The sequence below is a fragment of the Phocoena sinus genome, chromosome 1 (assembly GCF_008692025.1).
Source record: "Phocoena sinus isolate mPhoSin1 chromosome 1, mPhoSin1.pri, whole genome shotgun sequence".
NCBI classification, from domain to species: domain Eukaryota; kingdom Metazoa; phylum Chordata; class Mammalia; order Artiodactyla; family Phocoenidae; genus Phocoena; species Phocoena sinus.
Window position 1 is genome coordinate 177,884,633 of NC_045763.1, and position 72,089 is coordinate 177,956,721.

Below are 72,089 nucleotides of genomic sequence, written 5' to 3' on the forward strand. Positions count from 1 at the left end.
AATTACAGATTTGGAAACAGTGTATTTACTGGCTTGTCCCCTTAATGAATCAAATACTTATTTTCATTTGTATAATTTTAGTGGTACTTCCAAGGAAATGTAGCTGACTATAAAAAGGGTACAAATCTAAATTTCAAGAATAGTAACTTTTGATGTATTTTAAATTCACAGTTATCTAATCTCAAATTTTAAATATACTGTACTATTTTTTTCATAAATTTTTTTTTGAGACTAGGTAAGGGGCTTTCTGCTGTTGGTTACTTGGCAACTATTTACTGTGCATGTAGCCTAGGTATAATTGTAATATCCCTCTGTGAAATTGGGATCGTGAAAGTACTTATTTGACCTGGGTTATTTTGAGGATTAGTAAAATAATTTATGTAAAGTGCGTCTGCAAACTATATTCGGTCCGGTATCAAGACTTCGGCCCTTACTGGCATTTGTGTTGCACTTTATACATTTATAAACTTGTTCATATATATTTTTGATCTTCTTCATAGCTTTATGAAGTGAACAAGATTGAATACACTTGTCCTAATCTGATAGATTAATCTTTTAGTTTCTTTATTTCTAGATGATACGAGTAATCTTATAAAAATAAATTCAATAAAACAAGACTAATAGAAACATTACATGATTTTCAAGGTTACAGAATTAGTGAGAAACCTAAGGCAAGGCCTCAGGTGCTTTGAGTTTCAGTCTAACTTTTGACTCCACCCCATGGATGAATCTTAATGGAGGTAACTGGGGTTTATGCTAAAACCATAAGAAAAGTTGTATAACTGTAATTGAATTTTTTTTTTTTTTTCTTTTTTTCGGTATGTGAGCCTCTCACTGTTGTGGCCTCTCCCGTTGCGGAGCACAGGCTCCGGACGTGCAGGCTCAGCGGCCATGGCTCACGGGCCCAGCCACTCCACGGAATGTGGGATCTTCCCGGACTGGGGCACGAACCCGTGACCCCTGCATCGGCAGGCGGACTCTCAACCACTGCGCCACCGGGGAAGCCCTGTAATTGAATTTTGATAAACATTTGTGACAAAAATTCTCATTTTCCTTCTTTGATCCCAATAAGTACTTGAAAAATACCTTTGTACCAAAGCTCCTTAATTAAGTATTAATGATTGTCTTTTAGGTGAAGGGGAAAAACCATAAAACTTTCCTGATTGGCTGTAAATTAGTCAAGATCATATTCCCAACTTACCTACAACATATTTTCCCTTGAAGTTGTTAATGTATTCACGTAAAGGAACTGAGTCAGTTCTTCTTAACGTGAACCATAATTTTTAGTGACAAACCATATCTTAGTATGTTTCCCGTGTCCTTAGAACATGACTTCATGGTACACAGGCAAGGATTTGGTGCTAATTTCCATATGAAACGACAAGATTAAAGTGAAGCCCATAAAACACAGATTCTTTTTAATCTCTTGTTTGCTTGCAGGGCAGAGGTTTACTTCCATTCTTTGCCAGTTCCTTCAATGTAACGTAGAAGTTCAGCAGATCACTAATTAGAAGAACACAATCAGTTAGTTAATTTGTGTTACCTGTTTTGTAGCTACTCTTCTCTACAGCAGATAGAGCACCTGAGACATATAAAATTGGAAATGGCAAAGATATGGACAAAACCGGTACCGTCCCAGTTAAAAATAAGCATCTCACTCTAGGCAGAAATGTCCTCAAATGTAAAGATGACTGGCACATGACAGAGGATTCATGAAAAGGTAGAATGTAAAGTGCTTTACAAGTGTCCTAAAGGGATTTCAAGAATTGCAAGTATAAATAAGCAAGATCTGTGGTGTACAGACGGAAAATACTTGCATTCAATTCCTTTTGGTCCATTTCAACCCATTCTGTGCCTAGTACTTTTTCTGCCCTTGGGCAAACCCAGTGCTTGTGTGTGTGCGTGGGATATGGGGTGTGGGGGAGGAGTTCAGTCACAGGTAATCAACCATTCTCTGATTACTTGTAGTTCTATAAAAATTTCCCAGTTTAGTAATTATCATATGTAGTCCAGTGTAAGGATAAACACCTTACTTCACTAAAGTTAAAGCTTCCTCCCTCTGTCGGCTGCTGCTTTAGGCTGGAAGACTGTAGTGGGAAAAGGCAACACAATACATTTCCTATCATGTTCCTATCAACGATTTCTACTGCTCTGTCCCAGGGCCTTAGGCTGCCCAAGTCCCCTCCAGGATCCCCAGTGAGGAGAGGCAAGGAATGGGCTCCTTGAACTTGAATTGATCTGTCATTGGTTGGTTTTCCCTGGCTCTGCCAAATATTGATTCATTTTCTTTTCCCTCCTCCCCTTACTTGGGGTAGGTTCCTTTATCTGCTCTCTTAAGATATGTCCCTCAGCCTTGGGCCATCTGGTAGGACTTCTCCAGCTATGGTCTTCTGAGGTGTGTTTTCCCCAGAAGCCAGACCTGTCGAGTATGATGTAAGGTAAGGCCAGATAAGCACGTCCTCTCTCTCTCTTTTTGACCCTCACTTTCTCGTGGCTTATACAAAAACATGCCTTTTTTTGCTCCTATAAATTCTGGAGGAATACAGACCTTCCTTTTTGTTACTCCGCTATGAGAGAAGCTGGCTTATGGCAATCATCTCTTTTGCAAAGTCTCTGTTATCCGGTGTTTCCTTTTTTTGATCTTGGCAGTATTGAGTAAATAGAAGAGAAATTCATTTTTCATGCATACGTTTGAAGGAACTAATGCTTTGTGTATTAGGAAAGACAATAGAAGTGCTTTCCAGTATGAAAGTTTTCATTATTAAATTTATCTGAAAAATGAAATGCTCCAGGAATGTTATGGTGCCCTTCACAATAATCCCTCACGTTACAGACCTTCAATTCCAGAGAGTAAAATGTGCTAACTGTCTTTCATGAGTGTTCCTAGTAGCACTGTCTGCATCATTCATGTCACTGCTCACAGGAGGAAAAGGTCATTCTGTCAGTGAGACCTGGTGCCTGTGTGCTCCAAATGTGAAGCGTGTTGTGCTTTAAGGCATGTCCACCAGCGTTGCAATTAAACTGAATTTGGGTAGATGAGATGGTGTGCAGGGTAGGAAAAGAATATTCAACAGATATCATTTAAGTAAACACTGAAAACTAGAGAGAATCACCCTCATATTTTGCCATCTGAAAATAATCTCGTAAGTAAAAGCACAGATTTGGAGAGTTCTTTGTTTTTGTGTTCAAATTCATAATAGGTTAATGGACTTTGACTTTTTCCCCCATGAAGTAGACAGTAAAGGGTCTGAAGGGTGATGTAGAGCATGACCAATAACAGGGCTATGACTACCTGGTAGGTCTGGGTTTAAATTCTGGCCCAGCCACTTGAAAACTAAGCAACATACTTAAGCTGTTTAAGCTTTATCTATCTTGTTTATAAGACTGGATTAATTTTCTGAGAACTTGATAATAATGGATCCAGAAAGGGAACAAAGGCAAACATGAATGATCTCAATCATAGACTTCAAGAAACTTGTACTTGACCTTATTGGAATTAGTTGTGTGATAATTCTATACAGAAGAAACATGTTGACTCAATTAGCTATCATTATCTTTTGATCATAAAAGTATTGAGTAGATTTTCTCCTTTAAACAAATTTTTTATAGGACATAACACATAGATGTGCTGTGATTACACTGAGAATACATGAATTCAGTTGTCCAGTTTATTTTAGATAACGTTTTACTTGAGGATTATTTGCCCAAAGGGTAAGATGCATGCAGTTGAAAGTTGAGAACGTTAATGATTTTCTGAAAATGTTTTTACACAATATAAATGGAATGATGCAGAGAATATCTGAGACATTCTATGATGGATTCAATTCTCCTCAGAATGACTCTTGTGTTGACAAATGAAATGAAGAGGCTAGATTATGGATGGGTTATTTAGAAAAGCACCACCACCTAATTGTTCAATGGGTGTAAATCTGTTAAAATTGATCAGAAATCTACTTTGAGTATGTGCAGCTTAGTGTACTTCAGTTATGCTTCCATAAAGTTAAGGAAAAAAATCACCACAAAGTGTGAGATAAAAAAGAGTGGGGACCATATGAAAAAAGGAAAAAGCTGTACTTCCTGCCACAGCCCAGGATAAGATATAACTGCGTCTCAGGTTGGAAGAGGAGAAGGAATTTGGAAAAGAGTTGTTGAAAAAGCAAGTAGGTTAACTGCTTCCTCTTCCTCTAATGATCTCTGGGGTGGGGCAGGGAAGAGAAACTAGGAAATAGAAACATGAAGTCATTTATGTTGGGGAGATTGAGGGAGTATAAAATCCTGGGATTTTGCTTCTTGGCTAGAGTTTGAAGACAGATGCCTTGTAGACATGTCCAGCAACCCTAACTCGAGGGAAAGAGTGAACAGGATGGAAGCATATGTCTCTAAGAAGCTTCCCTTGGGCCTGAGAGTGGTATGGATTAGACATGAATGTTTGTGTGCTCAGGCAGTGAGGACGAGGGCAGAAGCAAGCTAACGGGCAAATCAGATGGGTCCCATTTATGTGTAAGCAGAGCTAAACTGTCAAAGTGATTGTTATTTTGAGTGTCTATGAGAAGTCTGAAGATGTAACTGCAGAAATGATTGCCACCCATCAGAGCCAGCACAAGATACCAAAAGAATGGCTGATAACAACTCAAGTATTATCAGCTAGGGATGACAGTAGAAAACAACTACAGACCACATGAACCTCACTGTCATGCCCATGTCCATCATGCGTGGTGGTCGGTAAGCCTCACCTCTCAACTTTGAGAGGAAGGAAAAGAATGCTTAAATTGAGCCATGTTAAAATTTGGATTTTAAAAAATAATCCTAAATGGGCTCTTTATCAAAAACCAAACAAACAAACAGAAAACTCTTAAATTTTCTCTGCTGATCTGAATTCCATGTAAAGAAATGAAGGCAGAATCATTCCTGAATTCTGTGGACAATTTTAAGTGTGAAAAATTCACACCTACCACCAATATCTTGATCTCAGAAAGAATTGGAAAATAGAGAAAGAAAAAGCAAGCACACAAAAAAGCAAAACAAAATAAACAAGCAAGCAAAAAAAAAAAAAAAAACAACCCTATTGGTATAGGTACTAAAACAGTAATTTTGTTAGCTGCATCTGTATTAAGCTGTATATCTTAACACTGTAATGATTCATAGCAGTATTCTTGCTATGTTTATAGTTTTTGTTATGTAAAACTATATTTGAAACCAAAAATCTTATACCTTAATTTGCTTGTAATAAGGAAGTGAAATGAGAGAATAATGTATATTTCCTTTTTACAACAACCACTGATAATTAGGAAGGGAATGAGCAAATGTAGTGAAAAGATCTATTTGAGCAATAAATTATTCATATCTGACAATTCCATTGGAATTATGCTAAATAATTTGAAAGTAATATTTTGAAAATAAATCCTGTTTTGATTTTTACATTATATGTATATGTAAAGCTAGATAGACTCATATATATGACTGTAAGTATACATATATACGAAGATAAATTATTTTTTTAAAGTCCATGTTATGATACACTGCATTTAAGTTTTGCCTTAATAGGCTTGACTCAATGTTTACCAATATTCTTTTGAGGACTTTTTTTTATATCAATAAGATAAACATCTAATATATACACTAATATGATTAAATTCACATAACAGTCCTTTAAAAGGTCTATATGCGTGTTTGAATTCTTTGGTAATCTTATCTTAATCAAAGGTGAGAAACTAGGGACCTTCAGGATGGCAGAGGAGTAAGACGTGGAGATCACTTCCTCCCCACAAATACATCAAAAATACATCTACATGTAGAGCAACTCCTACAAAACACCTACTGAATGCTGGCAGAAGGCCTCAGACTTGCCGGTGGGATAGGGAGGGTTGGGGGGAGACGCAAGAGGGAGGAGATATGGGGATATATGTATACACATAGCTGATTCACTTTGTTATAAAGCAGAAACTAACACACCATTGTAAAGCAATTATACTCCAATAAAGATGTTAAAAAACATAATGTTGAGAAACTAGCTAATTTTTTTTCCTTTTCTGCTAAAATTTTCTTCACATGACTCTGGATTAGTTCCCTTAAGATTCACAGCTCCTATGTTTTGCAATCATTCAGTTCCTGAAGCTTGAAAACAGCTTAGTATTCTCTCAAATCATTGTCACCTGGGATCCAATCGTAATTTCTCAAATGTATCCATTAATGTGCAGTCTTCCTAATAGAAGTCCTTGGGAAATTCACACTCAAGTGTCTCCTTTTCTGTCTCTCTTAATATAAAAGTTTTCTCAAATTTTCCATTTAAATAGGCAAATAAAAGTCAAGATCTGTTGACATCCTGATGATGACTAAAAAAAAGATACATATATCCAAAATTCTTCTTTCCTGAGTCCTATGTATAGAAAATTATTGTAATCAGTATATTTTTCTATCTTTAGCAAGTTTAGTTACAAAATTTAAATTTGCAAAATTTAAATTTACAAAATTTAAGTAATCAAAATCTGTCCCTAAAGCACATGATCAATGTTAATGTTTTTTTTTTCCACCCTTAACATATTTTTCCTTCTTTCTGATGACTGAGAAGAGAATCTATATTGATTGTCATCCTCATTTTATTAACATTTTATTAACGTTTAAATTTTTCTCCCTGTGTTAATCTTTTACTCAGTGGTATCCAAATAGACTTTTCTCATAGCAGAAATGTATGTTCCTGTAGTTAAAAATATGACCGAATACATACGAACATTCATCAGAAGTGTTAAGACATACAGGCTGGAGAGCTGTTTGCTGTGAAGGGATTCTAAAGCGGATCAGAAAAGGCTTGATTCTGCATGAGTGCTGTCATTCTCTAATGTCCTGCTGGAGAAATCTTCCACTTCTGACTTCACTCTCCCTGTGTAGAACATTTAAGAACCTCTCTGCTTTCAGTGGGAGCACATCAAGGGCAGGGATGTTTTGTTAATTTTTGTGCTTGGCGCATCAGAGGTGTGCCATAAACGTTGAGTGATGACTCAGCAGACTTGAATACAGGGAAGCAGAGTCAGTACCGTAGGGTCAGGATCTAGGAGTGCTGTGATAGCTTGTTTACCCAGAGTGGAGAGAGATTTGGGTCCCTGAAGGCCAAGTACTTCACTATTTTGTTTGAGGTCAGCCCTGGTTTTTAGAAACGGACAGTAAAATTGGAGCATTGAATGAGGGTGTGTACTCGGCTAGACTGTTTATGTTCGGTATTTCATTTACAACCTATGACCTTATTAAGTAATAATGCCAATCCCGAATTTACAAATGAGAAAATGAAATTATGAGACTTGCACATAGTAGAGGTGGTGGAAGGGTCTTTCAGACTGTGTTCGTTCTTTTTTCATTATGGAGTATTTCCATTTGTGGCAGTTAACTCACTAAGTGACAAGATACCTCTCTATCTTTCCCTTGGGAAAGATCTTCAACGTCACTGATACCGATAATACAGTTATAATGCTGCTTACTGTTTAGAAATCGTTTTCATATATATTTAATATACCTTAAGCTATATAACAACTCAGTGAGGTTCACAAGAGGTGATTATTACCATTTTATATGTGCAGAAAATTAGATTGCAGAATATTAAGAGAGTTGACCAAGTTTATATGTTGAGAGTAAGTTACTAGACTCAAACTAATCATCTAGCTCTAAATCCAGTGTTCTTTCCATGGTAAGTTAATTATAGTTATTAAAAAGTAACTGTTAGTTGTAGGCTATCTATCTATTAATGAAGTGTTCTTATCCTGAAAATAGTCTCCTAGGGCAATCATATGCATGATTCCTCACTTTATCTTTGATCTCCTTCCCTACGTTTCCTTCTCCTGCCTCGGATATATTATCTAATGTGACTTAAAAGCTTGGCGAATATCCATTTACAGGAGGCAACTATTAGAATACTTACTGAATTACTACTTTTTTGCTTAAATGAAGATCTGTACTTTCTACAATCAAAGGTCATTCTGTGAGTCTAGTCAATTGCCACGGTTTACAGAAATGTAAATGCGCTACAGGACTTTTCAGACCTAAGCTAACTGACAGAAATGAGTGACCGTAATGCACTTAGGGAAAAATGATTAGAGATGACACAAAAACATAAGTAAGATTCCATTTGTTTGTAGTTGCTTCCCATACATAGAGCTGTTAACATGAAATGTATGGGTACAGAAATATATTACTTAAATAGAAAGGAAAAAAAGTGAAAAAAAATCAGAAAAGGTTAGAGGAAAACTATTCATTTATGTATATTTAATTGCGAGACTACTGTGTTCCAGGCTGTGGTGCTAGATAATTATTTAAGCTTTATGCTGTCTTTAAAATACAGATACTTTAATATTTTGCAAATAATGAAACAATCCCATTGACATTATATGACTTTCCCAAGGCCCCCTAGCTGGTGTCGGGACTGTTATCCAAACCTAGGGTTTCTGATTTGCAAGACTACTTTCATTTTGTTGCATGATATTTTATCTTATGATGGGGAGACCTAATAGGTTGATTGTTTTTTTTCTGTTATTCACCCATTAAGTTGGGACTGTTTGTGAATCTGTATATTTTCCTCTTTCACCCTCTTCTTGAATATAAGCTCTTATCTATTCTTTACCTCTTGTGTGAGAGTGAATATGCCAAGAAAGGAAAGGTTTACTTTCCTTTGTACTTTTTGCCGTGAACCTTCCTGTGACATTTCATAAGACTGCATTCTTATAAAACTAAGTTATACTGAATGAGGCAAACAAATTTATTTTGTGTCTTGCAGAAGAATATACAGTAAATACTGATGGAATTAATAAACCTGTCAACTGCATGCTGAGTAAATGTGCGAGATATTTGTGCCATTTTCTCTCTGAAAGTAGCATTTCTCATTGATTTATGGTTAAGTGTATCACTGATAAGAAATTGGCAAATAAAAACACCTGAGTTGACAATTAAAGGAAATATTCAAAGTGAAAATAAAGTCACTGAAGCTTCACAGTTACTGTAGTCATGGCTGGATATACTTAAAGTTGAGAATATGCCCACATTTTATTGTTGTAGCTGAGGTGATGCAGGGTACATGGTACTGACTGAACTCTGCACCAATGGAACGGAGGCTTTGGGGAGAAAGGCACATTTCACACCTGAGTGGCTTTTTGCAAATTGAAATTGGTGCTTCTTTCTGTCAAAGAATTCTAGTCCTGAAAGATTATCTTTGCCAAAAATATCCCCTAAATGATTGTATATCTTGATTTTGAGTTCAATTTCCTACAGAGATTTAAGGCTGCATTTGCATCAAGTTATTTATTTTCTTAATTTTATTCTTTTAACATTTAGAACAGTTCTGAAGCTAATATTACGGGTGATATGTGTGTGTGTGTATATTATATATATATATATATACACACACATACACATACATACATAGATACATACTGGTAATACATATACATAGATTCACATACATACACACTGGTAATCAGTAAGAGGAGGCCCTATTCTTGTAATTCTTTTTTTTTTTTAATAGCTCCTTTTTTTAACGAAAAACATTTATTTATTTATTTGGCTGTGCCGCATTCTAGTTGTGGCATGCGGGATCTTTAGTTGCAGCATGTGGGATCTAGTTCCCTGACCAGGGATCAAACCTGGCTCCCCTGTATTGGAAGCATGGAGTCTTAACCGCTGGACCACCAGGGACGTCCCTATTCTTGTAATTCTTAACTTGAAGCATTTATTTTGGTATTTCTGCTTCTATTCTTTAGGAAATATTTGTAACAAGCTCGTTGTACTTAATAGCATTTCACATAGCTAATCGCTAACATTACCATAGAAGCTAAAATTAAATTTGAAGCAATAAACAAATTGATCATTCTTACACAAGTATTTTTCATATGTTAAAAGTATCTTGTAAGTATTCGTAACTTGAAATCTAAGCAGTGTTTTCACTGAAAGAATGATAGGAGAACAATAAGAGTTTCTAGTTAAGGCCTGAAATCTAGTTTAAATAAAAATTAGAAAGAATTTTGGGCTCTGATCTTCATCTTCAAAATTATATTGGTGGCCAGAAGGCCATTTTCTTGGGATTTCTTTCTAGCAGTGGAAGGGGCAAGGGAAGAAAGAAACAATGAGAGAAAAACCTACATGTTAATTAATTAGTGAGACTCACTAGGCAAAATCATAGCGCTAAGCACTTCTTGATCTGGCTTTCATCCCAAATCTCTTTATGCAGTGATAGTACTGTGGCATGTGGAAACTGAATCTCAGACTATTTTGTGGCCCAAAATACCCTCCCTCTCACTATTTTTTTTATCCTTCCAAAGCTTTTAAACTTCAAATGCTTGAGCCCCACCCTCCAATGACCCCTCTTGCCCCTCTCAATCTCGAATCTCTGTTAAGGACCATCTCCATGTGTTGGCTCTTTTTCCCATTCCCTTATGATCATTGGAGGTGACTAGTCTAATAAAGATAATTACATGTTAAGGTATTGTTATATCAGATAACATATTTCCAATTTAATAGTAATTTTTAGTATGAAGTTCTTGCACCAATAAGCTGTTAGTGACAAATTCAGGCTGTAGATTTTCTCGTCTTTTCAAACATGCTGCAGGAAAATAAGGATTTCATATAGGTGGACTTGCATGTTAAAATTTTAACATATTAATAAACATATAAATAATAGCATATTATGGGGACAGATTTCAAAGTAAACAAAGTCATACTTTTGACAAACTTTCCCCTCCTTTTAGGTAACTGCTCCTGACCACACTCTATTTACATACTCAATCCTCTTCCATAGTCTACACACTCAGTACTGTTCCCTGATCAAACCCGGTTATTCTGGGCTGCCCCATGTAGACTTTCTTTTGCCCTTGGCCACCCTGCTTCCCTCAAGTTCATGGTCTGATTGCTGTCCAGCAGACAGAGCCTGTCATGAGGTCATCCAATCAAATCCACGCAGATCAAGGCAGGAGAGCAGGGCTGGGTGAGATTTAGTGACTGGTAAGAAATAGTTATCGTGGAAATGACAATTATGCCTGTGAGAGTGATAGTGAAGTTCAGGTAATTCAGTATCAGCTTGTTGATAGGCAAGAGGTACATAAACAGGGACCTTCATAGGAATAAAAAAGTATTTTCTGTACCATTTTAATATCCTATGATTACATCCTTTATAGCACTTGACTACACTTCAGTATAACTACTGGATGACTTGTCTCTTTCAAGAGGCAATGGTTTTCTTGAGTACATGGACTGTGCCTTTGGCTTTGTATTCCTACTGCGTATCGCATAATATTGTCAAGTAAATACATGCATTTTCAATGGTTACAGAGGAATTATTACTTTAAATAGCCTTCTCTGGTGGAAGAATCCTTTTATTCTGGACTCTTCAGGGCCAATCCCTTGGACCTCTACCTGGAGACTTGACTGATGTCAGTAAGTCTCAAATGTTCATGGTGTATATATCTTCAGTTATACTATGTGTGTGCTGAGGATGAGGGGGCCTGGGGGAAAGGGATCTCAATTCCTATTTTTAGATAAGTTCAAACCAGAAAAAGAAACTAGAAATTTGCCTAGAGCCTGTTTGCCCTCTTCTTCCTACAGTTTTAGGTAAAACCCTGTATTAAGTAATTTCCTGCTTAAAAATTGTTAAAATGTAGAACTGGAAGCCGGGGGAGTGATTGTGGTCTGCTGGAACTGAACCAGAGCAGAGATTATGACCTGCCAGAATGACCCCTCTGTTTTCCTACTTGTTCTCAATGATTCAGTTGCTCTCTGGGCATCTCCCTCACTTAGTCCCAGGTCACTCATGTCTTTTAAAGTAAACATTTTGTTAATTTGAATACATTCTTCTAAGTCTAAGAGCAAGAAAATTTCTTTTTTTATATATTTTTTTATTTCTAGCCCAAGCATAGTGCCTGAAATATATTCGTTCAGTGGCTGTAAGGAAATTGATGATTCGGATTATCTTTCTATGTAAAGTAACAACTGGCACTCTGGAATTAAGAACATGGTATTTCTTATACAACTTAAAAGAGTCACACTAAAAGATTTGAGTTCTGGAGAACTCTGGAGAGTTCTGGAAACTAGGGCCTGTTTTTTAAACTCTGGGGGTAATATAAAAGCTCTTGTGGAGTCAGTGTTTCTTATTTTACACTATGCAGTTTCATCAGTCCTCTACTTCTTTACCGATTTATAGGGAAAACCACATAATGATGGGCATGGTGGAGAAAAGGAGCCAAAAAATACTGATCAAAGCCACTTTTGAATATTCAAGAAATTGAGTGATGAGGATAATAGACAGGACATTAGTCTATTTAAATTCCTTAATAAAACTGGATTCTAATTTTTTTTAATTATAAAATTGGATTTTTTTGTCCGACTTACTTGAAATTAAAGACTTCACGCAAAGATTATAATTTAATGTGATTGAATGTTTTCTAACATGTCTCTCTGAGACTCAGTATTGAAGATATTTATATGTTATCTATATAACAACTGTGAGTAGAAACTAAATTCATAGCTAATATATTTGGTTAGTGACACACCTTCCTAACAATTTAAGATCTTGAGCACCTGAATTGTTCTCACATATATATGGGTATATTTTCCTGTACTTTTTACCTGGGAATTTAAGCAGACAAGACCTTTCATGGCCTCTGAAGACGTTATACTGTGTTTAATCGACGTGCAAAGTGCTATATTCATAGTCAGCTCTGCAGAGTAAAATGGAAGGGTAGTTTTGCCGAAAAATGGATAATGATTAAGGTTAAAGAAAATTTTAAATGAGCCTATATGTTTATTTTATTTTAGTATAGTTGATTTATAATGTGTTAATTTCCGGTGTACAGCAAAGGGATTTAGTTATACGTATAAATACATATTCTTTTTCATATTCTTTTCCATTATGATTTTTATAGGGTATTGAATATAGTTCCCTGTGCTATACAGTAGCACCTTGTTGTTTATCTATTTTATATATAATAGTTTGTATCTGCTAATCCCAAACTCCTGATTTATCCCTCCCCCCACCCCGACTTTCCCCTTTGGTTAAGTTTGTTTTCTATGTCTGTGAGTCTGTTTCTGTTTCATAAATACGTAAAATGAGACTTTAATTCTGGCTTTTTCAGAAAAGACAAAAGCTTCATACTTATGTGACAGGGAAAGATACAAAGGAAAACAATCTAGTCGAGAAAAAAGTTTGTCTCACTTTACAAATAACTGAGTATGAGATTTTTCCAGAAGATGTAAAAGATATTTTATCTAACTGCATTGGGTTTTAGAGCAAAGAATGAATTGAAAGGGAGAGTTTTATTCAACTTGCTACAACATGTTGGTACCCTGGGAGACTTTTCTATTTACAGGAGGATCCATTCAAATATATATATACGGAAAGCAAAAGAGGAAGCAGAGGCAACAAAAATTCATTTCTCATGAGTTTGGAATTCAGAAGGCTGCTCTTTTTTCTGTTCTATTCTTCCTGCCCCTCCCCTGCCCCATCCCTCCTCCTCTTTCAATTCTCTTTAACATTTATTCAGTTCATTCCATTCATTACAAATACTTTAGATTTGATAGCTTGCTAAAATCGTACTGACTACCTTACAAGAATATCCTTTTGTATCTTTGTAAAACTGGTAGTTCATTATGTCAACAAATTGTGTCTATCCCTATGGAAAAGTATTATCTATAGTAAGATCTCAGTGTGTAAGATAATTGGTAGGTTATTTTCTCTTTTACTCTTTTAGTTGCTCACTGGTGATCTTGCTCAAAACATTTTCCATTTAGTATCATAAACTTCCACTTTTAAAAAGCAGTGTTGGAAGAATTCTGGTGATTTGTACTTTTAAAAAAACTTTACTATCTTTTTAAACTGTCATGTAAAACATGAAATATTAATACCTTGTTTAATTAAATTTATTAAATCTCGAGATATTCCTAGTTATATTTGTATGCTACTCTATGGCACACAAACATAAATTGTCTCTGATTAAAATCGGTTCCTGTTAATACTGAAAATATGTCAGCCTGTGTGTTTGGTTTTTTTTTGTTTTTTTTTTTTTTTGCGGTACGCGGGCCTCTCACTGTTGTGGCCTCTCCCGCTGCGGAGCACAGGCTCCGGACGCGCAGGCTCAGCGGCCATGGCTCACGGGCCCAGCCGCTCCGTGGCATGTGGGATCTTCCCGGACCGGGGCACGAACCCGTGTCCCCTGCATCGGCAGGTGGACTCTCAACCACTGCGCCACCAGGGAAGCCCCCAGGTGTCTCATTTTTAATTCATGCTCTGTCAAAACATTATTCTTCCTGTGTGTACCTAAGCTATAGTTGGTCTTACGTATGTGGACATCATATGGCGTTGGCATCTCCTTTTGTTTCTCCTTTTATTTGAGGGTCAGAAATATTGAGTCTCTGGGTATTTTTAGCTTGACTGACAGGAAGCCTCTGTAAATTGATTAAATTATTAACTAGATGTGTCAAGTCATTATCTCTAATATGTGAAGACTGCAATAGCACTTAGACATGACTCAAATCTATTAAGTTTTCCGTATATTCCTTGAAGATTAAAAATATGTAATTTTTTATTTAGACTATCTTAATAGCATAAGAAGAATGATTTTTAAATCTTATTTGTTCATAAAGTCTCAAAAAAACCCTGAATTTATTTCCCACTAACAGTGTCTTTAAGAGATGATGATATCACATAAAACCTTCACTAAAAAGAATTGCACTTATCATTACAAAATCATGATAATAAGTTACAAGCATGGTAATAGAATTCTGTGCTTACCTATTTATTATGCCATTCCCTGATAATTTAACAAGAGCGTTTTGTAAATTCCAAGCTGTAATTTTGCAAAAATGTTTCTGTAACCTATGAACATACTATGTAAACAAATGAAAATATAGAAAATAGAATGTGTGGGCAGATGTCAGATTCTAGTCATATTTAGTGGTCTTGTATGTATTCATAAAGGCAAAAGGTGTTTTTATGACTAGTTCAGGTACTGTTTGGAAAACCTACCAGTGAATTATTCTTTATTTCTCAAGATTTCACATATAAGCTTTCAGCTTTGATCTGAGTGATGTTATTTTTAGAAAATTTGGTGATGCTGAAATCATACATATAAACTTCTAGATCATGCTTCTGAATAATTGGTTTCTCTAATCTGAGGGCCATTCAGAAGCACATTAATATTGTCATGTCACTAAGATGTGATGATGCATTTTCATGGTAGTTTCGCAAATGATGCCCAGATCGTTCAAAAAGTTAATGCCATCCAAACAGTAATTAATTATATCCAAAAGGTTGTGAAATATTTCACTTGATTATAAAGTACTTTTAAAAACATACTTACTTCTGGGAAACTATATGGAAACATATACTATTTATTTAAAAAACCTAAAATTGCATCCTGAATTGGCATCATGTTAAACAATTTTGAAGAAATCTGCAAATACTAGTATTGAATTTGTTATTGTTTCTGTGACTTTAATCTTCTCCAGAGACTTGTTGAAACTTTTAATGGATAACATAAGGATTCTTATATTTACACATGGTATTATATGACATAGGTCATATAGAAGGCTTGATTTACTCATATAAATTCTGGTTAGATTATGCTATTGTTTGGATATTTCAGAGAATTGAGAGTGAGGTTGATGGTACATTGCAAATTTTAATTTTTGAAATGTTTTATTATCTCATTTTAAAAAAACTGAATATAAGGGTTTATTCCACGACAGAAATTAAAGCTCTAAATGCAGAGTGAGAGAAGCATTTCGAAGACATTGCTGTAACTATGTTGGCCATTTTATCATGGAGCAATCTTTTATCACTGTGTCTTATTGAAATATCATACTCTTCATTAGATTAATTCTTTAGAGAAGAACAATACCAAAGCAAACAGACAAACAAACAAAATAATGTTCACTGGCTCACGACATAATACCCCGGCATGGGGGTGATAATGCGGGTAATTGATTAATCATATAGAACAAACGAATAAACAAATCCATTTGGAGAGGTGGTTATCTTTTAGGTCGATGAATTGGGGTAGAACTCTATTTGCGTTCTCAGGATCCTCATAAATGCTGAACTTCCCTGTTCCCCTCTTCCTCATCCTATTACATACCTAAAACCCATCCACATCTCTTACATGGTTCACTGATGTCTAAAAATTAATAACTAAATGCATATTTAGTTTCTTTGGGTAAAAGCTTGGTCTTTTCTTACTCAGTGGGTATTATTGGTAAATTTTCACATTTTCTCTATTAAGCTGTTTTACCTACACTTTCATGAGGCTATTAGGTTCTTATGAGATGATGTGATGCAGGAGGATTATTTCTGAGATAGGGACAAATGTTCCTGGAAATACCAGTGTGAAGGATTTGGGGTTAAGGAAGAAAGAAATGAAGAGGAAACGTTGTAGGTGACAAAGAAATGATTCACAAGTCTGCCTGGCGCTGTCTAGGGGTGGGGGAAGAATGTCTGAGGTTTTACTGTAGAGTAACTGAGAACATCCCACCTAATACATGTATTTCAAACAATATTTAGACTCCCATTGCTTAACAAAACAAGACTATGAGAACTATAAAAAATAGAGAAAATAAAAAAAATAAATGAAAAGGGGAACATGCAGGAAAATAAGCAAATTAAGTGGATTCTACTAAAAAAAATCTAATTAGCAAGGCTCATCAGCTTATTTATTGACCATCAGAGGAAGTTGTAAAAGCATATAAAAATAGAATTAAGGTGGAAAATGTCATCGTAATAAGAAGAAACCTTTTCCAGATAAGCAGTCAAGTATTTTATTCAGTCCTTTTTATTCCTTACAATACTGGTACTTTCAAAACTTCAGGAGCCAGTAAAAAAGGAAAGAATCAGTATAGCTAAGAACTTTTGACTCCTTGAGGCATTTTAAGAAAAACTTCTGACTCATTGATATATTCTAAAAAAATCTAAACTACAGCCTTGGCTTCTGTTTTTATAGTAACTTTTAATGAATTCATTCTAAATTCATAAGGATGCTGAGACCAAATTATATTTGCCGAAGAAAAATGCTAGCTAAATAATTCATTGCTATTCACCTATGCTTTCTCTTTCTCAACTCCTAAATCCTGTCTAACCTTTGAACATATTCTATCTGATTTCATTAACTTTCCTGTTATTTTTAGGTAGTACTGTGGTTGCTTCTGTGAGATAGTTCTTTGAGTGCAGGGAACATGTGTTCAAAGATTAATGTTCAGTGTCTAACTTAAAATTTATCTTATGTGATGAATTATTTCAGAATTAAGACAATTAAAAATAGCATATTAGGGGAGGAAAGCAAGACTAGTTGCATACAGAAATTTCTTTAAATTAGTATCTCTTGATCATTCAAATTGGTATAGGGACTTAAATGAAACCCACCAAACTGATGGACAGGTGAACAGACAGACACTGTGAACCCTCAGAGAAGCCAAGTATCCTTAAATGTGACAAGACCGGTTTCTTAGAATTCCTTAAACCTCTTTTGAGCCATTCAAGTCTAACATTTTTTTTTTAAGTGATTACTTGTTATATGCTCTTTGTTGTTAGGCTACTTAATTCAAAATGAAAACATGAGTGTATTTGTGAAATACAGTAATAATGCTACATCTCTGTTTTTTAGCTGTTATGCATATTTCTCTCTCAATTTTAATTCTAGATATGTTTACATTCTACCTGTTTTTTTTTAACATCTTTATTAGAGTATAATTGCTTTACAATGGTGTGTTAGTTTCTGCTTTATAACAGTGAATCAGCTATACCTATACATATGTTCCCATCTCTCTTCCCTCTTGCGTCTCCCTCCCTCCCACCCTCCCTATCCCACCCCTCTAGATGGTCACAAAGCACCGAGCTGATCTCCATGTGCTATGTGGCTGCTTCCCACTAGCTATCTATTTTAAGCTTGGTAGTGTATATATGTCCATGCCACTCTCTCACTTTGTCACAGCTTACCCTTCCCCCTCCCCACATCCTCAAGTCCATTGTCTAGTAGGTCTGTGTCTTTATTCCCATCTTACCCCTAGGTTCTTCATGACCTTTTTTTCCCTTAGATTTCATATATATGTGTTAGCATATGTTATTTTTTTTTCTCTTTCTGACCTACTTCACTCTGTATGACAGACTCTAGGTCCATCCACCTCACTACAAATAACTCAATTTTGTTTCTTTCTATGGTTGAGTAATATTCCATTGTATATATGTGCCACATCTTCTTTATCCATTCATCTGTTGATGGACACTTAGGTTGCTTCCATGTCCTGGCTATGGTAAATAGAGCTGCAATGAACATTTTGGTACATGACTCTTTTTGAATTATGGTTTTCTCAGGGTATATGCCCAGTAGTGGGATTGCTGGGTCATATGATAATTTTATCTGTAGTTTTTTGAGGAACCTCCATACTGTGCTCCATAGTGACTGTATCAATTTACATTCCCACCAACAGTGCAAGAGGGTTCCCTTTTCTCCACACCCTCTCCAGCATTTATTGTTTGTAGATTTTGTGATGATGGCCATTCTGACCGGTGTGAGGTGATACCTCATTCTAGTTTTGATTTGCATTTCTCTAATAATTAGCACTGTTGAGCATCTTTTCATGTGACTCTTGGCCATCTGTATGTCTTCGTTGCTGAAATGTCTATTTAGGTCTTCAGATCATTGTTTGATTGGGTTGTTTGTTTTTTTGATATTGAGCTGCATGAGATGTTTGTATATTTTGGAGATTAATCCTTTGTCTGTTGCTTCATTTGCAAATATTTTCTTTCATTCTGTGGGTTGTCTTTTTGTCTTGTTTATGGTTTCCTTTGCTGTGCAAAAGCTTTTAAGTTTCATTAGGTCCCATTCGCTTATTTTTGTTTTTATTTTCACTACTCTAGGAGGTGGGTCATAAAATATCTTGCTGAGGTTTATGTCAAAGAGTGTTTTTCCTATGCTTTTTTTTTTTTTTGCGGTACGCGGGCCTCTCGCTGTTGTGGCCCCTCCCGTTGCGGAGCACAGGCTCCAGACGCGCAGGCTCAGCGGCCATGGCTCACGGGCCCAGACGCTCCGCGGCATGTGGGATCTTCCCAGACCGGGGAACGAACCCGTGTCCCCTGCATCGGCAGGCGGACTCTCAACCACTGCGCCACCAGGGAAGCCCTTTCCTATGCTTTTGTCTAAGAGTTTTACACTGTCTGATCTTACATTTAGGTCTTTAATTCCTTTTGAGTTTATTTTTGTGTATGGTGTTAGGTAGTATTCTAATTTCATTCAACATATAGTTGTCCAGTTTTCCCTGTCCAGTTTTCCCAGCACCATTTATTGAAGAGGCTGTCTTGTCTCCATTTTATATCTTGCCTCCTTTGTCATAGATTAAGTGACCATAGGTGCGTGGATTTATCTCTGGGCTTTCTATCCTGTACCATTGATCTATATTTCTGTTTTTGTGCCAGTACCATATTTTCTTGATTACTGTAGCTTTGTAGTATAGTCTGAAGTTGGGGAGCCTGATTCCTCCAGCAGTGTTTTTCTTTCTCAAGATTGCTTTGGCTATTCGGGTTCTTTTGTGTTTCCATACAAATTGTATAATTTTTTGTTCTAATTCTATGAAAAATTATATTGGTAATTTGATAGGGATTGCATTGAACCTGTAGATTGCTTTGGGTAATATTCTCAATGGTGGAAAGCTGAAAGCATTTCCTCTAAGATCAGGAATAAAAGAAGCGTGTCTACTTTCACCACTATTATTCAACACAGTATTGGAAGTCCTAGCCATGGCTGTCAGAGAAGAAAAAGAAATAAGAGGAGTACAAATTGGAAAACAGGAAGTAAAACTGTCATTGTTTGCAGATGACATGATACTATACATAGAGAATCCTAAAGATGCCACCAGAAAACTACTAGAAGAAATCAATGAATTTGGTAAGGTTTCAGGATACAAAATTAATGCACAGAAATCTCTTGCTTTCCTCTACACTAACAACAAAAGGTCAGAAAGAGAAATTAAGCAAACAGTTCCATTTACCATTGCAGCGAAAAGAATAAAATACTTAGGAATAAACCCACCTAAGCTGGCAAAAGGCCACTACTCAGAAAATTATAAAACACTGATGAAAGAAATCAAAGATGACACAGACAGATGGAGAGAAATACCATGCTCCCGGATTGGAAGAATCAATATTGTGAAAATGACTGTACTAACCAAAACAATCTATAGGTGCTGTTTTTTTATCCATTCAGCCACCCTGTGTCTTCTGACTGGATCATTTATTCCATTTATATTTAACTTGGTTATTGTTAGGTATGTACTTAATGACATTTTGTTCATCACTTTCTCCTTGCTTTTGTAGTTCTCTGTTCTTTCTTCTCTTGGTCTCATCTCTTGCGGCTTGAGGATTTTCCTTAATTTTATGTTTGAGCTTCTTTCTCTTTAGTATTTTTTGTATCTTTTATAGGGTTTTGGTTTGTGCTTACCATGAGATTCATGTATACCTATATATTTTCATCCATTTTTTCTTCAAATAAGTTTTCTGCCCTTTACTTTCTCTCCTCTCTTTCTGGGACTCATACAATGTGAAAGAGTACATTTGATGTCCCAGAGATCTCTTAAACTACCCACGTTTTTTAAAAATTCTTTTTTTCTCTTTGCTCTTCTGATTGGGTGATTTCCACTATTTTGTCTTCCACATCCCTGATCCATTCTTCTATATCATCTAATCTGCTTCTGATTATCTCTAGTGTATTTTTCATTTTAGTTATGGTCTTCTTCATCTCTGATTTGTTCTTCTATTTTCTAGCTATTTGTTGATATTTTCACTATGTTCCTCCATTCTTTTGAGTTTGGGGAGCATATTTGTGAACATTATTTGAACTCTTCCTCAGATAATCACTTATCTCTGTTTCATTTGGCTGTTTTTTTCTGGGGCTTTATTTGTTCCTTCATTTGGAATATATTCCTCTGTGTCCTCACTTTGTTTGACTTACTATGTGTGTGGGTCTTTATGTTTGTTTTTTTTTTCATTGCTTGTTTGTTTAATGAATTAGGTAAGACAGTTACTTCTCCTGGTCTTGAATGTATGGCCATCTGTCAGCACATCGTCTGTGTGATTGTGTATGTGGATGGCTTTGGCAGACCACCTGGATCTGGAATGAGCATTGCCTAGGAGGGTCCCAGAGCATGTTGCACTGGGGCTGAATTGGCAGGATGGCTAGATCTGGGGTGGGTGTGGGCTAGAGGGATCCTGGGGTGCACCATGCCAGGGCTCCTTGGTGGAGCAGCTAGAGTTGGGTTCGGTGTGGGCAGGGGTCCAAAGGATGCTGCACTGTGGCCGCCTTGGGTGCCAGCTGGAGCCGGTGTTGGCTAGCGGCCTCAGGTGTGCTGGTGCAGCCTTGGAAGACTGGCTAGAGTGCCTGTACCGTGTTTTTGTCTGGGCTATCAAGGGAGAGGGCACCAAAAAATGGTGCTCTCTGGTGCCTCTGACCCTTGAGAGAGTTTTAGCAGTCCCCTGCCCATTTGGCATATACTCTAGGGTTAGTGAATGTGTTTCTTTTATGTATAGTCTATATGCCCTTTATACTGCTGTTTCTTCACTGTGTCCCAAGGTAGGTGAGTCTTAGTGCAGGCCCTTCAGTGATTTGTCTCCCTACTGCAAGTCTCTGTGTCTGGCATGGGGTTCCCATTGATGCCATGGTTCTGTGTTTCCTGCCTATCTCAGTGTGATCCCTTTATTGTTTGTTGAGAGGCAGCTGTTCAGTCAGCCTTCAGTTCTTCAAGAAGAATGGCTCTATATGTGGATTTGATATGTTCTTGAGAGGAGGTGAATTCAGGGTCTTCCTATGGCGCCATCTCAGACTGGACCCCCTCTTGCTATAGCCTTGAATAAAGTCATCCTTGGTTCTTTAACTCCACTTGGTGCAATTTTCCTTTGATAGTACACATAGAAATAGTCTTCTAGGGAAACACTTAGGAAAATGTGTATGGTCATAAATAATTTAAAAGTTGGCTCCAGTGCTTTACAGAGAGCATTCATTTTGCAATACACATGCTATCCACACTGTGACAAATAATCTCTTTCATGTAACAATAAAAATAGTTAATAAAAGCAGTAGTAGGTAAAGTCTATTACAAATTTATATTAGGTGGGTTTCCATTGCCTAGCTTAAAACATTTTAATCTAAACAATATTTTGGTATGGTTAGCATTATAAATAGATAAAGTGAGGTTCAGTGAGGTTAAATATATTCCTTCAGGTCACAGTTTATACATAAGGATTTTCCAGTTCTGGTCTATTGCTTGCAGAGTGCTCATTATTAACAGTGCCTGGACAACCTTATGTATATTCTGGGGATTGTTTAGCGCCCTCCCTGACATATTTGGGAAGAGAGATGTGACATGTGCAAATGTGTTTTCTTTGGGTTGTGATCAGTTAGGAGAAGGAAGGCTAAAGATTCGTTGAAAACTACTAAAAATTTAAAACTAAGGGAAAGGCAGAGAAAGGCATTTTTTTTAAAACCTTGGGACAAATACGTCATTTGACTCCAGGCTGAGCTAGTAATCCTAAATGATTTTTTGAAATTTCAGTCAGCCCACATGGGGGGTATATATACCTATAAATGAACATTTTACATATGAGAGAAATATACAGTAAATTCAAATGTTTTAAAGTGTGTATAAGTAAAACCAATTATTTAAATAGATTTTTATTCAGATGGGTGTTACATATTGTCTCTTATTTGGAAGTACTTTCCTCCTACAATGAATTAAAGCCTAAAAAATACACTGAACATAGGCATTTTCTCTGTGAATCAAAGAATACTAATACAGTATATACTAGGATATTAGTAATTTGGTTTTGAAATTAAGCTTTTAGACAATTCTTCAGACATGTTTCAAGGCATAATCTCTAGTTTAATGGAATCTACATTAAAATTGTATATATATATATACACAATATATAAAGTTGTATGTATGCATATATATAAAATACAATTTATATTTGTAGTTTCATAATGTCATTATATACACTGAAGTATACTGAGTAACTAAGGTATTTATTTTTCTCTATGTCATGATGTGTCTTTAAAATTGTATTGAAAGCCATCCACAGATATAAGTAGAGAGAAAACAAGACACTATTTCTGGTGTATGAGATAAAGATAAATGTCCTGGTAAAGACTAATTCTCAACTTATGAGAGAAAATAATAGTACAAACAGAGTAAACACAAAATTAAGAAATAACAGTGATAAGGTGGGAAGAGGGATCTGTCGTAGGTGATGTAAGTTTTTAGATTAAAGTAATGCATATCTTCCTTAGTAAAATTATTGAAAGCATCCATCACATAATAATCATTCAGAGAAGGAACTCTTGGTAACAGTAGGGCAGTTCTGAAGCAGATGGAACAGTAAATGCAAAAGATGAGATATAGGAAAGAATGGATAATATGGGGTGTGGGGAGAGAAAGAAAAAGAGTGAGTACTGTGTGAGTCTCAGCTATTGACAGTGAGGTTCTTATCTAGGAATGCCTAAGGCACTCACCTGGGCCTATATTTACCCATAGTGAGCCCGAAAGATTTTGCCTCTCACTGCCACTGGGGCCAGTGTTGTGGCTGGACCAGCCCTTGTGGTTCTTATTACGATTGCAGGATGCACCTCAGCAAAATCATCAGGGAACTTTGAAGAAGAAGATTTGTTACTCATAGTCTCTGGAGTGTACACAACACAATTGGGGCCCCATGGGGAGAGAGAGAGAGAGAGAGAGAGAGAGAGAGAGAGAGAGAGAGAGAGAGAGAGAGAAAGAGAAGGAGGAATGAAGTGTGTACCTGAGGTGTTGTCTTTATTAGGGTCTGAGAGTGGCATGCCTAGGGTTTTAAGGGTTCACTCCTATTGGCTAATTTAAAGCTTAAGTGTGAGAATTAAGGTGCAGGAAAGGGAGAAACAGGATCACTGAAACCATTAGTTATCTAGGTCTTTCTAAAAGGGGAACTTCATGGGTGGGGGTGACCTGGTTCCTTATTTAGTTGTTTTGTGAGTAGTTGTGTTATATAGGTGGCAATATGTTTTTTTCAGATGGATGTCTTTGAATGGATGCCTTGGCAACCAAAAGCCTAATGTCAGGCATTACACTACAGAGAGGAAGGGAGAGAAAGAGAGGTGGGGTGGTGGGGTGGGGGTGGGGGAGAGAGAGAGAGAGGGAGGGAGGCCAGCATTAATATACTAACATGAATATGTTGGACTGTAATACGTAAGAGGAAAATTTGTGAAATATGGGGCTGTAGGAAATTATAAATCATGTTAAGAAGTTTCCTTCTAATCCTAAAGGCAATAAGAAATCTTAGAACGTTGTTAATCAGGAAGAGGAGTTAGATATGTTTCAGAAAGTATTCTCTGGCTCTGATGGAGAATAAATGGATTGGACTCCTGGCTTCCCTTCAAGGTGCAGAAAGCTGGAAAGTACATCATAATGTTAAAATAATGAGAAGTACATGACATCATAAAAATATCAATTTTTCTTGAATCTATTCAAGAACTGAGATGGCAGCACAGCTGGCTAACACAGAATCTAAGGAAGACGTGCATCTCTAGGAAGAAATGGGACATGACCACTTGTTTAACTGGAATAGATACTGATAGATACTGGTCAGAAGAATTCAGCTAAGCTTTTTAACAAATATTAAAGGCCAAATGTAGGCTTACAAGAGAATATTAAATCTCTAGGGCCACAGACACAAGGTGAATTTGTATGCACTAACAGATTCTTCTCAGACATCATGAAATATTTACAAAAAGGATTGACCAAAGTTTGGAGTAATCCTCCCTCAGGGTGCAGACTAGGGTACTGGAACAGCAGTCACTGTGACAGAGGCAGGGAATCTCACCTAGATCCTCCACACCTATCTCTCCCAAAGAGATAAAGCTTTAAACTGCTGAGGAAAGGTCCAAAAATGTTATTACCCCTAGGGTACTAGTGACAACCAATTCTGGCTAAGGAAAGGAAAGAGTATAAAGTCATCTACCACTGAAACAGTGGCAGGAATTTGTGATGGATCTAAACCTACAGCTGGAGGTGAGGCAGGACAACTGAGAAGCCCTATTCCCAAGACCCGCTGATATGGTCCTAAGACTGAAGCTTAAGTAGAAAAGAGAGAACAACCCTCCTCCCTGCACTCCAGTAAAAGGCTACAAGATTCACCTAACAAGGAACACTGGTCTACTGCTGAAGAAGAAACAGGAGAGGAGCCATAGCATCAAAGAAATCCTTTCTTAGTTCATTGAAAGTAACCACAGAAACACATCTCAAGCCCAGTTCAACTCCTGACTTGATGGATTCATCCACTACACTAAAGACCTAGTAGAAGGAAAGAATGACCCTTTGTAGATATTGATTAAAAAAATTACCTTTAGTCTCTTTTCCTCTATTTAAAATGTCTTGCTTTCAATAACAACAAAAGTAAGGCATAAAAACAATTAAGGATAAAGTGCTAGAGAAAACAATGAATAGAACTAGATTAGATAAAGCATAGATGATGGAATTGCCAGACAGAGAAGTTAAAATAACTATTATTAATATGTTACATTATCTAGTGGAAAGTGAACAATGCACATGATAAGATGGGTTATTTCATCAGAGAGATAAAAAATATAAGAAAATATAAAAGAAAATCCTGGAAAACCAGAAACACAGTAATAGAGAGAAAGCATGGCTTGAAGGGGCTTGTTTGTAGACTTGACACAGTCAAGGAAAGAATAAGTGAACTTAAAAAATATTAGAAAGGAATTACCCAAGCTGAAGGACAAAGAGAAAAAAAGATAGAAAATGGAATATTTAAGAGGGTAGTACATATCAAACAGTTTAATATATATATATATATATATATAAAATATGTACACAAAGATATAAATAAGTAAAAGCCAATTAAGAGGAACACTGTAAATGTAAAGGCATAGACAGGCTAAAGGTAAAAGGATGGAAAAGCTAGTCCATGCCAATACTAAGCAAGAAAAAGCTTGAGAAGATACTTTAAAATTCAACAATGTGGATTTCAAATCAGGTAATACTGGCAGGAATAATGAAGGTTCTTACATGACGATGAAAGGAACAATTTACAAGAAAATATAAAAATCATAAGTATATAGGAACTTAAAAAAAGAGGTTCACATACATTAATAAAAAGTGATAGAATGTAAAATAGAAAAAGACAAATCCAGAATTACCATTGTAGGCTTTAAAACTCCTTTTGCAGTAATTGATAGAAAACGTAAACCAAAATAGTAAGACCCGAACATAATTACAATTAAAATTCTTGCAAAAATTTTAGTAGAAACCTACAAGCTGAATCTAAAATTTATATGCAAATATAAAGAAACTTAACAGTCCAAACAATTTTGAAACAGAACAAAGTTTGACACTCAAAGGATAGGATTTTTAAATCTACTAAAGCTATAATAATAGAGATATTGTGGTTTTGGAGAAAGCGGAAATGTGTAGATCAATGCAACCAAATAGATTCCTGAAGTAGACCTGTACTTATGTGATCAATTTATTTTCAACACAGGTGCAATGATAACACAAAGAAGAAATAATAGTTTTTAGTAAATTGTGTTGGGCTTCCCTGGTGGTGCAGTGGTTGAGAGTCCGCCTGCCGATGCAGGGGATGCAGGTTCGTGCCCCGGTCTGGGAAGATCCCACATGCCGCGGAGCGGCTGGGCCCGTGAGCCATGGCCACTGAGCCTGCGCATCTGGAGCCTGTGCTCCGCAACGGGAGAGGCCACAATGGTGAGAGGCCCTCGTACCGCAAAAATAAAAAAATTAAAAAAAAAAAAAGAATAAATTGTGTTAAATCAATTGGGGATGAATTAAAAAAAAGAACCTTGACCTGTATCTTGCACCCTAGTTTAGATTAATTCATCACAGATGATGTAAATATAAACCTAAAGCTATGAAATTTCTAGGAGAAAACATTGGATAAGATCCTTATGACCATGAGTTAGGGATCTATTTCTTAGACATAACACGGAGAGTATGATTTATAAAAGAAAAAAAATGAATAAATTAAACTTTATCAAAACTAAGAACTACTCTTTGAAAGACTTAAGAGAAGAAAAACACAAGGTAAAAAATGAGAGAAAATATTTAAAAATCACACATCTGATAAAAGACTTGTGCACAGTTATATAAAGAACTTTAAAAAAACCTTTATAAGAAAACAAAAAAATCACAGTTAAAAATGGGCAAAAATTTTGAATACACATTTTATCAAAGAAGATATATGGATGGTAAGTAAGCACATGGAAAATTCTCAACATCACTAGTCATTAGGAAAACAATTAAAATTACCCTGGGATACTTCTACATACCTACAAGAGCAGCCAAAATAAACACATAAACAAAAACTTGACAATACTTAGTACTGGCAAGGATATAGAGTGTTTGGAATAGTCACAAATTAGTGGAAAGAATGCAAAACAGTGAGAAAACAGTTTGATATTTTTAATGAAATTGCATACTTATTTACAACTGTATCCAAGTAAAATGAAAACTATGTTTACATAAAACCTGTACCCAGATTTATTTTACTTTGTATTTGGTTTTATTTGTAATTGCCAAAAACTATAAGCAACCCAAACGTCCCTGAATTGGGGAATGGATGAACAAACTGAGTTGTATATATACAATGGAATGTGAATCAGAGGTGAAAAGGAACATGTTATTGATACAAACAAAAACATGGATGGATTTATTAAGCGTACTGAAATAAATTGGAATCAAAATGTTATATATTCTATGGTTTTATTTATTTGGTAAATGCAAACCTGTAAGGGGGGAAAGGAAACAAAACCAAAAAGGTGGGTTCTTACCAGCAGGAGGCAGGGCGCAAAACCCAGATAAGGGTGATGTGAACACATAGGGGTTCCTTTCCACAGTTTGACAGGTCACTGCTGGTTAAATCCATAGTGATCGTGTGCAGTAGTTTGGTGGTGGTTGAAATAATTTGCTGACTACTTCTTTCTTTTAATTTCAGAATAATCGTTTTTTTTCAGATTCAATATCCATGACAGTTTTAAATAGAAACTTTGTTATTTTTGGTTGAAATGTAATTGACATATAACATTGTATTAGTCTCAGGTGTACAACGATGCAATGTACAATTTGTAAATATCATGAATTTATCACCACAGTAAGTTTAGTTAATGTCCATAAGGACACAGTTAATAATTTTTTTCTTGTTTTGAGAACTTTTAAGATCTACTCTCTTAGTCACTTTCAAATATGCATTACAGCATCATTAACTATTGTCACCATGCTGTACATTACATCCCTAGGAGTTCATTATTTAATAACTGGAATTTAGTATATTTTGACCCTCTTCATCTCTTTCATCCACCCTACACAACCCTGCCTCTGGTAACCAGAAATCTGTTCTCTGTATCTATGAATTTGTTTGTTTGATTTTTGTAGATTCCACATATAAGTGAGATCACATGGTACTTGTCTTTTTCTGTTAGACTTTTTTCACTTAACATTATGCCCTCAAGGTCTACCCATGTTGCTGCAAATGGCAGGATTTCCTTCTTTTTATGTGTGTGTGTGTGTGTGTGTGTGTGTGTGTGTGTATTATATATATCACAGTTTTTCCTTTAATATCCTTATTGGAGTATAATTGCTTTACAATGTTGTATTAGTTTCTGCTTTATAACAAAGTAAATCAGCTATACGTATACATATATCCCCATATCCCCTCCCTCTTGTGTCTCCCTCCCGGCCTCCCTATCCCACCCCTCTAGGTGGTCACAAAGCACCAAGCTGATCTCCCTGTGCTATGCAGCTGCTTTCCACTAGCTAGCTATTTTACATTTGGTAGTGTAGATATGTCACATTTTTTAAATCATTCATCCATTGACAGACACTTTGATTGTGTCCATGTCTTGACTATTGTAAATAATCTCTGTAAAATGTGAGGTCATTTGTCTGAAGTGAGGAGAAAAGTGAGGATTTAAATATCTGAGAAGGGAAGCAGTATGAAGTGTTATTTCATTTAATGCTTAAATACTTTAGTATTATTTTTAACCCACATTTTACAAGTAAAGAAGCTGGGAAGTTAAGCAACATGCACATACCCCATATTTAGTGAAACCTGGACTGTCGTATGACAAAGTGCTAATTTGTAAATGGGCATTATTTTTTTCCAATATGTTACACCTTTTGCCGAAATGCTCTTTCATAATATTTGAATATTTGATTAGAAGGAAGTTATTTAATTAAAGATAAAGGAAAGATCATTAAGATGCTTTTTTAAAAATCTAATTTCTCCTAAAGAAGAGGCAAAAAATAAAACTAAAAGGAAATGAGAAGGTACAGAAAAGTGAAAGAACTCCAAGAGAGCTGGTTTTTCTTTTGTTGAGTTTAATTCTGGAAAATACTCTTCTTTTTTTTTTTTTAAGGGGTAAGCTTAATAACATTCGAACATATCACGTAAAATTCAGTTCTTGAGTATTCAAAAGAACAATGTTGGGTATTTGGTTAGAAGGAAATTTAAACCTAAAATATACCAGTAAAGTATTGCATGCCATAACCTTAGGTGTTATATGCAAATAACCTTTTTTAATTTGATTGTTTTCCCTGTAGCAAATAATTTTCTGAAGATCTGAGGTCATTCATCCAGGTAGCAGAAACTGGCACTATTCATTATCCTAAATATTGGAGTTAGAACAAGATTTTCCTTCTGACTTGGAATTTCCCTTTCAAAATGAAACTCTCCCCCTGCCCCCCACCACAATATTATGTCCTTCTTTTTCCTCAGGGTGGTTGCCATGAGGTATTATACAACTGCTGTCTTGAATCTTTCACTTTGTATATACATTTTAGTTGTGCGTTTTACTTCATGTAGGTATTTTCCTTTCACTCACAGCCATTTCTTGATATTTTGTAGCAAAAACAGCAGAAAGAGGAAACAGAATAGAAAAATGAACAAATGATACAAACAGGCAATTCATAGAGAAAAAAATCAAATTTCTAGCAGTGGTGAAGGGGTGCTCAAATTCATACTCACCAAAAGAATCATAAATTAAAACAATAATGACATTATTTTAGATCCATCAGACTGGCAAACATTATAAAGCAGAACAATACTAAATGTTGGAAGAGATGTTAGCATATAGGAATCCTCATGTATCCTGTTTGAGATAAAAGACTAGAAAAGTCATTCTGGAGAGTTATCTGCCAGAAGTTAGTCAGATTAAGTGTTTGCATACTCTTTGACAAATGATTGGCCTCCTGGACATACAGTCCAGGGGAATTCTCACACAGATCCACATAGGAAACTCACTAGAAGATTTTCATCACAACATTATCCCTAGAAGCTGGAAGTTGCAGGCAACCTTGGTGTCTAACTCCGGTGGTGTTGATAAGTATAATGTTGTGGATGTGCACATTGGAAGCAGTTGACTAGAAGCACGCAAAATAACATGGATGTATCTTAAAAATATAGTGCTTTGGGAAGGAGGAAAGATAGATCTATGGCACAAATACCATTTATGCAGGTTATATATACACAAAAACAGTACACACAAAACAATGCAATGATTTGGAAGGACATAGACTAATAAAAAGATATACATGAAAGCCTCTAGACTAGTTATATAAGGTAAAGGAATAAGCGTGGGGAATTAGGACAAAAAGTAGAACAAATAAATTTAAGGAAAGAGGTTCTGTCTAGCACAAAGATTACAGTGTGTCATGAACAAAGGAAAATAATTAACTGAACCTGTAAATTCGGTTTAAAAAATGACAACAAACTAAATGAGATTTAGAAGATCAACTTCAAGAATTACCTCCTACCCTCACTCACTCATACATGCATACATACATACATATTTAATAATAAGCAAATAATCTTTTATTATTAATTGCAAAGATATATTCTGGAGACTATACCCTGGAAAATTTACCTAAATAATAAGGCAAGAAATAAAAGATAGAAGAATTCATTAATCAAAAATTATGAGAGAAAAATATTTCTGAGGTAACCTATCAGAATAAAAGTTCTTATTAGTCGAACAAAAGGATTAATGCAGAAACAGACACAAATATATTCCTATAAATGTTTTGAATTCTAAGAACATCAGAAGAATAAAGGAATATATTAAAATAGAAAATAGAATCATATCAGCTGTGTAGCTGTGTGGGCTTTTCTTCTGCAGTATTGGAAACCAGAAGATCATTTTCAAAACTTAACAGAGGTAAAGGAGGAAATATTATATTCCTCACAGTTTTTTTTTAAACATCTTTATTGGAGTATAATTGCTTTACAATGGTGTGCTAGTCTCTGCTTTATAACAAAGTGAATCAGTTATACATATACATATGTACCCATATCTCTTCTCTCTTGCGTCTCCCTCCCTCCCACCCTCCCTATCTCACCCCTCTAGGTGGTCACAAAGCACCGAGCTGATCTCCCTGTGCTATGCGGCTGCTTCCCACTAGCTATCTACCTTACGTTTGGTAGTGTATATATGTCCATGCCTCTCTCTCGCTTTGTCACAGCTCACCCTTCCCCCTCCCCATATCCTGAAGTCCATTCTCTAGTAGGTTTAGTAGGACACAGTCTTTATTCCTGTCTTACCCCTAGGTTCTTAATGACAGTTTTTTTTCCTTAAATTCCATATATATGTGTTAGCATACGGTATTTGTCTCTTTCTGACTTACTTCACTCTGTATGACAGACTCTAGGTCTATCCATCTCATGACAGATAGCTCAATTTCGTTTCTTTTTATGGCTGAATAATATTCCATTGTATATATGTGCCACATCTTCTTTATCCATTCATCCGATGATGGACACTTAGGTTGTTTCCATCTCCAGGCTATTGTAAATAGAGCTGCAATGAACATTTTGGTACATGACTCTTTTTGAACTTTTGAGAGAAGCAAATGTAAGACACTTTAGAAATGCACAGGCTAGAATCTTTACCAAGTATCTATTTGGTGAAAAATACTCAAAGAAGTACTCCTGCCTAACGAAAATTGAAACAAAAACACGGGAAAAAAAAAGGAAAAAAATTGAAAATTAGCTAAATAAAACAAAGAACTGGTTAATTTATTTTTGACATTGTGCACACTTGAAATTGTCATTTTTATTTTATACTCTTGCTTGATGAACTGACTGGCTAGTGCATTTTTTTTTAGATTGAACTTCATTTCACTAGGAGTTTTTGTTTGTTTGTTTGTTTGTTGTTGCGGCACGCTGGCCTCTCACTGCCGCGGCTTCTCCCGCCGTGGAGCACAGGCTCCGGACGCACAGGCCCAGTGGCCGTGGCCCATGGGCCCAGCCACTCTGTGACATGTGGGATCTTCCCGGACTGGGACACGAACCCGCACCTCCCGCATCAGCAGGCGGAGTCATTCTGGAGAGTTATCTGCCAGTTCTGGGCTTCCCTGGTGGCGCAGGGCCCCAACCACTGCGCCACCAGGGAAGCCCAGAACTGGTTAATTTTTAACCTAAAAAATCCTTGAAATCGTGACTTAGAGAACAAGAGAGTGATGAAAAGTGTACAATATTAGTGATGAAAGAAAAGATGGACTCACAGGTGGTCTAAATGGGACAGTGTGTCTGCTCTCTCTTGCTTTAGAATGTGAGGTGGCACTAAATGGATGCAGAGTCTCTCTGCCATAAGGTTTAGGAAAGTTCAAAGTGACTTGTGGACAAAAGTGTCTTCCTTTTGGTGCTTTGCCAGGAGAGTGGCATTTTGCCTGCTGCCATATCTGCAGGCCCCAAGGATGGAGCCCCCACTGCACCCTTCTCACCTGGATGCTACTGCCTAGAGGCCTCCAGAAGCCAGACTTAAAACCTAATGATCAGGCAAAATAAAATCACAAGGAGCCCAGTAATTAGACAAAAAAAAAAAAAAAAAAAAAAAAAGAGCAGAGTATTCAAGATAGAGAAAGCCCTTAGCAAAGCAGTCCTCCTGGAAGGGATATGGGAATTCAACCTAAAAATGAAGAATTAAAAGAAAAAAATTAAAACACAAAAAAGACTTCCTAGAAGTAGCAAAGATAATTTTCAAACTACTGATAACAAACAAGTCACTAATGACGGCCAAATCGATGGCTTTGAAAATCATGTGAAAGGAGTGTCAACATCATTAGTCCTTAGGGAAATGCAAATTAAAGTCACATTCGATACCACTGCACGCCCACCAGCATGGCCAAATTACAATGACCACAGCAAGTGTTGATGAAAATGTGGAGATCCTGGCACTTTATTACACTGCTGGTGGGGATGTAAAATGGTCCAGCCACTGTGGAAAACCGCTTGGCGATTTCTTAGGAGTTAACCATACACTTACTATATAGACAGTGGTGAAGACGCACCAACGTCTTACAGACCCCAGTCAGGAAGAAACACAGGAGACTTCTGCTCACTTTCTGTTTGTGGGAGCTGACCACATGTGAGGCAAGCAAGCCACCTAAGGCACAAAATTTAAGGCAGTGCTTGATGTCTGGATTTCAGCAGTGTAGGGTCAGCACTTGCAAGCATCCTTCAATTTGACCACTAGCTAGTCCCTGTCCTGCACTGGGCCAAGTCTGAAGGTACGAGGGGTGGGGAAATGCAGTTTCCTACTATGCAGCTCCCTCCGAGTGACAGAGCCCCACTATGCAAAGGAAGGCATACACTTTGCTGACTCGCTTGCTGTCTCTGTATTTCCTAACAGTTTGAGAGGTCTTTAAAATAGAGCCTGTGCATCACTTACCATCATACCCCCAGGGCCAAGGATAGTGATCACTGAAAGAAAAAAATATTATTTCCAGGGAAAAGAGAAAAAGATAGAGAGGAACAGGGGTGGGAAGACTTTTGCTTTATCGTATGTCAACAAACTGACTGAAATGTCAAATTATTAATTATAAAAATAAATACACTGCATGTATAAAAATGCTCTTTCTAAATTATTTCATCTGATTCTTACAAAAATCCCAACAGGAAGGAAAAGCAAACATTTTATCATAACTTAACAAATAGGAAAATTAAGAACTACTGTGGGATCGTCATTTGTCAGAATCTATGATTGTCAATTTAAATCTCTGATTTAATACCTCTCTATGCAATTATATTTTGAACAATTCCAGTAATCATCTTTTGTTTTATCATACTCTAGTGAAAAGTAGCCTAATTTTTAATTAAAAATTGTCTTTTATACTTAAAAATGCAGTTGTTACGTATTTTGAAAACTATATTGTCCGTTATCATAAAATAAGTTTTATCATAAAATAAGTTTTCAACCATAGACATTTATTTTTGTTATCATCACACTTAGGATTTCTCCAGGTACTATACTGCTTCAGTTTTCCACAAATATAAAAAAAATATCTAATTTTACTAGTTTGGTTATAATTTAGATGCTTAGATGTAACATTTACATAATAATTACATTAGTTCTACCATTTAAATAATCAGCTTCCTTTAGTGTTTTATAGATATAGAAACATATTCTTTTAAATAAGTGATAGTTTTTCTTTCATTGTGGTTGAAGGTATTTCATCTATTTTACATCAAAGATGACAGAAATCTCAAGCCTATTATACGTCAAAACATTGCTATGCCTCTTTTTTGTCATATCAACTTTAACACAAGGCCCTTCATTTGTTTTAATTTTCATGCTTCTTTTCTGTTGATTTAGAAAAAGAAGCATCCTGGGAAAATGTGTATATGCACATATTATGAAAAATATGTAATATAGACCTCATTATTAGAAATGGACCATCCATATCATCTATGCTTTTGGTCTGTGGAGTTTTTCAAACATATTCATTTACCAGTAATTTGAAGTCATTCTTCTGCTAGTACCTTCTGTACACTCTGGGGAATTTAATTGTTATTGTCTTCTCCAGTAATTTATACATCAGTGAGAGACATTCTTTTAAGAATCCTGATTGAAAGCCTGCCTATTTTCCTAGCTGGAAACTAGCAGCTAAAATGTGTTTGTGGAGTTTCTTAGCAAAGACCAACAAGAGTGCCATTTTAGAAGACATTTGGTAAAAGGAAGTACTTCTGTGGACACTTAATTGTGGATGACCTGCCTCACTATATAAATAATTGTTCGTGATTGAACTGCTGAAATGAGGGGAAGGAAAAAATCTTCTTAAATATACACATTAGCTTTAAAACAGATTCTCCTGCACAGGACATTTTCACAGAGATTTTTGCAGTGACTACATATGAAAAGCGATATGTTTTTGTGTGCGTGTGTGTGCCTGTGCATATATATATATGTATATAATGCATTATTACATGTAGACTATTTGTGTATATGTATGAGAAAAGACAGTTTGTTAGGTGCTATACATATATGCAAAGAGTTAAAATATAATACTTATAGGAGGTTTAAAACCTAAATAACAGGTTTTACATATATATATATATATGCATGTTACATATAAATGTGTGTGTGTATATATATATATATATATATATATATACACACACACACACATAACCAAATGGTTAATAAGAATATAAGGTGCCCTAGGATACATGCTGCATTTGTGGTATGGACACAAGTTGTGTTAAGAAAGTGGAATTCACTGTAGGGTAAAGTAGTTAGAAGAAAGTCTGGATTAGATCTGAAAGGATTCACAGCACATGGAAAATCAGAAAAAGGAAGAAGCAACATGGCCTCAGAGTAAGCGCTGGGGTAAGCATGGCAGGAGGGCCCAGGCAACATGAGTGAAGCTATGTGGCTAGAGTTAGAGGTCACATCGGTTGCTGAGGTGAGCTGTGGACGTACCATGTACAGTATAGCATCACCTGAATTCAAATGTCAGAGAGTCAGATCACCATGTTGGCAACCCTGTCCTCCACTGTGGCAACATAAAAGCCAGCTGTTGACCACAGCACCTCGGCCAGGTTTTTCTTTGGAACACCTGTGCGCTTTTGTTGTTCAATAGTTTCCCCAGCTTTAGTGTCCTTCTTAGCTTTGCTGTAGGTTTGGCATCCTATTCTGGCCCTGCCACTTTCAGTGACTGATTTTAAATCCTTCTCTGATACCCATGTCTGCTTCCTGCATGATCAGGGTAGGGGAAATCTTGCTGGCCTGGGCTCACAGACTTTTTACTAACTGGTTTCCTATGTGGTGAATCCATAATATTAGACACACAAGTGATCGTCTCTGCAGTCTTATGTGTCTATAACTATAACCTAAATAACCAGATGAGTAAGGAATTATGAAACCCCTGTTCCATCTTTATTTCTGCATTGATTTTTAAAGGACAGAGGATGCTACTTTCACTTTGCCCCAGCTTCCCCCTCCCCCCGCCCCACCGTGTCCTCAAGTCCATTCTCTATGTCTTGTGTCTTTATTCCTGCCCTGCCACTAGGTTTGGGAGGCTCAAGAGGGAGGGGATATGGGGCTGTATGTATGCATACGGCTGATGCACTTTGTTGTACAACGGAAACTAACACAGTATTCTGAAGCAATTATACTCCAATAAAGATCTATTAAAAAAAAAAGACAAAGGGTGGAGCATAGAAGAATCCTTTGCCATTTTCCAGTGCCATTCCAGAGGTATCCTTGGCCTCTGTTTTCTTTTCTACACCCTCATTTTCTGCTACTGAAAACTCTACTGCTGACAAGACTACCTACTTAACCACGGCTCACGTTTTCTGCCTGCTCCCATTCCAAGCCATTTCACAAATCATCACCTCTCTCCAGATAGCTTTCTCAAGCTTCTTTCCAAAAATATGCCACTCTCTCCTCCAAGAACTTACTGACTGTTCCTCTTTCTTTCTGACAGTTTCTAAAAACCTTTCCAAAAAAGTTGGACTAACACTCCATTCACTGCAGCAGATACTTCTGCAGAGGCTGTACCACATTCCCAAGGCGCTCTCTCCTTTGCCCTCTCCCCGTCTGAAGCCTACCCATTTAACTAGCCTCCGTCCCAGCTTCCATCTGTCTTCACAGACCTGCCCTCCCCAGCCTGAAGGGGTCCCTCCTTCTCCCAAACTCTTGTAAAATTTATTGTCTGAATAATTCATCGGGCAATGAATCATGTTCTGCCTTGTGACATCTCTTTTATAATTGTCTGGTGCTGTTATTTAAATATTTTGGTCTTTCTTTTCTCTCTTCACTTGATTATGTATTCTCTTTCCTCACAAAACAGCACTTATATATTTTATATTCTCCACAGTTCCTGGCTCACAGCTTTGAGATGTACGCATTTAGTGAATATCTACTGATCTGAGTTGATTTCCATTACGTTAAAACTTGTACAAAGTCATCCCATCATTTTGCATTTCTGCTTTTTATTTTACTTCAGGATTGTGGGTGATTAATCTGGTCCCTCAGAGAACTCTCTCTGCTCAAATCTATCCCATGTACAGATAGTGTGATTCTGAAAATAGTGACACCAGTGAACACAGGGTTGGAATACTAACAACAGCAAAGTTTCTCAGTGTAGTTGGAATCATGTAACGGGGTAACGAGAGGTAAGACGATCATTATGTAGTCATATGATTAGTAATTTAATAAAAATTCACTTAAAATTATATGTGAAAAGCATCTAACAGAAATTTAAGGTATCAACTATTAATAAACTATTTTAATATTCAAAGTTATGCAGTGGCTGTAACAGCTTATGGAGTTTTATCTTTTATATTACAGATAAAGAATAAAACCAAGACCTGTCATTATAATGCTTTTTCATATTGAACAAGAGATGATCGGTCACAGATGTGTTGTACACTTGGTATATATCAACTCTAACATAACGTGGTCAAGTACGAGTTTGAGATAAATAGGGAGAATGACAGCCCCCCTCAGGTGGATTCATAATAGGTGTTAAAATGTCCCGCAAAGGCTTACCCATGAATCAGTGTCAGCCTGGCTGGAGGATGCTGGAGACTTTATATAAAGTCTCCTTCTTAGTCTTTGTACTTGTTAACATTTATTCAGTGACTTCAGCATCCTGAAAGTTTGTGATTGCTCAGAAGCAAGGAGAGATTGATAACGTGGGCCATCTGGCACTTGGGGCTTAATTATACGTGTGTTTGTGTGGGTGTGTGTGTGTGTGTATGTGTGTGTATGATTGCACAGACATAGGCACAGACATAGTACATTTGTATAAAGCCAGCCCTGCATCTAATCTAGTTCCCCAGTACAAATAATATATATAATATATAATACATAATACAAATCTGATATTTATATATCATACAAGTTGAACAGACATAGGTGGGAGAATGAGAGAATGGAGGGTATGATGAAGCTACATATTAAAATGACGTGGAGTTTTAGTTGACTAAAGTTCCATAGGAACTGGACGATCGCCTTGAGTTATATGCACTACGTTAAAAATTTTTTTGATTTACTTTTGTGTTGATTTGAATTTATTATTTGGCTTAGTTTTAATTTGAATTTATTTATGGGGAATCCACAGGTATATTTTGGGGATTGAAAACGGGTCAAATGGGAGATAAGGAAGGAAGTGAGGCTGTGGGTTATTAATCTTTAAAAGGAGAATACTTTGGAGGCCTGCACCAGCTGCCTTCAAATATTTGAAAAATTGGCACAGAGAAGAGGAATTATATTCATTGTGCTACAGTTCTGGGGGGCAGAGCCATAACCAATGAATGGAAGCCATGAGGAGATGGATTTTGGTTAAATATAAGGAAGAACTAACCTTTAGAGCCAAGATCAGATGAGCTAGCCAATGAAACTCGTTACATTCACTGAGGAATATCATGTTTGACAAAAACCTGTTCGATTAAATGATCCTTCCACATTTGGCACTGGTCTTAGGACCACTTTGGTTTTCAGATGCATGTTGGGCAGTATCATCTTTCTTTCTTTAAAATTTTTATTTTATATTGGAGTATAGTTAATTACCAATGCTGTGTTAGTTTCAGGTATACAGCAGAGTGGTTCAGTTATACATATTATACATGTATCTATTTTTTCATTTGCGAGTCTTACAGTATGAAAACACAGAAAACCAGTCACATACCTAGTGAGGGTGTCCTTCCGATGAATCATGGAGGCTCCCTACAGATTATGAGAGAAATGTGTCTAATTTTGTGGTTTTACTTTGAAATTGCTTCTATGTCTTTTCTAAAATACTATTGTTTTCAGTATTTGTAATTATCTATTTCAAAATAAAGTGAGACTAAGCGTAGGATAATCTCTCTGAATTGTCTTCAGGAAAATTTTCTGTTAGATTATAAGGTTCTGGTCCCCCCACACATCTGGTATGGGGGGAGCATCAGATGCCAAACAGTGACATCTGATCAGAATTTCAAGGAATATTATTAAACCTGGCCTCTTGAACTTTGGAACGTTGGAATGTCCTCCTGACTGCTACTTCTGTGGCTCAGGGCCTTATTACCTCACAGTGTTAGTTTTCTAATAATGGTTTGACTTCAGTTTTTCCTTTCCTAACTGACCTTCTCTATAACTAACTACTGACTGTCATTTAAATACTGCTACAGAATAAATCACCCCAAGTTTCTTACGACTCTACCGGTTGGCCAGATTGTTCTAGTGACCTGGACTGGCCTGAGGTCTCTGATCAGATGAGGGTCGGCTAGATCGCCTTGTCGATCTTTGCCGGGCTTGATCACATATAACATACTTCATTCACCTGGGGAGCTTGGCTGACTTGGCTCTGCTCAATGTGGCCTCCCACTTTTCAGCAGGCTTGCTTGGGTTTATTCTCATCGAGGTGTCAGGGTTTCAAGAAAGACAGTAGAAGGGTGGAAATCTGCTGCTTGAGGTTTAGTTCAGAACAAGCATGCTGTCACTTCCTTTGCATTTTATTGGCTATAACAGACGAAAACCAGCCCATATTCAAGGCTCCACCTCTGGACAGGTAGAGCAGCAAAGTCACATTGCGAAGGGTATAGCTTCAACGAGGATGTGGAGGCTTACAGCCATTTTTGCAAGCAATCTACCACATAGGTTTATTGAGAATGCACCAATTTTAAGCCAAAGAATACACAGAGATTGCCAAATGTCTAAATTGAATCAAATCCAAACTTTCCAAGCTGGAGTCAAGGACCTAATCCTTCCTACGTAGCTTTTCTAACAGCTGTCAGCAATGGGAATGCTCTGCCTCTAGAAAAGTGACATGGTTTGGTGGGAAGAGAAGTTGTTATGGACTCAGAAAAATTGGCTATTACTTATTAGGCATGTGGGGCATTACAGCCTATAATCTGCACCTTAGAACAATCTCAGATTTTAGCTTATGTCTTGTTGACCAAATCGAATTGCATGGTGGGAAAGCTTCTAAGATGGCTCCAATGTCTCCTGCCTTCCTAGGTATTCATGACCTTGTGTAATTCCTCCTCTTGAATAACTCGCTTCTAGCCAGTAGAATGCAGTGGCGTTGCTGGATGTCACTTCCATGTTTAAACTGCAGAAGACTGTCACTTCCATCTTGCAAGCATGCTCTCCTGTTGCCTCCTCAGCTTGCATACATTGGTAAACAAGCTGATGTGCTGGAGGGGCTGACATAGCAAGGACCTAATCGCAGCTACTGGCCAGCAGTCAGTGAGGAACTGAGGCTCTCAATTCAACAGCACATTGCAAAACTGAATCGAATTGTGCCAACGACCGGGATGTAGAAGCAAATCCTTCCCTAATGGAGCCTTAAGATGACCGCAGCCTAGTTGATATCTTCATTGAGTGATTCTGCAACAGCACAGCTGTGCTATGCTAAGATCCTGACCCATAAAAGCTGTGAGATTATAAGTGTGTGTTCTAACCCACTAAGTTTTGGGATTTTTTTCTTATGCAGCAAAGATAACTCACACAAATTGTAAGTCTTTTGTATTAAAAACCTATCTTCACAAAGAGAAGGGAGTGAGTCTGCCACACACTCAATATTTAAACTTTCTAAGCATGTGGCCAAAAGACCAATATCCATATCTATTTCATAGAATTGTTGTGAGAACTAAACAAGATAACAAATGAACTGTACCTAGTACAAAGTTGCGCCATGAATTTCATCTCCCTCCCTGTCTCCTTTTTCTTCTTAGTGTTCTCTTGGCCATTTTCAATTGATGTTTCCCTTTTACATTCCATATTTTTCAATATTTTTGAATGAATTGACTAAAGAAAGATATAAAATACAGGGAGGGGGTCAATTGAATAACTGATTCTTTTTTACTGGAGTAATTTTGTGAAGGATGGCACATTACTTGCCTTAGCCTGGGCTCACCTGAAAGTGGAGCCTGAAGCAAAGGCTTATATGCTGATATTTCCTAAGGGGTTCGATCAGGGAAGCCAGGGTGAGTGACAGGGGAGCCAGGCAAAGGTGTGTTACTGAGAGGGACTGCCCTGAGTGAGACAACTTGCTTTTCAGCCCAAGAGGCTGGGGACTTGCATGGGGCAAGGAAGGGAGAGGAGTTATTTGCCAGCTCTGGCCCCTCAGGGCTAGGTGTTACCCTGTGAAGCACCGATTCATGTACCCTCCACCTCTGCATCATGTACAAATAGCAGGGTTCCTGTAGCCTCTTCGCTTGGGCACCAACAAAGAAGCCTTGAGCTGGAGGTGAGAGGCGAGAAGCCTGGGCATGAGACCAGCACTCTTAGGCTACACTTGCATCGAGGTGGTGGGAAGCCACGCCATTAAGAGATGGCTGCATCTGCACTTAGAGTTGGAACTAAAGGTAGGAGAGCTGAGAGGACCTGGAACATCAAGATACGCGGGTAGAGAGAGGTCGAGAGTTTAGGAGGGCAATTTTCTGAAAAGGATGTGCTATAGACTCACTTTGTGTCACCCCCCCACCCCCAATTCATATGTTGGAGCCTCATCGCCAGTGTGATGGTATTAGGAGGTGGGTGGGGTCTTTGGGAGGCGATTGGGTCATGAATGGGATTAGTGCCCTTATCCAAGAGACCCCTGATAGCTCCCGAGTTCATCTGCTATGTGGGCACAGTGAGAAAGAGCCATCTGTGAATCAAAAAGCAGCTTCTCACTGGACACCAATCTGCCAGAGGCCTTCGGTCTTGGACTTCCAGCCTCCAGAACCGTGAGAAAGGAATTTCTGTTGTTTATAAGCCACCCAGTCTATGGTATTTTGTTAGAGCATCCCAAACAGACTAAGGCAGGTTGTTAAGACGGTCTAGTTGCAGGGGAGGGGAGGCGAGGATGGATTATAGCAAGATTGTGAAGACGAAGGTAGGATTTTGCTAGAGATCATGTAAAAAAGTGAAAAATGAAATGTCAGTTGCTCTTCAGATTGAGGGCCAAAGGGATCAGAAGGTGAGAAAACTATCTTCTCTCAAAGATACAGAAGCACTCTGTGTGTAGGGGAGCAAAACGTCTTGGAAGAAGAAGAAAATTTGACACAAATCTGGAAAATAATACAAAATTAAATATACATAGCCTTCTCAGTTAAAATTAATGAGGGACATAACTGCTGCTAATATCTGAAGGGTGTTAACAGGAAGAAAGGAGCATAATTACTTAGCACCGTACCTGTAAACATAATTAGGAATAATGGCATGCAATTAAGAAAAGAAAAATTTAGTCACAACATCAGGAAAGTTCCTCTGTGTTTGTGACATCTCTTAAACTAGGGCATCGTTTTCCAAAGCATCTGGGAGGAGTCCTGTTCCCTGAAGCACAGAGAATAAATGAAACTAGGCAGCAAAAAGAACACCTCCTAGTGCCAACAGAACAAAACAAAACCAAAAGATGCTTAGCAGCCTGCATAGGTCTGTATCACGGATTTTATGTGTTTCTTTGAATTGGGGGTTTAGAGAGGAGCATAGAGTACCGGGGTTTCAGTTCTTAACTCAGGCTATTTGCTGTGCGCGACCTTACTGTTTTGTGTACTTAGGAAAACCAGGGCATTTGCTGAACAGCCGTTCACGAGGCAGTATCTATCTCAAGCCAAGCCTTTAAGGTCTCTCCTCTACTTCTAAGGTGAAACTGACAATAGAAACAGCACTTTTAGGGCAATTAGAGTGTTTAGTATTCTTTTCTTCCGCCTAAAACATCTTTGAGAACTCCTTTAAAAATAGATGGGGATTAAGTAGTGATCTGTTGCTGGATAAGAGAAGGGCAAATGAGGGTGACTGCTCTCAGCTTCAAGATTCCAAAGCAGTTACTGCAAAAGTGGCAAAAGAATACAGGAATCAAAGGCCTATTAGAGAGACCTCAGGTTGTTAAATGAGGAACCAATGGTAGGCAGAAAAGGGTAAAGGGAATTGAATGGTAATTTTTTACAGTCTACTTTAAAAAATGCCAATGTTCCAACTCAGTCTGATTGCTTTAATAACTCATAAGACATTTGGGCTTTTGCAGCAACTGTGCACATTTAATGAACAGCAGTTAGCTGCAATGTAAATCTTCTTCGACTGATTAGTATAAAAATGGCCCTTCCTCCCCATTTCCCTTTGTGATGCTGACAACAGAGTGACCTGATAGATGCACGAATTATATATTTTCAGAAGATAGAGCTTCTAGAAATTGAAGAGAATGCTTAATTTATATTGTTTTGTGCTTTCCCTACAGAGGGTATCTGCTTAAATTGTCTGCGGTTAATTTATGAGGGCTGCTGTCTCCGTTTAATCTCCAGTGCACAGAAATTTGTTCTTCACACCTTTATTTCTAGATATTTTAGGATATTTCTGGAAAGCAAGCTGATCTGTGCCTTTTCATAGGAGTAAAAAGCAATCAGAATTGGTTATGATTTGAGTAAAACTAAAAGGTATAGATCTCTCTCATATGTCTTTCCCATCCAGAATGTGACGGTGTTTAAATTCTGTTTTTTAAATTCAATTCTTTTGATGAAGGTACAATTTTCTAATGTAACCTTTTAATATCCAGATATTTTGTGGCTATGAATAATACTTATTTCATGGAATTCTTGTAAGGATTACATCGAATGACTTAATGCCTATAAAGTGCTTAGCATGGAGCTTGGCACAGAGTAAAGATTTAATAAACATTATTTTATTATCATTATGAGTGCTATAATTATGATTATTACATTTACCTGTGTCAGGTAACGACCTCACAGCCTTTTAATACAATGGCAACCTTGACTTGTGACTTCTTAGCGGACATCAGGACCCTGAGAAATAGGTGACAAGATAGGAAATTTTTCATGGGGGAGTGGGAAGACCAATTTGGATGGCTTTGGAGGCTCACCACTGTGCTAGGTGAGCCAAGAGCTGGCTCAGCAGATGAATTAGCTCAACAAAAACCCTAGGCTAATTCCAGCTACTGGAACAGGTATTGGTTCCGTGACTCCACCTTTTGAACAAGGCCATTTTCTATTGTTACCTAGGATTATAAATGTTTCCCCACTCCCTGCCACTTCTTACCCCCATATCTGTTCCTGTAAATACATAGCCCTTTATAGGGTAGGGACCTCCCGGTACAGGATTGTTGGCTATGATGTTTGTATGCCCAGCCTGGGCTGTAAAATGAGAACTTAGGGGACCACATGTATTCCACTCCTCTGCCTGGGAGTTTTGTCCCAGTAAACCCAGTATCTGTACCAGATGACATTAATAGTATGGATCCATGGATGCTTTGTAGAACGGGAGAAAAGAATACAGGCTCTTGGGTAACTTGAGACCATTGTACCCTGTAGAAAAAAGAGTCAACAGTGCAAATGATTCAGAAATTACTAGCTCGGCATAACATTCACTGTATCTGGCCCTTGTTATAAGCAACACTAGTGCTAATGCTATAGTATTTTCCAAAGAAAATTGATGCATGAAATCTTAACTTTGTTTACTTCTCTTTTTCCCCGATCTCTGTGCGCTGATGCAGTCTGCTAATTTCTGTCCCCTTTTAGTTCAGTTGCCAAAGAGGGCATTAGAAAGTTGGATTAATGATTAGTTCTTTTGATCAAAATGTTATTATTGATTATTGTCATTTAAAATACGACACACAGAGGCATATATTACTATTATTTGTTTCAAATTAGAAATTAGTTATCTACCACTGATTAGAAATGAATGACACACTATTAAATTAGGGCTTAAATATAATGAAGTCATACTAAGTAAGAAATAAGAAAATGCCACAAGAGGTCCTCCTCACGAAAGAATGTTTAAATGGAAAAAAAAAAAATCAAGATGGTCTCAGATACGTTAAAGAAAGTGTGTTGGGATGGAAGAAATCTTCATTTCAAAAAATCACTAAAACAGAAAATATAGACAGAAATAAAACCACTGCCATCTGACAGTGAAGAATGCCCACCTCTTAACAGCAAGTATTAAAAATAAGTAGGTCATAAAGATGAGAAAGTAAAATGCTATGATACTGGCTCCTTATCTTTAAGTGGAATTCTAATTTGACTCTAGCACAAGGAAGGGGAATGCATACGGTATGTTTTCCCATGTGAGCTGTCAGAATGATAAAACTGAATATGCTGTAAATCAGCTTTTCCATGGACAGCTGGTTCATCATCATTAGTATGTATATCCTCAATAATATCTAGGCCACTCAACTATAGTAGAACTAGATTGATGCTCTTTAAAATTCTGTACTGCTCCAATCAATTGCAGAGGTCTGTATACAAGTATCAAGCTATAATGAACAAAGAAATACTATTTGTTCTGACTGGCTTCTTCAACAAAGAAAAAATATTTCACTATACCATTCTGCTCTAAAAATATTCTAAAGGTTTTTTAATAATGTAGAATATGCTTATTTAGATGCCTGCATATCTGTGCAATTCTTATTCCCTTAGCTCTTCAAGGAGCTGGAGGTGGTGTGTAGGTCGGTGTGCTTTCTCAGTTGGCCCAAGTGCCCTGCCAGGGAGCAGAGGGCCTTTAATTTTCAAGTGAACTGAATTAAAATAATTGACCCTAAGATTTGAGTTCCTATCTAAGAGTTTAGTTATATTCCTTGTGATTATTATCAGAGTGTATTTGAAAGTACAAAAATCAGGTAAAAGGAGCATACGTGATCAATTCCAACGTTCATTATAAATGTGAAATTGAGTCAAAGACAATAAAGTGAATTACTGAAGGATACAAAACATAGCAAGGCCATGAATTGAGATCAAAAGCCCAGGACCCTTCCCTAGACCATACTGCATTTAAGAACGTGAAAACCTTTTCTGATGCTCCTATCAGCATGCCCATATGATTCACCCAATGTTGGTATAGAATGTTGGGTACCCAAACTCCAATAAGGTATAGTAGCTTAGGTACACTTGGATTTTTTTCCTTCTTCCCTCCATCCCTCCCTCCTTTCCTACTTTCCTTCCTTTTCTTCTTCTCATTTTATTTCTTTTTCTCAGCTAAATTGTGGTTGAGGCCATTTGAATAATAGGCTCTGCCTGAGGAGTGCATTCCTCTGATAAACCAGAAAATCACAGGAATTTTTCTCAACCAAATGCTGTTTCAGTTTTATTTCCTATTCTTGAGTTACAGAAGCAATTTACTTTTTGACCCTTAAGGATCCCAAAATCTTGGACTTTATTCACTTGTATTTCTGCTTTCAAACTAGAAGCTCTTTCCTGAGCTCATATCTTTATTGTAATACCCGAACATAAGGAGTAAGAAACAAACTAAACACATAATATTGTAGCTCTTGCTACCTCCCAAAGCAATTGGTCTGTATTCAGAGTTACCAGAGTTTTACCTAATGTTTTGACACAGCTTATCAGGGCTATCCAGCCCTCCAGCCTTGGAATCTATTTTTTTATAAAAGCCTCAACCTCTCAACGGTTGCCTCTCAACCCACGTGGCAGCTTATGTCTATGCTTTTTCAGGCTTTTCTCATTACATCACCCAATTCAAGTTTCCAGTTTCTGAGTTAGACATAGGCTCCCATCATTTTAAAAACAAGATAAAATAATATTAAACATTTATAAATTAAAAAAATCATATTTCTAATAACTCCAATCGATGCTGTTTATCACATAATAATGGTTGCGGTTGGCAAAGTAGAAATTGCACCAAAGTTCACCCATAAGGAAGACTTTATTCAAGACTATTGCCGTAAAGGAGAGAGATTGAACTCAACTTTGCCGAGGCAAATGGCTGGAGAGTTTTTAAGCCCTGGAGTGAGCTAGGAAAAGAGTACTGGAGGATTTTGTGGAGAGGGGAGGTTGATCAGTGGGATGTGCTGAGCACATTGAGTTATTCCTGAGTTTATGAATGTTTTTCTCTGAGATTAGGCCATCTGTGTTTGCTCCTTGGCCTCCCATGGAAGTAACACTTCCACCCTCCCACAGGGACTGAGAGATGGGCGTGTTCTCTCTTTCCATCATTATATTTCAAAGAGATGGTTCTTACGTCCTTGAGAAAGATATGTTCTGAGGCATAAAGTTGGAAGAAGGCTGGGAGAAGATTTACATACATTTCAGAGGGGTAGAGAAAGAATTGACGCAGGCTTCCGAGGGGAAGCTTTATCACCAGCTGAAGGAGGAGGAGCAGGAAGAATGATACTTGTAAGGTATTTATTGGCCAGAATAGTGTACATCACTTTTGCTCACATCTATTCACAGTAGTTCCACTACATGGCTCTTTTATCTTCAGAGGCAGCTAGCAATTGTGATCTTGCTGTGATCTGGAAGAACTGAGAACATGGATTTTGCTAGCAGTTTTTGCCACAACTGAGTGTTCACCAGGATCTATGCCAAATAAATACCTAGATATATGTTATTTAAATACTATGAAAAAAACCTGAGAAGCAAGTATTAGTGTCCTCATTGTGGAAAGGAGGGTTGAGACTTAGAGAAGTTAGTATTTTGCTCATGTAATCAAGAGCCGAATAAAAATTCAAATTAAATTTTTATGCCTAAATAGTGTGCAGTCTTTACCTTTATGCCACACACACACACACACACACACACACACACACACACACACACTCAGAGAGAGAAAGAGAGATTGAGAGAGAAAGTGAAATTTTCCATTGTTTTTTCCCCATAACATGGCCATAAGGTACAATATGAATGGCATTATAATTAATCCCATATATTTTATTATAGTTTTCCCTCAGTTCTTCCTCAACACAATTCTAACTTCCTAAATGCCTCCCTCCTTCTCTCTCTCTGTCTCTGTCTGTCTTTGTCTCCCCACTTCCCCCTCTCCATTTTCTCATGTCGTTTAGTGTCAGATTACCCCAACTTTATTTTTTATTTTATTTTTTATTTTATTTTTTTGTGGTATGCGGGCCCACCACTGCTGCGGCCTCTCCTGCTGCGGAGCACAGGCTCCAGATGTGCAGGCTCAGCGGCCATGGCCCACAGGCCCAGCCACTCCGCGGCACACGGGATCCTTCCGGACCGGGGCACGAACCTGCGTCCCCTACATCAGCAGGCAGACTCCCAACCACTGCGCCACCAGGGAAGCCCACCCCAACTTTACTTGAATAGTACCCTTTTCAATTCATAGTAATAAACCTTCAGCAAATTAGGCATTATATACAAAAGACGAGGGATATAATATTTTGGAGCATGAATCTCAGGCTTGCGCATTTAATCTGGTTTTTCAAAAAACTTCCATCATTGAAAGATAATGCAAGAGGACATAGAAAAAGCACAGAAGGAAAAGAAAAATGAGAAATATTAAAACAGCCAGGGGGGTAAGGAAAGAAGACATAATAAAAATAGAAGACAAGGAAAGTCAGGAAGAAAATACAAAAAAAATAAAAATAAAAGAGAATTGGTCTTCAGGTTGGACTATACTGTATAGCTCTAGTAAATTAAAAATTTGAAAATGAAAATAAATGCAATGATTTGAGGATTTTTTAACCAAAAATGAAAGTTGTTGAGTTCCTCAAGTGTGGAAAGAGACATACTTTCCAATTTTTCCCTGTTGAACTTTACGTTGGGTGTATTTTACGTAATAGACTGGGTTCTGTGCAGTCAAAGTGTATGAAGGTCCTTTCTAAATTACCTGAGGTGGTTATCTGTCACAGAGTGAGGGTACACTATATAACTCAAGGTTAGGCCTACATTTTTATGTCAAAACACAAGTGTTGCTCAAGTTTTCTATCTCTGGGAATGATTTTATATATGGCTCAAAGATACTTCAGCTTAACTGCTAACGATAAACCTAAGGAGAAGCTGTTGTTCATTTAAATCAGAGGCTGCACACACACACATACACACACACACAAATTTTCTCAGTTATTCCTAATTCCTTCTATATAATGTAGATTTGCTCTTACCAATAATGTGAGTCTACATTTACAGACATCCCATGCAGTGGAATAATGCAAAGGTACGTTTCAGTGGCAACCTGAAATAACAATGAAATATCAATAAATAGAACATGATTTAGAATTGCATTATGAAAATATTTCACATAAAAAGACTCCAGTTTGATAAATATGTGTGTGCATTCATGGAAAAGTAATTATTGATCAAGCCCTGTTCTAGATGATGAAGAAACAGTGGAGATCAGAACAGACAAAATCTTCATGGAGCTTTTATCCTAGCTCGCATATAATTACATGCCTAGACTTTAAAATATACACATCAGTTTAAGAGAAGTAATATTAAATTTGGTAATTTATCATATGAGTATATTTTGTACCTTATGAAAACCTCATACAATGAGAATGATAAGGAAACAAAATGGTATTAACCAACAGGGATAAAAACAACAGGAAAGACAGCAAAGGAGTTTAAATCTCAGCCACGTTTTCCAAAAGGAGAGAGGGGTGGTGAAGTAAAATCATAAGTGTTTTCCATATTAAGGGTTATGGACCCTGCAGGTGCTGGGAAATGTTCCTGCAGAATTCCTAAAAAAATTATGTGGTTGGCAGTACCAGGTAGTGCAGAAGGCGCAGGGCAGGAACAGCCCTGAGCAGAGGTGACTGCTCGAAGTCTGTAAACAGAAAACTTAGATCCGCAGCACCCTCCTTTCATGCCGCCAAGCGACTACCCCCTCCAGCTTCTCAGGAAGGAAGTGAGAGGAGCTTCATTCTTTGGAGAAATTGGAGCAGAGGTGTTCTCATCTTATGGGCCCTGGACATAGTAAGGCTAGTATAAGGCAGGGGTGACACAGGCAGTGAAAATAGGAGAAATAAGTGGGAATCTACAAGCTGGACTCTGGGATCCTCAGCCTTTCCTGTTTTTGCTTCTCAGAGGGAAGGTGACCAGCTATAAAGTCATCTCCCCTTTCTCAGGGAGATTACCTGCTTCTTCTCTGATGAACCATCATTGCCCAAAGAAAAGACCTGTGGTTCCCAGTGCTTCAGGGCTGCTCACTGTCTGGTTAGGAGAGTAGGAATCAGGGTGAGGTCTCCTTCCACTCGGTGCTACATTTAATCTTCATAACGATGACTTCGTTTCGCATATTCAGTATGTACCTTCCAGATCTTACATTTTACAATTCTAAGTTTTCTGAATAAACAGTGATCATACAAAAACATTGTGCATAAAAAATCAATTGAATTTAAGCATAAATGAAACAGTTCTGTATTTTTCCTCAACAACCAGTTACCAATTAGACTACAATTTGAGAGTCAATTTTTATTCCAGGCATTTACCTTCAGATATGGAATAGAGAGGCATCTTCAAAGAAATAATTTTGAAGATGAAGGTGTCTTGTTTCTTTATAGAACGCCCCCCCCATTCAAAGTTTAGAAGACCCATCATGACCCATGGACTAGAATGAAACTTAACAGCTACCCCTGATTTCAAAGTGCTGATGACAAGAGAATATAAGATTCAAAAAATATTTTTGTATTTGACCAAATATGGCTATATGTTTTTGTTTAAAGCATTTTTTTTTCTTTTCTGGATATTTAAATGTTTCTCTGGATACTGTAATAAAATGCAAATGATGGATTTCTTTTCCCATTAGTTTTGTCTTTCTCCTATCCCCTGAGACATATTATGTATGATTAGTTAAAAATATTTTAATGAAAGCAAGAAGAGATTTCCACAGAAAATGTTGTAAACGTTGTCACTGAAAAAAATAGCTTTCATTTCCAAAATTTTATGAACGATCTTCTCCTGCCCAGTGCATTTTCCAACTATGACAGAATGAGACTAGTTTTTAAAGCTTAAACGCTTGACCCTTCATTTTATCCAATTTTATTGAAAATTAAGGAGAGGAAAAATTCTTGTATAATGCACTGCTGTGAAAGAGGAACTCTTGGTTTTAGCTTTTTGGACATTTTAGTTGGTACCCATCTTATTCACAACTATTATAATGTCACAATTTTCATAACCTTATCTAATGAGAGATTTTCTGGTTGACTCCATTACCTTGTCTGACCATAGCATGTAATTCATCAGTTTGTGTGAAAGTGTCCTTTACTAAGACTCTATGGCAAAAAAATATCATTCTAAGGTAAACAAACATTCCTGCATATGGTGACTCAAATACAGTCCTGAGATGGTGTATCCTGTTCTTTTTAGCTCATTGAAAATAAAACCCCAACCTAGCTGATGGTTAATAACAGAATCCTTAATTGTTCTGTAGAGAGACATGAAATAGAAGATGTTACTTTGATCTATCAGAACTTCTGTTTCTGATCACAGCTTTAAAGATAACCTTAGGCTCTTTTTCAAATTATAGTATAAAACTTCCATTTGTAAGAGACTTTCATTTACCACATTGCTACTGTTTTTTTAATTCCAACCTTTGATAGTTAACATTGAATAAAGCTAGAGTCCAATTGTTTTATTTGACTTATTTTTCCATACTACTTCCTTCTAGAGCTGAGTTTTATACATAATGCATATTTTTTCCTTATACAATGCATTTTCTTTGTTTTCGTATTTATCCATGCATCATTCTTTAAGATTCCTTTTTCTTGTAATCCATTTCTCCCTTAAGCTTTGTATACATGGCTAAAATTGAAATACACTGTTCAGTCTTGACTCACTTTTAAAATTCTTCAAGAGTCCTACTAAATAATCCATACCATCTATCTTCTACCTTAATGTGATTTTTCAGAAGTCTGTACATTTAACTAATCTTAGGTGGATTTTTAAGGCACAGTTCAGGGAGATACCTGAGGCAGACCTGAACTTGGACCAGTGAGGGTGATGGCTGACTTGGATTGTCATATAAAACGAGTACCTTGGAGCTATTACCACTGTCTTGGTGACTGAGAGGGTTAGGTTGAGGTGTGCAGCCAACAGCTCAAGGATAGTTAGGAGAAGACAGGGAATAAACCCTGTGAGGATAGCAGAGAGTGTATCTCAAAGAACTTGAAATCTTTACCCTAATCAGGTATATCACCATAGTGATGTATGGCCACAGAGTTCCGTTTATTTCGTTTAGGTTTATGAATATATTTAAACAACTTCAATACTCTCCTAGATATTGAGTTAAATGGAAACCTATGATAAGTAATACATAGACATAATTTTTTAATGCAAGTGGAGGGGAAGGAGGAATTTATTATATCTATATAGTATATAATTTTATAAATTCATAAAATTATATATATAGTATATAATTTTATATTATAAAATTTTTATATTACAATGTAAAATAATATAAAATATATTATATAAATATATAATAATATAAACTTATAATATCTGTCTGTACTCACTTTGTCTTTACCATGATATAAGATGTGCTCAGTGACCTATCTACCCTTTCTAACCATTCTTGTGTTTTTCCTTGAATATTTCCTTCCCTGTATTCCTTACTTTAGGTTTTCAGTATTAGATAAATGGTTTTCACGTCATAAACCATTTTTTATTTGATTATTTCTGGTGGTAAAATTGAGTAAAAAGTTGGTAAAGCTTAGAATTAAGGGAAGAGAATAACAATAAACAAAGCTCCCTTAATTTTATGGAAACATAATATTTCTCAATGGCCCAGAACTATAGCTTTTTTTTTTTCCATTTTCATCCATATCACCTATATTTTCTGAGGTAGGACACCTTCATCACTCATTGTATTTTAAATATGAACACCCTTCTACCCTCCTCGTCCTCCTTCATTCCTGTTCTGTAGCTACCTCTTGGCCAGTTTTTTCAGGAGAGTCATAGGAAGAACTTACAGTTATTACAGGGCTCCATGATGTGCATTTACTTTCCCACAAGTGTAATAAGTATAAATTTTTGTCGCTAAATGATGCACAAAACATAACTCAGGAGCAAATACCCTTTTTAATACTCTACTTGCCCGAAGATCAGGTAGTTAGTTAGGATCAGGGAGTTGAAGTCAGTGAATAATTCGACTTTAAAATTTTGGGGGCAAGAACATCCCTATTATGATATAAATGAAATGAGTGCTGTTAAACACCTATTGTATCCATTTCAAAATTAAGAAAAACATAAGGTGCTCTTAAATATTTCTTTTAACTGTTTACACTTGTCCTAATTGTATGATCATAAAAAGCTTATTTATTTATTTATTTATTTTTAAAAAATTAGTTGTCCAGTGTTGGTGTTCCTTTAGGGAGGGCATGTCTTTATCATCAGTATTCTAATACTTTTATAATTCTTTCAATTTTATATTTTCATTCTGATTTTATATTTACATTGTGTGAACTTGGTTAGTGGATCTTCTCTGGGTATGTCAACAAGTAAGGTTTCTCAAATTAAAAGGTTAAGAACTGGCATGGTAACATGGCATGTTTACTAAGTTCTTGAGTGCTAGTGTGAGAGGTCAGATGGCCATTTATGACATTTGTAACCATCCCCAAACGGGCATGTGGGTTCATGTGTAAGGCTTTACAATATTTGGAGAAATTCAAAGTGAAGTCAAATAATAGTAACGCTGTATTTCTGTGGCTCTTGCTCTTACTTGCTCTTTCTAGGTTCTAAGACTGAAAGTGCAGAATCTTCTCACAGAGTGCTACACCCCACATGATTTCAAAGTTCCCACTGGGTGTACGTAAGCTTCAAGTACATCCTATCGGCCAGCATATTTTGCCTGTATTTTTCTGTCTGCATCTTTAACTCCAGCCCAGGCCCTCTTTGGCGATACTTGACAATGAGGTTCATTTGTTTGAGCGATCCTGAGGACATCTTGAATTCATTGATACCATTTTCACTCTATATCCACCTCCTCGTGTCTACTCTTCTAGTTTAGAGTCCATGATTTGTGATGATTCCTACTACTTATTACTCCTTTGCGAATATTCTCCAACGTCTTTCCACTTTCTTCCTGCAAACCTCCACCTTCTCTATGCTTGCACTCCTGTAGCTGAATATTGTTGGAGAAAACACACATGCTCACCCGTGTTGATCTCACTATGCATGCATAATCATCAATTTTAAAACAAGACTGTAAACTAAGAACTATAAACTTTATCAAATCACTTTCCTGCCAAATCATATCCTTTCATAACCTGTGAAACTGCTTATTCTATATGTTTCTGTAACTTCAGCGGTTGCCCTTTCCTTCCTGGGGAAAGTAGACCCTCATGTGTAAAGGCTCTCACCTTGCCATCACCAAGTCTTTATATGTGTAAGCACCTGTGCCCATCTTCTCCTATAATCTTAAAGAAGAGACCCCTCATCAAAGGTCAGGATATCCTCACTTGATTCTCACCAAATCCCTTTCTCCTTCGCAGGACTTTTCTCTTGCAATTATCTGCATTCTCCCCGTGTTGTCTGTTTCTCCCTTGCAAATGAGTGGTTATTCTCAGAGTCCATACACTCTCCAGTATCCACCAATTTAAAATTCATTTTCTTAACCATATCCCCTTTCTTCATCTATACCCCACGTTTTATGAAAGAGGTTTTGTATTTATCTCCACTTCATCAAATTCTGTTACATCCTCTCTCCATCTGGCTTTGTCTCCAAACCCCTTTCTGATTTTTCACTGATGGAATCAACAAAAACACCTTGTTGCCAACATCAACAAATTACCACAAACTTAGTGGCTGAAATGACAGAACTTCATTCTCTTAGAGTTCTGAAGGTCAGAAGTCCAGAATTAGTCTTACAGGAATAAACTAAAGTTTCAGCAGTTCTGGCTCCTTCTGGAGGTTCTGGGGAGAATCCATTCCTTGCCTTTTCCATCTTCTAGGGTCTGTCTCATTTCCTGATCCTGGTCCCACATCACATTCTCTTTCCTCCTCCTGCTTCCATTAACCCCTTGCCCCCTTTCTTCGATTCTAACTCTGTTCCTCTTGTGTCCCTCTTATGTGAATCATTGTGATTACCTCGGGTCCACCTGGGTAATCCAGGCTAATGTAACAGTCAGCATCATTAATTTAATCTTGTCTGCAAAGCCTCTTTTGCCACATAAATTAACATTCACAAGTTCACGAGATTAGTACATGACACATTTGGGGAATCATAACAGTGTTCTTGATAAGAAGGTACTTTTCCTTTAAGTGGTGATTCAGAATCTCAGGGTCTTTTCTTTTCTCTTCCTCCCTCCCATCCTCTTTCTTTTCCTTTTTCCTTCCTTCCTTCCTTCCTTCCTTCCTTCCTTCCTTCCTTCCTTCCTTCCTTCCTTCCTTCCTTTCTCCCTTCCTCCCTTCCTCCCTTCCTCCCTTCCTCCCTTCCTCCCTTCCTCCCTTCCTTCCTTCCTCTCTCTCTCTTCTTTTTTTCTGCCTCTGCCATCTCAAACACAAGTAAGTCAAACTTGCCGTCCTTTCTTTCATTGAATACAAAACGGAAAGTGCATAGAGGATCACAAATGGAAAGTGTTTCAGGGTGAGTCCTAGAAGTGAATTACCACTTCCTCTTACATTATACTGAAGAGAAACCTTTCATATATCCAAATATAACTGCAAAATAAAAATCAAAAACAAATATGGGAAACATAGTCAACTTGTGTATCCAGATAGGCATGTTTGATGATCGGCTTAGAATCTCTGCTATACTATTCTAATTAATATTTTTTTATGATCTAAAATGAGAATTTTGAATTCATACCACCCTCCTTCCTGATAATGGATTCAGATCTATTCACTGAGTGTTTCTTCTGTTCCTTAATATCTTGTGGGTATTATGTATTTGTTCATTTATTTATTCACTCAAAAATACCCATCACTTACTAGATATCAGAGATTAGAGTAGAACATATGTATTGCTTTGACGTTTATGTCTAAAGATAATGTTGGTTTAGTGTGAAGACATTCTGCAGACATGGCAACTAAAGAATGTTTTCATAATTCGGAGAAGAGATGATGGTATCTTGGGCGAGAGTGGTGTATGGAGGAAGATAAGAAGGATTGGAGATGGTACGGGTGGCACTCTGGAGTGAGTGTTTCATCTGGGAGAGAAGAAGGAGTTAGCAGTTCCGTTACTTATTTATAAAAAACAGGTGAATAGTGGTTACATTTGCTGAGAAACAAGAATATTAGGATTTGGTAAAATCCTAATAGGATGGTGAGTTTGTTTGGATACATTGAGAATGAGGAAAACATCCAAGTAGATACACCCCAACAGTGTTGGACACAGAAGTCTGAAGGTCAGGGGCCAGGTCTGGTCTGCAGATGTGGGCCTGAGAGTTATAAACACAGTAAAGTTGTATGAGTAGATTTTGTTATCAGAAACACTATGTAGAATAAGAAGAGAGGAAGGCTTGGGACAAGACTGAATAATGACAGTACCCAAGAGAAGGACTGGTATACTTTTTCTGTATAGGGCCAGATGGTAAGTATTTTAAAATTTTGAAGGCCATATGATCTCTGTTGTAACTACTCAACCCTGCCACTGTAGCGTGAATGCAGCCATAGACAACATGTTAACACATAAGCAGGGCTGTTCATTTATAAAAATAACAATTTATATACCAAAGAAAAAAAAAACAGTCCAGATTTAGCCCACGGAGCATAGTTTTTGAGCCCCTGCTCAAGAGGATGGGAAAGAAACAGTAGACCTAGAAAATAAAGAAAGAAACCCCAAGAGAGTGTGAGCAAGGGAAAAGGGTGCTTCAGGAGGAGGAGGAGTCTGAATTTTAAATACGATGACTGAAGGTGGAAGACTTCAAGACCAATCTGACATTCTTTGCCCAATGTGGACCTTAAACTAATTATACGACATCCAAGAATAAATCAACAACTTTGTCCTTTACACAAAATTGGAAACTTAATTATCTCTAAATTTCCTTTTGTAAAACTTGTTAATTTATGTAGATTATGGAACTTCCCTGGTGGCGCAGTGGTTAGGAAAATGCCTGCCAATGCAGGGGACACGGGTTCGAGTCCTGGTACAGAAGATCCCACGCACTGCAGGGCAACTAAGCCTGTGCACCACAACTACTGAGCCTGCGTTTTAGAGCCCACGAGCCACAACTACTGAGCCAGCGTGCCACAACTAATGAAGCCTGTGCGCCTAGAGCCCGTGAAGCCACCACAATGAGAAGCCTGCACACTGCAATGAAAAGTAGCCCCCGCCCAACACAACTAGAGAAAGCCCGCGTGCAGCAACGAAGACCCAACGCAGCCAAAAATAAATAAATGAATGAATTCAGTTATTTTAAAAATTATATAGATTATTAGATAAATTTAGAAATCCTTTTTTATTTTTGCATTTATTAAAAACACGTTCCTAATATCTACTTAGAGATAACTGATATTTTAACTTCAGAGTTAACAGAATATCCTTTTTAGCTTGTTGGCAGCTCCCGGCAAGTTTTGCAAAAATGTAGAAAACACTACATTTTTGTTTGCATGATTTTGGTTTGTTATTCATCACTTATGTGTGCAGAGCCACATGAGCTACCCAACTACTCAGTCTGTCTGGAGCCTCTGTGCACAAGGTCGTGTCCCCAGGTCCCACCCATGTACATAAAACATTCCCAACATTAGAATACATACACTTCCTTCTGTAAGGCGTGTACAATGATCACAGCTTTCTTTTGTTAGGAAATATGCCTTTGGATGTCCCATTTTTAGAACTTTGGGGTTCAGTTATTTTCTCAGGTTCCTCTGTCACCATTTTAAAATTCATTTTCATAACTATATACCCTTTTTTTTTTATCTATTCCCCACTTTTTTTTTTTTTTTCCGGTATGCGGGCCTCTCACTGCTGTGGCCTCTCCCGTTGCGGAGCACAGGCTCCGGACGCGCAGGCTCAGCGGCCATGGCTCACGGGCTCAGCTGCCCCGCGGCATGCGGGATCCTCTCGGACCGGGGCACGAACCCGTGTCCCCTGCATCGGCAGGCGGACTCTCAACCACTGCGCCACCAGGGAAGCCCTATTCCCCACTTTTTACGAAAGAGTTTTTGTGTTTATCTCCACTCCCTCAAATTCTATTACAACCCCTCTCCATCTGGCTTTGTCTGCAGCACCTTTCCTGACCTTTCACTGTAAGAATCAACAAAAACCCCATGTTGGCAAAATCAACAAATTACCACAAACTTAGTGGTTGAAATAACATAAATTCATTCTCTTAACGGTTCTGTTCTGAAGGTCAGAACTCCAGAATGAGTCTTACAGGACTAAAACAAAAGTTTCAGCATGTGTTTGGGTGTCTCATTTTTAGAACTTTCGGGTTCAGTCATCTTCTCAAGTTCGTCCTGTCTCCCAATTATTAGCTAGTATTTGGCTCTAAAAGTACACACCCTTATCTCATTCTTTTTATTTCTTTCCTAACTAAAAAATTTTAATACGTGGTATAAATGATTACTCCATTCTTTTAAGATCTATTATTTGATTCATTTGCAGATTGATGGAGTATGTCTTCATGTAATTTTCATGGAGTCCGTGCATAGCATATTTTCATGGAGTCTTTACATATCAGTGAATATCACTGCAGTAACTTCACAGAAAAACGATAACTTCATTGAGTATATTTTTTGCCATACTCTTCTCTGTTAAGCATCACTCAGCTGGTGTTTTATAATATGTTTTAGATGCAGTATTAGATGCTTAAAGCCTAGTTTCCATTTCCTTATAAATAGCCCATTTTTTTTCTCTCCTTGGATCTTTGTAGAAATGTATTCTTTAAGCATGTAACAAAAAATATCATGTTTTTCTTTCAACTCATAGTTTTATCTTAAATATTTATGATTATTTTTATTCACTTTTTAAATTTTTTTCTGATAAAATGCCTATTTTCCTATCATTTTAGTCTCATTGTTCATTTTACTCTTCATAACTAATTGTATTTTCTGTGGTGAGATTCTAACTCTTTAAATCTTCCAATAGGCAGATTGAATTTACTAATTTAAAATTTTAATTTCTTTGCAATCACAGCTTATTTCAGTCAGCTTTCTTTTCATCTCAGTTTATATATCTCAGTTTATATATAGTCTGTTATTTTCCATTTCATATTTTATTTTGTTTCTTACAGGCCAAATTTTAATTTTATATATTTCTGATAACAGATACAAATGAAATTTTCCTATAGTTTTTGGTATTAAATCTTTAAAAATTATTATTTTCCTATATATATATATATATATATATACATATATATATAGGATTGCAGAAATTTTTCTTCATGCTCCCTCTTTTGCTTTTCCTTTAGTTACTTATAAATTCCTCACTGTCTATTTGAGTGTCAACACAATATTTCTTCAGATTTTTAGCTGAACATCAGGTTTATACGTAAACCCCTATTTTAGTTAGAATTAAGACTTGTGTATTGAAACAGAGACCCCAAAATACAGTTGCTTAAGTAAGATAAAGATATAAGATAAAACTTAGTTCTCACGTAAGAGTCTGGAGGTTATTCAGACAGACAGGGGCTCAACCTGACAAGACCATCAGGAACCCAAGTTCCTTCCATCCTTTCTTCTCAAAGAATGTTTTTCTTATTTGTCAAGTCAAAGCTGGACCAGTACTATATCATGTTTCAGTCTGAGAGAAAGGGAAAGAGAGAAAGTAAAGGCCAGGTAATTTTCTTTTAAGCTAGTTACTCAGAAGTTATAAGCATTGTTTCCACTCACACATCCTCATTGAGAACTTTATTACCTCACGAACACTAGCTGAAACAGAAGTTGGTTAATGAAATCTTTAGCTAGGTAACTATATGTTCAGTTAAAACCCCATTACTATGGAAAAAGGAGAAATGTAATTGGATGGAAAATGGCCCCAACCTTTAATGATTCTGTTTACAATTCTTGTTTTTATATTTTTTTCTATAAGAAGAACGTTTTTCTAGATAATACATATCAGCCATCAACCCACGTTTCTTGGAAGCACTAGAGTAAATGTTTCCCTAAGCTCTGCCGATCTCTTTCTTGACTTACTGTTGACTTCACATCTCAGAATATAATGCCTTGCTTTCTGCCGCCTTATACCAGGCCCTGTCTTATTGTAGCCCCTGAATGTTCATAAAAAGGAAGGGCTGATAGAATGAAATTGTCTTCAGCCCATTCAAAGAATCATTGAAAAATGTGCAGCAGGGACAATGGAAGCTGGGAAATGGGAGCAAAGGGGCATCTGCTTTTGTGTATTGAATGACAGCAAAATGACACTATACAGAATGGCTAGAGATATTGGTTGGAAGGAAAAAAAGTTAGCCTCCTTTCTGCTAGAGATGAAAACACATTATTGGAATCACTGGGGAAAATGAGAACAGGATAAAAACTTCATAACTTAGTACTCAGACACTGGAGAATTGGGCTTCCCTGGTGGCGCAGTGGTTAAGAATCTGCCTGCCAATGCAGGGGACATGGGTTCGAGCCCTGATCCAGGAAGATCCCACATGCCGCGGAGCAACTAAGCCCGTGCGCCACAACTACTGAGCCCATGCGCCTAGAGCCCGTGAGCCACAGCAAGAGAAGCCACCGCAGTGAGAAGCCCGGGCACCACAATGAAGAGTAGCCCCAGCTCGCGGCAATTAGAGAAAGCCACGTGCAGGAACAAAGACCCAACACAGCCAAAATAAATAAATAATAAATAAATAAATAGAAACTGAAGTATTTTCTCACACCACACACATTCAGTCATTCAGTTATTTTCTCAGTGTTTAGAGAACATTTATTGCAATGAGGCCTTTCAGAGTTACACATTTTGATATGAAACTGTTTCAGCTATAGGTAGTAATTTTTTTTCCCAGGAGGGGGTTTATAGAGTGGAGACTGTGTTTTCCTTATCAATATACACGAAAGAGGGCTACATATTTTGAAACAAACAAAAAAAAAAAATCACAAAATTTTTTGGGGGGTGTGTTTAGAGAAATAGCCTTCAGTTTTATGATATGATTACCTTACTGTGCTAAACGCTTTGGGACATACAAAGATATATAAATTGCAGCAATAAAGTAAAGGGACTAATTTTCATTTTCTTCACAGTCATGCCAGTATTTGAATGGTGACAAAGAGATGTGTCACCATTATGTAGGCATATTATGCAGACAAAATTCAATCTATGAAGTAATTTCCTATGGAGAATTTAGTACAGGTAATTCCAATAGTACTATCATTTTAAAAATAATATTTTAGAACTTCTGAGGATCAGGTTTTTCATTAGAAGAATATAACTATTTTCCAAAGATAACTTATCCTTCTTTTATTGTTACTGGCAGTGGATTTAATATTGGTAAATTGCCAAAACCATTCTTTTCAAGTTTACTAAATATAATATGCACACACCTTTGCTAGTACTATTTATAGTTATATGTGAAGTGACAGCAAAGTGAAGAAACTGAAACTGACTTTACTTCATTAAATGCATAAGGGACAACCTCAATGACTGATGCTCTAGGCTAGGAAACAAAACATGTTAAATGTGTCAATCCTTCTTAATCAGTTAATTTATTAATTAATATAAAGTTAATAAAATTTAAGACAGTGCTCGTTTTAAGCTTAAAAATTATACAACAAAATTTGGGTGAATAAATTGCCAAGGAATATTTGAAAAAGAAAACAATGATTGGGAACTAATTTCATTAATATGAAATTTTATATGTATATAAATAGAACCATTTTGATAACAGTTGTAGATATATACAAATCTGATAGACCAAGATGAAGAGTATGGAAGTACAGCCAATCATGTATGTCATTTCATGACAATTAGAATTCTAGAAAAAGATTGTAGGTTCCTATTTCATACTACATAAGAATAAATTGCTAAGAGTTCTACTTCTGAGCTTTTATTTAGTTAAATTTTTCTTTTAAAATGTTGAAATGTTTGTATAAGATGTAAAAGGCTTTCTTTATTCCAAATTATGGTATGTTATTCCTTTTATTTGGTATTTTTATAGTTTTAAAAAATGTTTATTTCTTCCTTGTGAATAGTATAATAAAATTTTTAAAATGAAATCATAAAATTGAAAGAAAGCATATTATGGGAAAATGGCTGCAACATACATTTAAAGAAAATGAATTAGGGCTTCCCTGGTGGCACAGTGGTTGAGAGTCCGCCTGCCGATGCAGGGGACACAGGTTCGTGCCCTGGCCCGGGAAGATCCCACATGCCGCGGAGCGGCTGGGCCCGTGAGTCATGGCCGCTGAGCCTGCACGTCTGGAGCCTGTGCTCTGCAATGGGAGAGGCCACAGCAGTGAGAGGCCTGCGTACCGCAAAAAAAAAAAAAAAAAAGAAAATGAATTAATATTCATAGTACTAAAATACATTTTATAAAAAAGAGAATATAAAATATGTGTACCTGTAGTTTATAATAATATATTATTTTTATTTATTCAGTTTAAATGATTTCCTCATTATATTCAAATTTTGGATTTCATTCTTTTTTTTAACAAATAAATAAGAAGAAAATTAAATCAAATTCCTCTTGCCAGAAGAGAGAATCATATCCCTGTATTGAGTCTCTTTCTCTTACTGAAATATGCAGCAATAAATAGACTGTACATTTTTAAATGTACAATTTGATGCGTTTGAACATTTGCATACACCCGTGAAACGATTACCACCTTCAAAATGGTGAATATATACATCACCTCAAAGTTTCCTTAAACTATTTTGTAATCCCTCTCATCCCATACTCTCTCTACCCCTAGTTAACCACAATCTCCTTTCTGTCACACTAGATATTACTTTCTCTAGAATTTTAAGTAAGTGGGACTATATGTTATGACCTTTTTTGGGTGTCTGTCTTCTTTCTCTCAAAATATGTATTTTAAGATTCATCCATGTTGTGTGTATGAACAGGTTATTCCTTTCTGTGGCTAATTAGTATTCCATTTTATTGATACACTGAAATTTGTTTTTCCAATTATTGCTTGGTGGACACTGGGTTGTTCCCAGCTTAGAGGTATTACAGTTCTCTAAGGTAATTACTTAAGAGTGGAATGGAGAGATCATATGGTAGGTGTGTGGTTTAACTTTTAAGCAAATTGCCAAACTCTTTTCCAAAACGGTTATACAATCTTACATTCCTTCCAGCAGTGTATGAGAGTTCCAGTTCCTCCATAACCTCACCAATACTTGAAATAGTCAATGTTCTTCATCTTAAACGTCCTAATAGATGTAGAGTGGTAGCTCATTGTGGTTTTAATTTGCATTTCTCTGATGTCTACTGATATTGAGGATCTTTTCTATGTTGTTATGTGTCTTCTGTATATCTTCTTTCATGAAGTGTCTGTTCAAATCTTTTGTCCAGTTTCTTCTCCATTGGCTTACTTGTTTTCTTATTTTTGAGTTTCAAGAGTTCTTTATATATTCTAGCCCTTTACCAAATATGTAACTTTCAAATATTTTATCACTGCCTTTGCTTTGCTTTTCATATTCTTAACAATATATGTTGAAAAGCAAACGTTTTCAGTTTTGATGGAGTCTAATTTATAAATTTATTCCTTCATGTATTGTGTTTTGGTGTCATATCTAAAACATTTTTCTTAATCTAAGTAAACAAGTATTTCTTCCATTTTTTTTCTTCTAGAATTTTAGGTTTATATTTAGGTATAACACTTGTTTTCAAATAATTTTTGTATTTGGTATGAAGTATGGCTCAGAATCCCTTTTTTTTCTTTTGACTAGGGAAATCCAGTTGTTGTAGCACCATTTGTTGAAAAGACTATCCTTTATTCTCTGAATTATATTTGCAACATTGTCAAAAATCAGTTATCCATTTGTGTTAGTCTCTCGATCTATTTGACTAATCTGTATGAAAACACAACATTGTCTTTGCTATTTAAAAAAATTTTTTTTTTGCTTATTCTTGGCTATTTGACTATTCTAGGTCCTTTGCATTTCTTTATGAATTTTAGTATCAGTTTGTCAGTTTCTACAAAAAAAGTCTCCTGAAATTTGGATTGGGATTACACTGAATCAAGAAATCAATAAGGGAAAAATTGACATCTTACCAATATCGAGCCTTCCAACCCGTGAAAAAAAGATGTATCTCTATCTTTAGGTAGGCCTTCTTTAATCCCTCTCAGCAATGTTTTCTGGTTGTCAGTGTGTGTGTCTCACACACCTTTTTTTCAGATTTACTCCAATGGATTTCATATTTTTGATGCTATGCAAATTATACTGTTCAAATATAAATTTCAATTGCTTGCTGTTAGTATATAAAATTGAAGTTGATTTTTAATATGTTGATCTTGTATCCTGTAATCCTGATAACTAAACAAACATTAGTTTTATTAACTTTTTGAATATTTCATTAGAGTTCTGCCTGTATGATCATTTCATCTGCAGGTAATAACAGCTTTACTTCTTTCCTGTGTGGATGGCTCTTATTTATTTTCCTTGCCTTTTGGCACTGGCTAGCACCTCCAGTTTCATGGTGAAAAGAAGTGGTGAGAGGAGTCTTGTTTCTGATCATAGGGGCAAAGCATTCAGTCTTTCACCATTAAGTGTAACGTAAACTGAAGGTTTATGGAAGATGTCATTTATTTGCATTGAATGCATTCCCTGCTATTTCCTAGTATGCTGAGACTTTATTGAGAATGAATATTTGATTATCAAATACTTTTTCTGAATCTGATGTATTTGTCAATTGATTTTTTTGTTAAACCAAACTTTCATTCTTAAAATAAATACCACTTGATCATGATACTAGCTTTTTTTCATATATTTTTATACTTTATTTGCTACATTCTGTTAAGCATTGGGCTTTAGCTTTGGGCTATTTTCTTATAATGCCTTTGGGTGGGTTTGGCATCATGGTTATGATGTCCTCATAGAATGAGTTGGGGAATATTTACTCTTCAGTTTTTACAAGAGTCTTTATAGAATTTGTATTATTAATTCTTTATAAGTTTGATTGAATTCACCACTAAATCTATATGGGTCTTGAGTTTTATTTGTGGGAAGCTTTTAATCACAGACATGTGTGTATTCATGTTACCTTTTTCTTCCTGAAAGTTCTTTGGTGTTTGTGTTTCTCAAGGAATTTGTCTGTTTAATGTAACTGGTTGAAGATTTTGGCAGAACTTGTTGATACTTTTCCCTTATAGTCTTTATAGTATCTGTGGAATTGCAAGCTGTAGTGGTGTCACTTCTGTCATTCCTGGTATTAATAGTTGTTTCTTTTTTCCTGATCAGTCTGACTGGGGGAGTCTCAATTTTATTGCTTTTTCTCAAAGAACTAGCTTTTTTAATTCATTGATTTGGTTCATTGATTTTTATCAAAGAACTAGCTTTTTTGATTCATTGATTTGGTTCATTGATTTTTCTTTTTTTTTCTGTTGTCTGTTTCTATGTCCTTGATTTCTGATTTAATGTCATTTCATTTCTTTTGCTTACTTTGGAAATAAGTTCTATTTTTTCCCAAGTTTTTTAAGGTGAAAGCTAAGATTATTGATTTGAGATTTGTGTGCTTTACTTTTTATAAAATTTTTTATTGGGTTATAATTGATTTGCAATGTTATGTTAGTTTCAGGTGCAAAGCAAAGTGAATCTATTATACAAACACACACATCCACTAGTTTTTAAATTCCTTTCCCATATAGGCCATTATAGAGTATTGAGTAGAGTTCCCTGTGCTATACAGTAGGTCCTTATTAGTTATCTATTTTATATGTAGTAGTGTGTCAATCCCAATCTTCCAATGTATCCCTCCCTCTCTTTTAACCCATGGTAACCATAAGTTTATTTTCTACATCTGTAACTCTGTTTTGGTTTGTAGATAAGTTCATTTGTAGCCTTTTTTTTAGATTCTACATATAAGCTATATCATATGATATTTGTCTTTCCCTGTCTGACTTCACTCAGTACGAGAATCTCTAGGTCCATCCATGTTGCTGCAAATGGCATTCTGTGTCCTTTTCTAATATAGGCATTTGAAGCTTTAAAATGTTCTCTAAATACTCCTTTATGGGCAACTAATACATTTTGCTATGTTCTGTTTTCATTTTCATTCAGTTGAAAATACTTTATAATTTCCCTTGTGATTTTTTTTTGATATAAGCAATATTTTGTAGTATGTGATTTAATTTTCAAATATCTGGGGATCTTCCAGATGGCATTATATTATTTACTTCTAATTAAATTTCACTGTAGTGAGAGAACATTCTTTTTATGACTTGAATCTGTGCAAATTTTTGGAAACGTTTTTAGGGCCCCAAATATGGACTACCTTGGCAGATGTTCCCTGATACCTGAAAAGCATGTCTACTCTGCTGATGTTTGGTGCTGTGTTCTCCATATGTCATTTAGATTCATGTGATTCAAGTCTTCCACATCTGTGTTTATAGTCTGTCTACTTGTTCTTTTGATTATTGAAATTTGTAACCGGAATGGTAGATTTATTTAATTCTCCTTGTAGCTCTATCACATTTTTCTTCATGTATTTTGAATTCTGTTATTAGGAGAAATTAGGATTATTATTTCTTCTTGGTGACATAATTTATCATTCTGAAATGCTCCTTTTTAGCTCCTGTTAAACATCTTTGTTCTGAAATCTACCATGTCTTTTATTAATACAGCAACTACAGCTTTTATTTTACTGTTGTTAGCATGGTATGCTTTTTTTCTCTCCTTTCACTTTTAACATATTTATTTTCATTTAATATGTGTTTCATATAGGTGGCATGTAGATGACAATCTCCACCTTTTCATTGGAATGTTTGTTCTACTTACATTTAATGTGATTGTTGGCGTATCCAGGCAAAACTTCTTAGGGTTCGTTCTCAGTTTAACAGAATGCATTTCATCACTGGATTATAAATCAAGATATGTGGGAGAAAATTGGTGTTAGAGAAGCTCGGAAAAGGTTTCCAGCACATTCTTTAATGCTTCACTGGTCAAATAGTTAAGCTAGACTGTGTGACCAATTATATCAGTTATACTAGGTATAAGCCATCAATCCATTCATCTCTAAAAAGTGTAGACAAACAGCCCTGAATACCTCCAGGGAGTTTCAAATTTTAAACAGTACATTAAGTCACCAGACAGTCCATCTCTTTCCTATGTTGGCCAAGGGATGGTATCAGACATACAAGTATGCCCAAGGACAAAAATATTGCTTCCAGGGAGTTTTCATTTCTAAGGAGAACATTTGGTCTTTCACCATAAAGTATGACGTTAATTATAGTTAATTATAGCTTGTTTGTAGATGCCCTTTTCCATCCCTTGGATTCTGATTTGCAACTTCTTTTTTACATCTTCTGTATGTATCTCTCATTTACATGTTTATAGTTCCTGCTACCTACTTGAACATATGGAATATAGTTAAAATAGGTATTTTAATGTTTAATTTAATTTAATAAAATACCTATAAATAGGTATTTTACCAGTCTTGTCATCTGTATTGTTTTGAGGTCAGTTTTAATTGATTGTTTTTCCTGTTTATTTTGGCTCATAGCTTTCTGTTTCTTTAAATTCCTGTTCATGTTTTATTGTATGCCAGACAATGCAAATTTTACCATGGTGGGTGCTAATATATTTTTAAGTTGTTTTGAGCTTTTCCTGGGATGCAGTTACTTGTAAATAATTTATTCTTTTGAAGCTTGTTTTAAGCTTTGTTAGACCAGATCAGATCAACCTTTTGTCTAGGGCTAATTTTGCCCCGCTACTGAGGCAGGGCCCATCTGAGTTCTCTAACCAGTGCCCTATTTATTACAACGATTCTTCACTATGGTTGGTGGGAATAATACGTATTCCTAGTACTTAATGAGATCTGGTGATTGCTCTGCTTTTTCCTTTAGGGTTTCTTCCCTTGTGAGTCAGTTTTCTCACACATGTGTGCTAATCAGGACTCAGCTGAGGACTGGAGGGGGACCCACTGAAGCTCATCAGAGTTGTCTCTTAGTGTAGTTTTCTCTTCTCTAGCACCTCTGCCCTGAAGGCTGTGACACTTTCCCCAGAACTGAGGGAGATTGGTGGGCAACATCTGAGCTGCCCCTTTCTATGACTCTGGAAACTCACTTTCGGCGTTATCTGGGGCAATTGTAGTCACCTCATTTGCTCACTTCTCCCAAGAATCAGTGTAATGTGCTGCCGTTTAAGGTTTGAAGTCTATTTTTCATCCATTTTGTTTGGTGTTATTGTATTTTAAGGTGGGAGGGTAAAACCTGTGCCTTTTACTCCATCTTGGTCAGAAGTAGAAATCCATACTCCAGTCTTCTTATACTCACTGCTGGCATGTTCCATATATATATATACATGTATATATATATACACACACACATATATATGTTGTATATATATAATATATACATTTCCCCATAATTTACTTTCATCCTATCTTTTTTATTTGTATTTAATATCGTGTCTTCTGTAAATAGCATATGATCGGGTTACTTATCTATTTTGACAGTCTTTGCTTTCAATTGGAGTATTTATACCATTGATAATTTAATTATTGCTATGTTTCAATTGTCAACTGTAATTTTACTCTTTTCTCTATTGTACTTGTTGCCTGCATTTCCCTGCCCCTCCTTCCCTTCTTATTTTGACTTATTTAAATATTTGAGGAGTTCCATATTTACTTATTTATGGCTTTTAGCTATACCACTTTACCCTTTTTGTTTTTTAGTGGTTTCTCAATCATTGTTTTTATATTGTTTACAAATCTAATAATCTTTATATAACAGTACAGCAGTCCCTTTTTTTAGCAATCATTTTTTCTTGATCTTTGATTATTTTGAATAAAATTGAACTGATTTAATTTTTAGTCTTAGCTGCTAACTCAGCTAGTAGGACTAGTTTTATCATCTAGGATGGAGGATGAGGTCAAAGATCTGGGTTGGTATATGATTGTGTTTCAGGCACAGATTTTATGTGAGGACATGGGCTATGAAGATGATTTCAGGAAGATTTTACATAGCTAGTGATATATATGATGATTCTTATTTTCTTAATAACTGCTGTGAACCCTAATCCATTTTCTTCCCTCGAAATAAGTTTTTCAGTGTTTCCTGGTTACTATTTAAATTTGCAAGGCTTGATTGGATTCAGCTGATCTCTTTATGCTTTATTGAAATTTAATAGCATCATATGTTTGACATTATTTTTTAATGACATTCCATTTCAATTTTACATTTCTTCTCTGTATTCTCATAGCTGCACAACCTTCAGCAATTATTTAATTTCTCTCAATCTCATTTTCTTTGTATGTAAGATGGTAATGGAACAGGTTCAGAAAAATGCTGTGAGCATTAAATGAGGCAATACGTGTCCAGTGCTTAGCTGAGGAACAGATGGATCATAATTTTAGCTAAAATTGTTATGAGTAAAAAAATGCTGTTATTGACCTTCATATTAATGCAAGGACTTCGAGTTTTCTTTCCTAATGAAAGAACTCCATTTGTGATGGTGTGTTCACACACTCTCATTCAAGTCTTACTGGGATACACAATATATTTACAGTGGCTTTCCTCGCTAAATTGTACTATGTCTCAGATAGATTGCCCTAACCTGATCTGAAAACACCCTAGTGCACATGGGTGTTTTAGTTCATTCATTGAACCTGCATCATATGTCTACATTTTTTCTCCTACTTACTGCTAGGTGTTGCTTCTACACAGATAGAGTGAAAATGACCGAATGTTCTTGTTTGGTTTGACTTTTTGAAATAATTTATCCAGCACTGACATAGCATCATTAACTAAAGTAGTAAAAGGGTGTAATGTGAAGTACAGTGTTTATTTGCTAGCACTTAAAGGAACAAAGAGTTTGAATTGGGTTGAAGTGAAATGACAAGGACTGTTTTTGTGTTGACTTTGTGGGATGCCCAAAGTTATGAACAAATAATAGCTACCCTACCATCAAATATTACTCTGATGTTTCTTGTTCATCATAATTTGAGGTGAATGCAATATTTGATTAAGTTTTTATTGAAAATAATAGTTAATTCCTCTTGCAAACACAGTCTTCTCATTCATTAGAAACTTTAGTAATTTTCAATGACACTTCAACATTGATCCATGGACCAATATATGAGATTCCAAATATTTAACATGTTAAAGCTCACAGAATCACAAACTTGGTGACTGGACAGGGCACGTGACACCAAAGCCAGACTTCATTTTTCATAAGAGTTAAGAGAGAGAACCTTTCAAACTAGCTACTAATGAAAATGCTACTACAAAAAAATGTGCATTAAAAAGCTTTCTGGCATAGACTGTTATTAATTCTGTGGGGATCAGCAGGGTGGAATAACTGTAAAAGTTTTAACAGGGGCTTCCCTGGTGGCGCAGTGGTTGAGAATCTGCCTGCTAATGCAGGGGACACGGGTTCGAGCCCTGGTCTGGGAGGATCCCACATGCCACGGAGCAGCTAGGCCCGTGAGCCACAACTACTGAGCCAGCGCGTCTGGAGCCTGCGCTCCGCAACAAGAGAGGCCACGAGTGAGAGGCCCGCGCACCGCGATGAAGAGTGGCCCCTGCTTGCCACAACTAGAGAAAGCCCTCGCACAGAAACGAAGACCCAACACAGCAAAAATAAATAAATAAAATTAATAAAAGGCAGAATAGGTGATAATGTGCCCCAAGCACACTAAAAAAAGGAAAAGAAAAAAAAAGTTTTAACAACTATTCTTATTAGCACACTTCCTTAAAATAAATGATTATTTAGTGAACAAACTAGAGTAGTTTGGAATATCAGTAGAACTTTATATATTTTTTTTTTTTTTTTTTTTTTTTTTTTTTTTATGCGTTACGCGGGCCTCTCACTGTTGTGGCCTCTCCCGTTGCGGAGGACAGGCTCCGGACGCGCAGGCTCAGCGGCCATGGCTCACGGGCCCAGCCGCTCCGCGGCATGTGGGATCTTCCCAGACCGGGGCACGAACCCGTGTCCCCTGCATCGGCAGGCGGACTCTCAACCACTGCGCCACCAGGGAAGCCCAGAACTTTATATTTAACTCATTCAGTTCTTGGCATTTTAGGCTTCATTGGAGCAGAGCAGTGAAAGGATTTTCTACACTTATTATGTGTACTTTTCTGTTCCCATGTTGCATTAGCTTCAGCTTTAGATTTCCACATTTTTTGTTTGTTTTAAAGCTATTCTTTAATACTCATTTAATGTGTTGGACCTAATCATGCAGTCATGGTAATCTATACTTGAGTAAAGACAATGGAATTGGACTCACAGCTGAAATTTAATTTTGTTCCAATCATTATACAAACAAAGCAATAAAACTTCAAAGTCATTATAAAATCTGTCAAATACACCTATATAAAAATGCACATGTGTCATATTAAGATATTCTTTCTCTTTTAGAATTAAAACTAAACTTCAATAAAAAACTTAAGTGAACCGTTATCATTTATTATAAAAATAGACAGAGATGAAAGGTAATAATACAAGAGCCCTTTTCCAGTTCTTTGACCACTGCTATTTGTATACCTTTTATTGTTAATATTTTTGAATACTTACCAATTTATAATGCTATTTAAACCTGAAGGGGCACTTTTATTATAAGTCCAATTGATTTTGGCTAAGCATATAGTATCTTTTCCCAAAGATGCCTAATCAATTTTCATTTAAAGATAGAATCAACTAATAATTAATTCTCTAGAATCTATCATTGTCAGGCAGATAATTTATGACTAGGGTTGCATTTCCACTGAAACAGAGTCATGCATTCACAAAGATTCATCAGTGCCAGTGATTGAAGGCAACAGTGGCTTAATTGTTTTGGAAAAATAATTTTCTACAAACTGATTTCTGCATATTACCGTTCTGCAGTAGAAACAGCATCCCAGTAATTTCATGTTAATCTTATGAAAACAGAAACCATTCTGACTCATGGTTTCTTCAGAAAATAACTTTACATACTACACTGATAAACATTTTCAGGACAGGCCTTGCAAATTCTCAGTCCAGATCCCATGTGTGAACTTTCATGAAGGTGTATATAATTTCCATATATTCACATTCACTGGTTCACGTTGTAAATCCCCTGCCAGTTCAGCTCCTTCCGCATCTGAAACACGTATTCCATTAAAGCATTCTCAGGAG